We start from the raw sequence: 72,089 nt of genomic DNA, 5'->3' as shown, positions 1-72,089 counted from the left end.
CATCCCTAAGAAGACCTTTGACCTAACCCGTGTCAAACCCTCCCTTGATGCCCTAGAAATATTCCTGCTTTGAGAATATCTGGAGAATGTTTCAGGATTTACTTTGGCAAGGGGGAACCTCATAATTCTTAGCCCCATCTTTTCCTGTTTGTGTCTGACTTTACTCATAAACCGCTTAGGGGCTTTTCGGATCTCCTAAATTGGGATAAATTTTCCTTGTGGTGGACTCTTTAACCTTGTCCATTAGCTGTGCTGGGTTTCTATTGGATCAGTGGAGCTTTTATTAGTTTATTTCCCTGAGGCCCACATTTCACCGGGCATTTAATCAGTGCTTTTAAACTGACTCCAGGGTCCTACTAGTTATTTAGACTTTTTAAGTTACGCTGCTAACTTTTACCTAAGGAACCCCCTATTCATTTGCAATCTCTCAGTACAGAAATCCCCATTACTTAAAATTTGGCAGACTCAATCATGTTTCGATCAGATCTTGCATAGATAAAGTTGTAGCAAGCCATGGTTATCAACACCGATCAGAGTTGCCCTACATTGATTGTTCAAGAGAGGAAAAATCACAAGTACAAGAGGTCTTTTTTCTTTTTCAGTTCAAATGAAAATCCTACACAGCCAGCCAATGCAACCTTTTGGGTTGTAAATGAGTCTTCTTCATCTCTGCTCGTTTCATCTTCCTAGAAAGTGAGAGGAAGACCTGGATGTGGTTTCCTAACACCCCACAAACATGTCCAAACAAGGTGTTCTTGACCACTTTGAGTGCCTGGGTGGCATCAACTGAATTTTTAAAAGTGAATCTGCCGTTACCAAAGCACCCACCCACACATATAAAATACCCCGAAGTGGAACAGTGTATTTCTTTTTTCCAAAGTACCCTTGCTCCGTGACCTCATGTTATCCTTACGATATACCCGGGAGGTAGAAAGAGGCAGGATTTATTATCCCTGTTTTTCAGAAGCGGAAACTGAGGGCAAGGGATATTGAGTTGTCCAAGGTCATTGAGCAGACCAGGACAAAAATGGGAATGGAATCAGGTATCCTGACTCAATCATAATTGTCAAAATAATGATAATTGTGTTTGTTACGCACTTTCTATGTGCCAGGCACTGTACTAAGCACTGGAGTGGTTACAAGCAAATTCCCATTTTATAGATGAACTGAGGTGAAGTGAAGTGACTTGCCCAAGGTCACACAGCAGACAAGTGGTAGACCTGGAATTAGAACCCATGACCTTCTGACTCTCAGGCCTTAGCTTTATCAATAGCACCATGCTGCTTCTTTGAGCAACATGGGACTTGTATGCCCCATGCACTTTCCACTAAACTAAACCAACTCTCTCTGCCCTTTAGTACTTAGCTTGCATGATGATGATCTTGATTATTATAATAGTATTATTACTTTAATAGTGTTTGTTAAGCACTTACTATGTGCCAAATACTGCAATAAGTCGATAGATACAAGATAATCAGGTCCCTAAAGGGGCACACCGTCTAAATAGGGGAGCGTAGGATTTAATCTATCCTCTCAGGATCGCACCTGGAGATTTTCCAGTACTCTACCAGTCTCGGCTATCATCATCATCATCAATCGTATTTATTGAGCGCTTACTATGTGCAGAGCACTGTACTAAGCGCTTGGGAAGTACAAATTATGTACTATAACACATAATTATGTATTAATATGGGAGGGAGAGTCAAGCAGAGGCCTACCCATTCCATTCCTAGCGTGGCAGTGGCTAATAAATGGAAGGCAATCTGCTACAAGTCAAAACTCACCTGTCCCGGGCAGCAATGGAATGGGAGAGAGTTGAGGGCGGAGGCTCAAGTTTACTGAGCGGAAGAAGGCAATGTTGAACCACTTCCGTATTTTTATCAGGAAAACTCCATGGGATATGCTACCAGAACAATTGCAGATGGAAATGGGGCATTCTGGGAGAGATGCGTCCATGGCGTTGCTCTGGGTCGGAGATGACTTGAAAGCATATGACGACAGGATTTAATCTCCATTTTACAGGTAAGGAAACTGAGGCACAGAGAAGTTAAGTGACTTGTATCTACTCCAGTGCTCAGAACACTGATCACTTTGTATTCACCTCAGCACTTAGCATGGTGCTTGACAAATAGTAAGCACTTAAGGAGTATTATTATTATTGCTATTATTATTATTATTATTATCTGAGGTTGGTCTGGGGGCTATTCCTTTTGCCCAGTGGTCCAGCCTGTCTCTGCTATCAAAGTCACAATGGGAGAGTGAGCAATCTCTTAAATTCACCACACATTTTCCACACCGCACATACGTAATGAACGTCCTTTCATTTGGAGGTGGGTGGGAGGAAGATGACTCCTGTTCTCAGAATCCGGCCCTGCCAGCAATAATAGTAGTAGTACTAATAGTATTTATTAAGTACCTGAACACCGTGCTATGTGCTGGGAAAAAACTCATAGGTGAAAATTAGTCATGGTCCCTCACAATCTAAGAATAAGGTAGGGGAGAGGGGATGGGAGACAGACACATAAAGAGAGATGAAAAAAGAAAAGCACAAAAAGAATATAAAAGACAAGGATGATGCTTTCGACAGTGGGGGATAAGGGTGTCATGGCCAGGGCATCCGAGTTTCAGGCGCCACACAGTTCAAGAATCGTCACACAGTGGTTGCCACTGCTTTCCCAAATTTCTGAAAGTGGAGAAGGCTTCATCTGCTGCTGCTTCCTCACCCTCCCGGACGGAGGAGGAAGGGGATGACGGGACTCCTGGTTAGTGTCTCCTCATCATCCCGGTCCGCCGTGTCTCCGCTTCCTTAAATAAGTTGACTTAAAAGTTGTTGGGGGCGGCAGGAAAGTAGTCGACAGGGTGCATGTTGGGGCCAGGGACCTAGGGAAGCAGTGGGGCCTAGTAGATGGAGTACCGGCACCGGAGTCAGAAGGACCTGAGTTCTAATCCCGGCTCTGCCACTTGTCTGCTGTGTGACCTTGGGCAATTCTTTTTATTTGTCTATCCCTCAGTTACCTTACAGGTAAAATGGGGATTAAGAAGGTGAGTCCCATGTGGGACAGGAACTGTGTCCGGCCTAAGTTGTATCTACCGCAGCGCTTAGTACAGTATCTGGCACTGTCTAACAAATACCTTAAAAACTATATAAATTCATTCAATCGTATTTATTGAGCGCTTACTGGGTGCAGAGCACTGTACTAAGCGCTTGGGAAGTACAAGTTGGCAACACATAGAGACGGCCCCTACCCAACAGTGGGATCACAGTCTAGAATATAATATAAATGAGGGTTTTTTTTGGCGGTGGGGTGCAGGGGGGGAGTGGCGGCGGGAAAGTAGTCAGTGGACATGTTCCATGTGGGGACCAGGGGCCTAGAGAAGGCTAGCATCATCCTCATCATCAGTCGTATTTATTGAGCGCTTACTATGTGCAGAGCACTGTACTAAGCGCTTGGGAAGTACAAATTGGCAACATATAGAGACAGTCCCTACCCAACAGTGGGCTTACAGTCTAAAACGGGGAGACGGACAACAAAACCAAACATACTAACAAAACAAAATAAATAGAATAGATATGTACAAGTAAAATAAATAAATAAATAAATAAATAGAGTAATAAATATGTACAAACATAAATACATATAAACACATATGTTTATATACATATAAACATATAAATATATATACATATAAACATATATACATATATATATACATACATACATATAGCATATATATATATATATAAAATATATATACATATATACATACATATATACATATATAAACCTAGCAGGGAGGTTGTGGGAAATTTGAGTTGCTGGGCAGGAAGCTGAAATTCAAGACTTGAAATACTGCCAGTTCCATGCATTAGGCCCCAGATGCAGGCAAATATGCAGAGTCTTGATGCATGGAGGAAACGGTGGTGCAGAGAGAAGGAGGTTAGGTACGTTAGGAGTAAACTCCTTATAGGCAGCAATGTGTCTACCAACTCTTTTTTACGGTATTTGTTAAGCACTTACTATGTGCCAAGCACTGTACTAAGCACCAGGATAGATGGCGTAGCGGCTAGGGTGCCAGAAGGTCGTGAGTTCCAGTCCTGGCTCTGCCACTTGTCAGCTGTGTGACCTTGGGTAGGTTACTTCACTTCTCTGGGCCTATGTACAGTGCTCTGCACATAGTAAGTGCTCAATAAATACGATTGATGATGGGCCTCAGTTACCTCATCTGTAAAATGAGGATTGAGGCTGTGAGCCTGATGTGGGACAGGGACTGTGTCCAGCCTGATTTGCTTGTATCCATCCCAGCACTTAGTACAGTGCCTCACACACAGTAAGCGCTTAACAAATACCACAGTTATTATTATAATCAGGTTGGACACAATCCCTGTTTCACATAATAATAATAATAATGATAATGGTATTTGTTTAGCGCTTACTATGTGCCAAGCAAGGTTATTAGGTGCTCGTCCACATTTTACAGATGAGGTAATAATGATAATAATGATGGTATTTGTTAAGCGCTTACTATGCGCCAAGCACTGTTCTAAGCGCTGGGATAGATACAAGGTAATCAGGTTGTCCCACGTGGGGCTCACAATCTTAATCCCCATTTTACAGATGAGGTCATTGCGGCCCAGAGAAATTAAGTGACTTGCCCAAAGTCACACAGCTGACAAGCGGCAGAGCTGGGATTCGAACCCACGGCCTCTGCCTCCCAAGCCTGGACTCTTTCCACTAAGCCACGCTGCTTCTCACGTAGGGCTCACAGTCTTGATCCCCATTTTCCAGGTGAGGAACTGAGGCCCAGAGAAGTGAAGTGACTTACCCAAGGCCACATAGTAGACAAATGGCAGAGCCAGGATTAAAATCCAGTTCCTCAGACTCCCAAACCCATTCTCTTTCCACTGGGCCATGCTGCTTCCCTTATTGTATTTTATTGTACACAACTCAATTGTAATGTACTCTCCCAAACGTTGGGTACAGTGCTCTGCACATAGTAAGCACTCAATAAATATCCTTGATTGGTTGATTGATTAATAATAATAATAATGATGGCATTTATTAAACTCTTACTATGTGCAAAGCACTGTTCTAAGCTCTGGGGAGGTTACAAGGTGACCAGGTTGTCCCACGGGGGGCTCACAGTCTTAATCCCCATTTTCCAGATGAGGGAACTGAGGCCCAGAGAAGTGAAGTGACTTGTCCAAAGTCACACAGCTGACTATCGGCAGAGTTGGCATTTGAACCCATGACCTCTGACTCCAAAGCCTGTGCTCTTTCCACTGAGCCATGCTGGGGATCCTTTGGGAAAGTTGGAATTTGTCCAGAGCAGTGGAGTCTGCCTGAACCAAGATGGCACCAGGTTACTGGCACTAAAACTGACATTTCTATTATCTCATCCCCAACCTCTCGCCCACGTCCTGCCTCTGGCCTAGAATGCCTTCCCTCCTCAAATCTGACAGTTGCTTCCCCCCCTTCAAAACCTTATTGAGGGCACATCTCCTAAGCGCTTAGTACAGTGCTCTGCACACAGTAAGCGCTCAATAAATACAACCGAATGAATCTCCTCCAAGGGGCGATCCCTGTCCCCTTTCCTCTTCTCCCACTCCCTTCTGCATCATCCAGCCTTGCTCGCTTTGTTCATCCCCTCTCCTAGCCCTGCAGTACTTAAATACACATCTGTAATTTATTTATTTATATCAATGTCCATCTACCCCCATCAAGTCTGTAAGCTCGTTGTGGGCAAGGAACATGTCTATTTATTTTTGTATCATATTCTCCCAAGCGCTAAGTACAATGCGCAGCATACATTAAGCACTCAATAAATAGACTTTTAGACTGTGAGCCCATTGTTGGGTAGGGACCGTCCCTATATGTTGCCAACTTGTACTTCCCAAGTGCATATTACAGTGCTCTGCACACAGTAAGCGCTCAATAAATAGGATTGAATGAATAAATACGAATGAATGAGTGAAGGATGACAAAGGTAGGGAGTGTGTAAAAAACATGAGACACTGGTTGACATAATCCCTGGAAGTGGGGTGAGTCAAGGTCAAGGTCTCCCCCCTCCAATCCCCAGAACCATAGCACTTATGGACATACCTATAATTTATTTATTTGTACTAGTGTCTATCTTCCCCTCTAGACTGTAAGCTTGTTGTGGGTAGGGAATGTGTCTGTTAATTTTTGTACTCTGTCAAGCATAACTTAGTACAATGCTCTGCATAGAGTAAATGCTTAATAAATACTCTCAAATGACTGACTAGCTCTCCTGCTTAGGGCTAAGGTGTGCATAAATGACCTCTGCACAGAGTAAATGCTTAATAAATACTCAACTGACTGGCTAGAATAGAGGTCTCCTGCTTAGGGCTAAGGTGTGCATAAATGACCTCTGCACAGAGTAAATGCTTAATAAATACTCTCAAATGACCGACTAGCTCTCCTGCTTAGGGCTAAGGTGTGCATAAATGACCTCTGCACAGAGTAAATGCTTAATAAATACTCAACTGACTGGCTAGAATAGAGGTCTCCTGCTTAGGGCTAAGGTGTGCATAAATGACCTCTGCACAGAGTAAATGCTTAATAAATACTCTCAAATGACCGACTAGCTCTCCTGCTTAGGGCTAAGGTGTGCATAAATGACCTCATTTGCTTGTGATCAGCGTAGTTGGATTTAGGTTAGCCTAGCATCTTGGGTGTATATTGTTATGACTTTAAAGGCTAGCATGTTAGATATGTGCCTGTTTATTTGTTTTGATGTCTGCCTCCCCGCTTCTAGACTGTGAGCCCATTGTTGCGTAGGGATTGTCTTTGTTGCCGAATTATACTTTCCAAGTGCTTAGTACGGTGCTCTGCACACAGTAAGCACTTAATAAATACGATTGAATGAATGAATAGGTGAGCCCAGTTATTTAGGCCACGTTGTAAGGAGTGTCTTCCCGATAAACAAGGTGACTTTGAGTGGCTTTATCGAGCCAGCATGTTGAGTATTAGTGATCCCTTGGTGTACGTTTCTACTTCTCTGATATTATGAATGCAGGCTGCCGAATAAAGAATCTTGAATCTAAATAGCTGGGCGTGGCTGCTGCATTTAACCCTGGCTCATACTGAGGGTGAAAGTCGGATGCCCAAACCAGTGTTTTCATGGCTGCTGACAGTTATTAAAGTAAATTATAAGTGGGGGAGGAAACAGAATATAAAAAGTGGTACATCAGAACTGTAGTGGTGGGATGAATACAAGTAAGTGCCTAAAGGATATAGATTCAAGAGCATAAGCGATGCTGAAAGGAGAGGGAAAAGAGGGGGAGTTGAGATCTTAGTCAGGGAAAGCTTCCTGGAGGAGATACGAATTTAGTAGGGTTTTGAAGAAGGAGAGTGTGGTGATCTGTCAGCAAGGTTAGGGGAGCAGCGTACCTTAGTGGATACAGCACCGGTCTGGGAATCAGAAGGACCTGGGTTTTAATCCCAGCTCTGTCACTGTCTGATGCTGTGTCATTAAACTCCTCTGTGTGCCTTAGTAACCTCAACTGTAAAATGGGGATTAAGACTGTGAACCCCAAGTGGGACTTGGACTGTGTCCAACCTGATTAGCTTGTAGCTACTCCAGTGCTTAGTACGGTGTCTGGCACATAGTAAGCACTTAGCAAACCATGAAAAAAATAATGAAAACAAAATGTGGTCAGGGTTTATTCATTCGTATTGAGTGCTTACTGTGTGCAGAGCACTGTACCAAGCACTTGGGAGAGTATACTATAACAATAAACAGGTATATTCCCTGCTCACAACAAACTTACAGTCTAGAGGGGGAGAGACAGACATTAATATAAATAAATAAATTACAGATACGGACATAAGTGCTGTGGGGTTGGAAGGGGAGCTGAAAAAAGGGAGCAAGTCAGGGTGACGCAGAAGGAAGTAGGAGAAGAGGAAAGGAGGGCTTAGTTAGGGAAGTCCCCTTGGAGGAGACGTGCCTTCATTAAGGCTTTGAAGTTGTGGAACAGTTTCTGTATGAACATGGACTGAAAAGGTTTAGGCCGCTTGATTCTGGAGTTGAAGGCCAAGAAGTGGTCTGACTGGAGCCTACCAAATCATGACGGGTGTGCACAGGATGAATATAAACTGTTGCTTTTCAGATTCCAGAACCAGTTGAAGGGATGCCCATGGGAACTTGAAGTGGTCAGTTCAAAATACAAAAGGAAACACTGTTTCACACAGTGAGTGGTTAACGTTTACAGTCACTACCTCATAAAGTCGTGAAGGCACTAAGGTCAAGAGCATTTTGGATAAAATTCAAGGACAAGCAGTCCAAGGTGGATTCCTAGGGGGAAAGGAATTTGGAGAGAAGAGTTAGGAATGATAATTGAGAAGCTGAGAAGCAGCGTGGCTCAGTGGAAAGAGCACAGGCTTTGGAGTCAGAGGTCACGGGTTCAAACCCTGGCTCTGCCAATTGTCAGCTGTGTGATTTTAACTTCTCTGGGCCTCAGTTACCTCATCTGTAAAATGGGGATTAAGACTGTGAGCCCCTCGTGGGACAACCTGATCACCTTGTAACCTCCCCAGTGCTTACAACAGTGCTTTGCACATAGTAAGTGCTTAATAAATGCCATCATTATTATTATTAATATTATAATGGAAGCAACACTGCCCTCTCCTGGTTCTCCTCCTACTTCCCTGGCTTACTCAGTCTCTTTCTTGGGCTCCTCCTCTGCCTCCCATCCCCTAATTTTGGGGGGTCCCCTCAAGGTTCAGCTCTGGGTCCCCTTCTATTTTCCATCTACCCCCACTCCCTTGGAGGACTCATTCGCTCACATGGCTTTAACGATCACTTCTAGGCGAATGATTCCCAAATCTACATCTCCAGCCCTGACCTCTCTCCTTCTCTGCAGCCTCCTCGCCTTCCCTCCTAAGAGACATTTTTACTTGTATGTCCTCCTGTTACCTCAAGCTTAACGTGTTTAAAACTGAACCCCTTATCTTCCCACCCAAACCCTGCTTTTCCCCTGACTTTCTCGTAACTGTAAACGGCACCACCATTCTACCTGTCTCACAAGCCCATAACCTCAGTGTTATCCTTAATAGTTATCCTTAGTGTTATCCTTAATGATAATAATAATGGCATTTGTTAAGTGCTTATTATGTGCAAAGCACTGTTCTAAGCACGGGGGGGGGGGGGATACAAGGTGATCAGGTTGTCCCACGTGGGGCTCACTTGACTCCACTCATTCAATCCACATATCCAGTCCATCCCTAAATTCCACCAGTTTGATCTTCACAACATCTTTAAAATCCACCCTTTCCTCTACATCCAAACTATCTCATTAATCCAATCACTTACCCTATCCTGCCTAGATTACTGTATCAGCCTCCTTGCTGACCTCCCATCCTCCTGTCTCTCCCCATACTCAGTCCATATTTTACTCTGCTGCCCAGAGTTCTACAAAAACGTTCAGTCCATGTTTAGTTCAGTCCACTCCCCAAGAACCTTCAGTGGTTTCCCATCCACCTCCGCACTGAACAGAAACGTCTCACCATTGGCTTTAAAGCACTCAATCACCTTGCCCCCTTCAGTGCTCAGCACTTAGAACGGTGCTTTGCACATAGTAAGTGCTTAATAAATGCATCATTATTATTATTATTCTACTTCACCTTGCTGCCCTCCCACTGCGACCCAGCCAACACACTTCTCTCCTCTAATGGCAGTCTACTCACTGTACCGCCATCTCCTCCATCTCGTCTCCCACCTCTCTCTCACATCCCACCTCTGGTCTCGAACACCCTTTCTCTTCATATCTGACAGACAATTACTCTCCCCCCATTCAAAACCTTATAGAAGACACATCTCCTCCGAGAGGCTTTCCCTGACTAAGCCCTCTTTTCTTTATCTTCCACACCCTTCTGCGTCAAACTGACTTACTCCCTTTATTCTTTCTCCAACCTGATTAACTTTTATCTACCCCAGCACTTGGAACAGTGCCTGACAGAGTAAGCGCTTAACAAGTACCATAATTATTCATCACCCTTCTCAACCCCGCAGCTCTTATTAACATATCTGTAATTTTATTTAGTGATATTAATGTCTGTCTCCCCCTCTAGAACCATAAGTTCACTGAGAGCAGAGAACGTGTCTATTATATTGTTCTCTTGTACTCTCCCAAGGACTTAGTACAGTGCTCTGCACACAGTAAGTGCTCAGTAAATATGTTTGACTGACTGACTGTGGATCATATCAAGGCAATTCCAGGTGGGAATTATTCACACGGTTCCTCTGTCAGAGATGGACAGAGCGCAAGCCTGGGAATCAGAAGACCTGGGTTCTAATCCCATCTCCACCGTTTGCCTGCTTTGGCTCCTTGAACAATTCACTTACCTTCTTGGTGACTCAGTTTCCTCACCTGTAAATTGGAGACTGAATGCCCACTCTCTAATCAATGGTATTTATTGAGTACTTACTGTGTGCAGAGCACTGAACTAAGCACCTAAGGGACTGTATTTTCTTGTATCTACCTCAGCACTTAGTATAGTCCTTGGCATAGTATGCACTTTCATTAGAAAGAATCCTGAATTTTGGGCATCACCGGCCTGATCCAGTAATCCCATTGGTATAATCTTTGACTCAAAATACTTAAAATGAACAAATAATGAAATGAAATGAAAATGAACAAATGAACAAATAATAAAAGGCCAACACATATCAGGTCGTCAGCAGGATGTACGCAAGAGACTTCTTGTTGATTTTATGTACACTGAGTCAATCAATCAATCAAGCAGTTATTGAGCACTTACAGTGTGCAGGGCACTGTATTAAGTACCTGGGAGAATAAAGTACAGCAGAGTTGGTAGACATATTCTCTGCCCACAAGGAGATTTCAGTCTAGAGGGGGAGAATCCACTCTTTAGTAGGGCTTTGAAGAGGGAGATCTTAGATTTGTCACTTTTACGGAAACACCTGCCTTCCTTCCCACAGTTTCAGGGTCTGCTCTTTGCTGGCTTTTTCCTCCGAGCGTTTTGCTTATGCTTGGGGTAAGATGACAGAGGAGATAAACCTTTCTGACGTTTATTTCTGGTGCAGGATTTCCTGACACTCTCCCCTGTTTTCCAATACCAACCAACAGCCTCCCTTTATCTGCCGAACTCTGACCTTCCTTTATTAAGCTCAGTATGAGGACCCAACCCTTCTACTCTGGGGTTCAGCAGCCAGGCTTCTGCCTCAGTGGGTATTCATTCATTCATTCAATCGTATTTATTGAGCCCCTATTGTGTGCGGATCACTATACTAAGCGCCTGGGAGAGTACAATACGACAAGAAACAGACACATTCAGCCCACATGGAGCTTACAGTCTAGAGGGGCAGAGAATGTGCCTACCAGCTCTGTTATATTGTCCCAAGCGCTTAGTACCGCCTAGAATTCATCTGTCTCATGGCCAAGCTCTCGCCCATGTCCTGCCTCTGGTCTGGAACATCCTCCCTCTTCATGTCCAACAGACAATTACTCTGCTCACCTTCAAAGCCTTATTGAAGGCACATCTCCTCCAAGAGGCCTTCCCTGACTGAGCCCTCATTTCCTTTTCTCCCACTCCCTTCTGCATCACCTTCATTTGCTCCCTCTATTCACCCTCCACCCCCGCCTCAGCCTCACATCACTTACGTACGTATCCGTAATTTATTTATATTAATGTCCATCTCTCCCTCTACACTGTAAACTCGTTGTGGGCGGGGAATTTGTCGGTTATAGTGAACCCTCCCCAGGGCTTAGCAGAGTGCTCCGCGTGTAGTAAGCACTCAATAAATATGATTGACTGATTGATTGATGCAGTGCGTTGCCCACAAAAAGTGCCCATTAAGAACCATTGATTGAGAGGAGGGGAGGCTAATCTGGAAGTCACTGCCACTTAGCCCAAGCTTTGTTGCCACCATCCACAAGCTGGGAAGCTTTATGATCACACAGCAAAAATAATTATAATAATAATGGTGTTTGTTAAATGCTTACTATGCACCAAACAGTGTTCTAAGCACTGAGGTAGATACAAGGTGATCAGGTTGACCCCACGTGGGGCTTACATTCTTCATCCCTATTTTACAGATGAGGTAACTGAGGCACAGAGAAGGGGTTTACCCAAGGTCACACAGCAGACGAGTGGAGGAGCTGGGATTAGAACTCACATTCTCTGATTCCCAAGCTGGGGCTCTTTCAACTAAGCCACGCTGCTTCTCTGTGAAAATGGTGGGAGGAAAATTGGCACAGCCCTGCAATGGCTGCAGCTGTAGGTTGCAGTGAGACAGGGGAAAATCCTCTCCCTTCATCCACCCCACCAGACTAAAGTTCATCTCCTCTACCCTTCCCAGCGCTCACTCACTGTGCCTGACTGAAGCAGTGTGGCCTAGTGGAAAGAGCAAGGACCTGGGTTCTAATTACGGCTCTGCCAATTGCCTGCTGTGTGACCTCAGGCGAGTCACGTAACTTCTCTGTGCTTCAGTTACCTTCTCTGTAAAATGGGGATTCAATCCTATTCCCTCCTATTTAGATTGTGGGACAGGGACTGTGTTTAACCTGATGAACTTGTATCTACCCCAGTGCCTAGAACAGTGCTTAGCACATAGTAAGCATTTAACAAGTATTATTATTATTATCTTTGTTATTATTATTATTCCCTGCTGGCCCTGCTGAGAGCTCACCTCCTCCAGGAGGCCTTCCCAGACTGAGCCCCTTCCTTCCTCTCCCCCTCGTCCCCCTCTCCATCCCATCTTACCTCCTTCCCTTCCCCAAAGCACCTGTATATATGTATATATGTTTGTACATATTTATTACTCTATTTATTTATTTATTTATTTTATTTGTACTTATCTATTCTATTTATTTTATTTTGTTAGTATGTTTGGTTTTGTTCTCTGTCTCCCCCTTTTAGACTGTGAGCCCACTGTTGGGTAGGGACTGTCTCTATATGTTGCCAATTTGTACTTCCCAAGCGCTTAGTACAGTGCTCTGCACATAGTAAGTGCTCAATAAATACGATTGATGATTCCCTTCATAGCTGCCAACCCTGACCCTGGCAGGGCTATTTCCAGCCCCCAGTTATAATCAATTGATCAATTAATCAATCATGAGGTACCCGGGATGTGTCCAAACTGATTGTCTTGTATCTATCTCAGCTCTTAGAACAGTGCTTGGTATTAGTAAGCACTTAACAAATACAACAGTTAGTATTATTATTATCATTAAGTGGTTACTCTGCAGGGCAATGGACTAAGTGCTTAGGAGAGTAAAATCATATATAACAGAGAATATAATGGGGTTCTCTGCCCTCAAGGAACTTAAAATCTAGAAATCTGGAGATAGCCATGTCTTGCAGATTAAGCTATGACCCCAGGGCAGCTATCCTTAGGGAGAATCAGTATGGTGAAGGCGAAAGAGCACTTATTTGGGAGTCAGAGGACCTGGGTTCTAATTCCGGCTCTGCCAATTGTCTGCTGCGTGAGCATGAGCAAGTCACTTAACACCTCTATTCCTCCATTCTCCTGTTCTGCCTCCTACTTAGACTGTCAGCCCCATGCAGGACAAGGATTGTGTCCAACCCGATTCTCTTGTATCTATCCCAGTGCTTAAGTGTAACGTGTTCAGTAAGTGCTTAACAAATACCATTTAAAAAAAATATAACCTAAAAATAATCAAGGGGGCACACAGTCATGTTCCCATTGTCTCATTCAGGAGGGCTCTGAGTCTCTGTCCCTGACTAAAGAACCCCAATTCTTTAGCCTTTCTGCACTTTCCATTCCTTAATTATACTGATATCTCGCCTTTGGGCCTCTCTCCCCTACCTCTGTCTCTCCCCACCTTCTTTACACTGGGCTAAATTGGACTCAGGACTTTAATAAAGGTCTGACCAGAGGGAGCAATAACTGTGGTATTTTTAAGCACTTCTATGTGTCAGTTCTATGTAACTAAGCGCCGAGATAAAATACAAGATAATCAGGTTGAACACAGTTCCTGTCTCACATGGGGCTCCCATTCTAAGAAAGAGGGAGTAGGATTTAATTCACATTTTATAGATGAGGAAACTGAGGTTCAGAGCAGTTAAATGACTGGCCCAGGGTTACATGTAGAAAGTTGACTTTCCGCCCTGACTTTTCCATCATCCCACCATCCTTCCTGTCTCCCCAGCCCGTAACCTTGGTGTTATCCTTGACGCCTCTCTGTCATTCAAACCACATATTCAATCCATCACTAAATCCTGTCGGACTCACCTTCACGACATCGCTAAAATCCACCCTTTCCTCTCCACTCAAACAGCTACTATGTTAATACAGTCACTCATCCTATCCTGCCCGGATTACTGAATCAGTCTCCTTGGTGACCTCCCAGCCTCCTGTCTCCCCCGACACCAGTCCCTACTTCACAATGCTGCCTGGATAATTTTTCTTCAGAAATGTTCAGGACACGTCACTCCGCTCCTCAAAAAACTCCAGAGGTTGTCCATCTACCTTCCTATCAAACAAAAACTCCTCACCATCAACTTTTAAGCACTCCATCACCTTGCTCCCTTCTACCTCACCTCACTTCCCTTATTTTACAACCCAGCCCACAAACTTGGCTCCTCTAGTGCTAACATTTTCACTGAGCCTCCATCTCCCGTCTCACCACAGACCCCTAGCCCACGTCCTGCCTCGGGCCTGGAATGCCCTCTCTCTTCAAATCTGAATATTTGAAGAGAATACCTGTATGTATATATGTTTGTACATATTTTTTACTCTATTTATTTTATTTGTACATATCTATTCTATTTATTTTATTTTGTTAGTATGTTTGGTTTTGTTCTCTGTCTCCCCCTTTTAGACTGTGAGCCCACTGTTGGGTAGGGACTGTCTCTATATGTTGCCAATTTGTACTTCCCAAGCGCTTAGTACAGTGCTCTGCACATAGTAAGCGCTCAATAAATACGATTGATGATGATGATCTGACAATTACTGTCCCCCATTTCAAAGCCTTACTGAAGGCACATCTCCTCCAAGAGGCCTTTCAATCAATCAATCAATCAATTGTATTTATTGAGCGCTTACTATGTGCAGAGCACTGTACTAAGCGCTTGGGAAGTACAAATTGGCAACACATAGAGACAGTCCCTACCCAACAGTGGGCTCACAGTCTAAAAGGGGGAGACAGAGAACAGAACCAAACATACCAACAAAATAAAATAAGTAGGATAGAAATGTACAAGTAAAATAAATAAATAAATAAATAAATAGAGTAATAAATATGTACAACCATATATACATATATACAGGTGCTGTGGGGAAGGGAAGGAGGTAAGATGGGGGGATGGACAGGGGGACGAGGGGGAGAGGAGGGAAGGGGCTCAGTCTGGGAAGGCCTCCTGGAGGAGGTGAGCTCTCAGCAGGGCCTTGAAGGGAGGAAGAGAGCTAGCTTGGCGGAGGGGCAGAGGGAGGGCATTCCAGGCCCGGGGGATGACGTGGGCCGGGGGTCGATGGCGGGACAGGCGAGAACGAAGTACGGTGAGGAGATTAGCGGTGGAGGAGCGGAGGGTGCGGGCTGGGCAGTAGAAGGAGAGAAGGGAGGTGAGGTAGGAGGGGGCGAGGTGATGGACAGCCTTGAAGCCCAGGGTGAGGAGTTTCTGCCTGATGCGCAGATTGATTGGTAGCCACTGGAGATTTTTGAGGAGGGGAGTAATATGCCCAGAGCGTTTCTGGACAAAGATAATCCGGGCAGCAGCATGAAGTATGGATTGAAGTGGAGAGAGACACGAGGATGGGAGATCAGAGAGAAGGCTGATGCAGTAGTCCAGACGGGATAGGATGAGAGCTTGAATGAGCAGGGTAGCGGTTTGGATGGAGAGGAAAGGGCGGATCTTGGCAATGTTGCGGAGCTGAGACTGGCAGGTTTTGGTGACGGCTTGGATGTGAGGGGTGAATGAGAGAGCGGAGTCGAGGATGACACCAAGGTTGCGGGCTTGTGGGACGGGAAGGATGGTAGTGCCGTCAACAGAGATGGGAAAGTCAGGGAGAGGACAAGGTTTGGGAGGGAAGACAAGGAGCTCAGTCTTCGACATGTTGAGCTTTAGGTGGCGGGCGGACATCCAGATGGAGATGTCCTGAAGGCAGGAGGAGATGCGAGCCTGGAGGGAGGGGGAGAGAGCAGGGGCAGAGATGTAGATCTGGGTGTCATCAGCGTAGAGATGATAGTTGAAGCCGTGGGAGCGAATGAGGTCACCAAGGGAGTGAGTGTAGATTGAGAACAGAAGGGGACCAAGCACTGAACCTTGGGGAACCCCCACAGTAAGAGGATGGGAGGGGGAGGAGGAGCCTGCAAAAGAGACTGAGAAAGAACGACCGGAGAGATAAGAGGAGAACCAGGAGAGGACGGAGTCTGTGAAGCCAAGGTCAGATAGCGTGTTGAGGAGAAGGGGGTGGTCCACAGTGTCAAAGGCAGCTGAGAGGTCGAGGAGGATTAGGACAGAATATGAGCCGTTGGATTTGGCAAGCAGGAGGTCATTGGTGACCTTTGAGAGGGCAGTTTCCATGGAATGAAGGGGACGGAAGCCAGACTGGAGGGGGTCGAGGAGAGAGTTGTTTGGAGAGTAGTTTCCAAACTAATTCCCACCTTTCATCTCCCATTCATCTCCCATTCCCTTCTGCATCACCCTGACTTGCTCCCTTGGCTCTTCCCCCACCCTCCCAGCCCCACAGCATTTATATACTTATCTGAAATTATATTTATTTGTATCGATGTCTGTCTCCCCTCCTCTAGACTGTAAGCTCATTGTGGGCATGGAATGTGTCTGTTTAGTGTTGCACTATACTCTCCCATGTGCTTAGTGCACACAGTAAGCGCTCAATAAATAATAATAATAATGACGGCATTTATTAAGCACTTACTATGTGCAAAGCACTGTTCTAAGCGCTGGGGAGGTTACAAGGTGATCAGGATGTCCCACGGGGGGCTCCCGCATCCCGCATCCAGTGTGGCTCAGTGGAAAGAGCCCGGGCTTTGGAGTCAGAGGTCATGGGTTCAAATCCCGCCAATTGTCAGCTGTGTGACTTTGGGCAAGTCACTTCACTTCTCTGGGCCACAGTTACCTCATCTGAAAAATGGGGATTAAGACTGCGAGCCCCTTGTGGGACGGGAACCGGATTTAGCTTGTATCTACCTCAGCACATAGCACGGTGCCTGGCACATAGAAAGCACTTACTAAATAACGTAAAGAAACCCCCCAGAAGTATTTCCATGACCTTTTCTCACTCTGCTCATCTCTGAAGGAAAAAAAAAACCAACCCAGCAGATCTCTGAGATAATAGACAGATTCACATTCAGTTCCTTCTCCGTAGCATCGACAATAACCCTCAGACGTATCTGCTTAATGTAGCCGGGAGCTCACGCTGGGGTGGGGAGGGAGGGGTCATCCCTCCCACTGGTTGCCAGGAGAGGATGGAGCAAACCTCACAGATGCTGATTCCTGCCTAAGAAGAGGCGGCGGAGGACCCCACTCCACCCCCCAGGCATGATGGATGGTATGTATCTCTCCTTCTCTCCTTCTCCAGCCCAGCCCATACCCTCCGCTCCTCTGCTGCTAACCCCCCTCACTGTACCTCGTTCCCCCCGTCCCGCCGTCGACCCCCGGCCCACGTCCTTCCCCTGGCCTGGAATGCCCTCCCTCTGCTCATCCACCAAGATAGCTCTCTTCCTCCCTTCAAAGCCCTACTAGAGAGCTCACCTCCTCCAAGAGGCCTTCCCAAACTGAGCCCCCTTTTTCCTCTCCTCACTCCCCATCCCCCCGACCCCACCTCCTTCCCCTCCCTACAGCATTCGTATATATATTTGTACAGATTACTCTATTTATTTTACTTGTACATGTTTACTATTCTATTTATTTTGTTAATGATGTGCATCTAGCTTTAATTCTATTTGTTTTGACGACTTTGACACCTGTCCACATGTTTTGTTTTGTTGTCTGTCTCCCCCTTCTAGACTTTGAGCCCGTTGTTGGGTAGGGGCCGTCTCTATATGTTGCCGACTTGTATTTCCCAAGCGCTTAGTACAGTGCTCTGCACACCATAAGCACTCAATACGATTGAATGAAGGAATGAATATGTACTGCTTTCATGCCTGACATTCATTCATTCAATCGTATTTATTGAGCACTGACTGTGTGCAGAGCATAGTACTAAGTGCTTGGGGGAGTACAATACCACAATAGACACATTCTCTGCCTACAGTGAGCTTACAGTCTAGAAGGGGAGACAGACATTAATATAAATAAAAGGATTACAGATACGTACATAAGTGCTGTGGGCCTGGGATGGTGAATGAATAAAGGGAGCAAGTCAGGGTGACACAGAAGGGAGCGGGAGAAGAGGAAAGGAGGACTTAGTCAGGGAAGGCCTCTTGGAGGAGATATGCCTTTAGTAAGGCTTTGAAGTTGGGGAGAGTAATTGTCTGTCAGATTTAAGGAGCGAGGGCGTTCCAGGGCAGAGATGGGATGTGGGAGTGGGGTCAGCAGAGAGATAGATGAGATGGAGATACAGTGAGAAGGTTGTCATTAGAAGAGAGAAGTGTGCGGGTTGGGTTGTAGTAGGAGCGTAGCATGGTGAGATAGGAGGTGGCAAGGTGATTGAGTACTTAAAAGCCATAGGTGAAGAGTTTTTGTTTGATGGGGAAGTGGATGGGAAACCACTGGAGGTTCTTGAGGAGTGGGGAAACATGTCCCTCACATCAGACAGCCAATTACTCTCCCCCATGTCAAAGCTTTATTCAGTCAATCAATCGTATTTATTGAGCGCTTACTGTGTGCAAAACACTGTACTAAGTGCTTGGGAAGTACAAGTTGGCAACATATAGAGACAGTCCCTACCCAACAGTGGGCTCACAGTCTAGAAGGGGGAGACAGAGAACAAAACCAAACACATTAACAAAATAAAATAAATAGAATAGACATGTACAAATAAAATAGAGTAATAAATATGTACAAACATATATACATATATACAGGTGCTGTGGGTAAGGGAAGGAGGTAAGATGGGGTGTGAGGGGGAGAGGAAGGAGGGGCCTCAGTCTGGGAAGGCCTCCTGGAGGAGGTGAACTCTCAGTAGGGCCTTAATTGAAGGCACATCTCCTCCAAGAGACTTTCCTTGACTAAGCCCATCTTTCCTCTTCTCCCACTCCCTTCTGCTTCACCCTGACTTGCTCCCTTTATTCACTCCTGTTCCCAGTCTCTCAGCACTTATGTTCATATCTGCAATTTATGTATTTATATTAATGTCTGTCTCCCCCTCTAGACTGTAGGCTCACTGTAGCAGGGAATATGTCCGTCACAGTGTTCTATTGGACCCTTCCAAGCGCTTATTACATGCTCTGCACATAGTAAGTGCTCAGTAAATGCGATTGAATGAATGAATGTCTTTGTAGAAAAATGATTTGGGAGCAGAGTGAAATATGGACTGGAGTGGGAGAGATAGGAGGCTGGAAGGTCAGCAAGGAGGCTGCTACAGTAATCAAGGCATGATAGGATAAGCGATTGTATTCACGTGGTAGCAGTTTGGATGGAGAGGAATGGGAGGATTTTAGCTGTTATGAAGGTGGAACTAAGCGGATTTAGTGATGGATTGAATATGTGGGTTGAATGAGAGAGAGGAATCAAGGATAACGCCAAGATTATGGACTTGTGCTGGGAAAGTCAGGGGAAGGACAGGGCTTGGGTGGTAAGATAAGGAGTTCTGTTTTGGACATGTTAAGCTTGAAGTGACAGGAGGACATCCAATAGAGATGTCTTAAAAGCAGGAGGAAATGCGAGACTGCAGAGAGAGAGAGAGAGAGAGAGAGAGAGAGAGAGAGAGAGAGAGAGAGAGAGAGAGAGAGAGATCAAGGCTAGAGATGCAGATTTGGGCATCATCCGCATAGAGGTGGCAGATGCAGTCATGGGAGCAGATGGTTAATAGAAGTACCCGAATAGTTAGGAGGTGGGAGGCAGAGGAGGAGCACACAAAAGAGACTGAGAATGAGTGGCCAGAGAGATACGAGGAGAACCAGGAGTGGACAGTGTCAGTGAAGTCGAGGTTGGATAATATTTCCAGGAGACGGGGATAGTCAACAGTGTCAAAGGCAGCTGAGAGGTCTAGGAGGATTAGGATGGATTGGACATGAAGGAGATCATTGGTGACCTTTGAGAGGGCAGTTTCTTTGGAGTGAAGGGGATGGAAGCCAAATTGGAGAGGTCAAGGAAAGAACTGGAGGAGAGGAATTTGAGATAGTGGATGTAGACCACTCCCTCAAGGAGTTTGGAGAACAATGGTAGGATGGGGGCGAGGCGGTAGGGTGGGAACCATGGGGTCAAGGGAGGAGCTTTTTCTAGGATAGGGGAGACACGGGCATATTTGAAAGCAGTGGGGGAGAATTCGTTGGAGACTGAACAGCAGAAGGTGGCTGTTCTCAGGCTGATATGGCTGATAGGGAGGGAAGAAGGGAGGAGATAAGTGTTTTCATAAGATGTGAAGGAATGAGGTCAACACGCAGTGGAGAGGGTGGATTTTGAAAGAAGGCAGGAGATCTTCTCCTGTGGGAACAGATGGGAGAATTGAAGAAAGGGCAGGAGTCGGGGACTGGGGAGGGGCAGAGAAGATTTTAGGGAGATCATGACTGACAGTGTTGATTTTTTTAAATAAATTAGGTGGCCAGGTCACTGGGGGCAAGGGATGAGGGAGATGAAGGGACAGAGGGTTTGAGGATGGAGTTAAAGGTCTGGAACAACTGGTGAGGGTGATGGGCATGTGTGTCAATAAGGGTGGGGAAATAATTTTGTCCGACGGGAGAGGGCAGAGTTAAAGCATGCAAAAATAACTCTCTCACGTGGGGCTCTCAGTCTCAATCCCCATTTTACAGATGAGGTAACTGAGGCCCAGAGAAGCGAAGTCTCTAGACCATAAGGTGTCTGTTATATTGTTGCATTGTACTCTCCCAAGTGCTTAGAACAGTGCTCTGAACCCAGTAAGCACTCAATTGATTGAGTTGCCCAAGGTAACACAGCAGACAAGTGGCAGAGCCAGGGTTAGAACGCAGGTCCTTCCGACTCCAGGGGCCGTGCTCTATTAACAACATCCCGCTTACGTGCCAAAACAGTTCTCTGGACCATGCCGGACTTTGCCACCAAACCCAACGAGCTGGTGACCACGGAAGACTACTACCCGGACTACGAGACGTCGGTCTGCAATACGGAGGACTCTCAGAAAGCCAGCTCTGGGCCTCTGGCGGCTCTGTATTGCCTCCTGTTCACAGCCGGCCTGCTGGGGAACGTCCTGGTGGTCCTCGTCCTGGCCGCCCACAAGAAGCCGCGGAGCACGACGGACATCTACCTCCTGAACCTGGCCATCTCCGACCTGCTCTTCGTGCTCTGCCTCCCCTTCCTCGCATACGACAACCTGGACCAGTGGGTCTTCGGGAACTGGCTGTGCAAGCTGGTTTCCGGCGTGCACTACCTGGGCTTCTTCAGCAGCATCTTCTTCATCACCCTGATGAGCGTGGACCGCTACCTAGCCATCGTGCACGCGGTCTACGCCCTGAAGGTCAGGACGGCCTCCCGCGGGGTGGCCGTGAGCCTGGCCGTGTGGAGCCTGGCCCTGTTGGCGTCCACCCCGGCTATGTTTTTCTACGGGGGCTTCTTCGAGGACGGCGCCTGGAGGTGCTACCTCACCCCCTCCGAAGACGGCATCCGGTGGAAACTGTTCACCAACTTCGAAATCCACCTCCTGGGCCTCCTGATTCCCCCCAGCATCCTGACTTACTGCTACGCCCACATCCTCCGGCAGCTGAGGAGGTGCCAGAACCAGAACAGGGAGAAGGCCATCCGGATGGTGCTCGTGGTCGCGGTGGCCTTCTTCGTCTTCTGGACCCCGTTCAACGTGGTGCTCTTCCTGGACTCGCTCCACAGGCTGGGGGTGCTGGGGGGCTGCGCGGTCATCCAGGGGCTGGACCGGGCCTCGAGGGTCACCGAGGTCCTCTGCCACTCCCACTGCTGCGTCAACCCGGCCATCTACGCCTTCATGGGGGAGCGCTTTCGGAAACACCTGGCTGAGATGTTCCGGAAGTTCGGGCGCCCGCTCTCGGCCTGCCTGGACGCCCGCTTCCTCCAAGACCCCTGGGAGAGGTCTCAGTCCTTGCCCACCGCCTCGTCTCGCTCCTCCAGGTCCGACTGCATTCTGTGATGCGGAGGGTGTTGGTTTGGGGAGTTCGACCGAGGGGGGAAGCGGGGAGGCGCCGGGCAGAGCCCGAGGGGGCACCAGAACATCCATCTGGTTGCCAGCGCCTTGATAGTCTCCCGCGAAAGGTGCCCTCCTCCCCTGGCAACTGTTTCCACCCCCACAAGATCCGCTTCATGGTTAGAAAGGCGGTCCTAAAGAATTGTGGAGGCCTGGAATCCTGCAGCCTGAATAATAATAATAATGGCACTTATTAAGCGCTTACTATGTGCAAAGCACTGTTCTAAGCACTGGGGAGGTTACAAGGTGCCTCAGTGACCTCATCTGGAAAATGGGGTTAAAGACTGTGAGCCCCATGTGGAACAACCTGATCACCTTGTAACCTCCCCAGTGCTTAGAACAGTGCTTGGCACATAGTAAGCGCTTAACAAATGCTATCATTATTATTATTATTATTAAGGTGATCAGGTTGTCCCACAGGGGGCTCAGTCTTAATCCCCATTTTACAGATGAGGTCACTGAGGCCCAGAGAAGTGAAGCGACTTGCCCAAAGTCACACAGCTGACAATTGGCGGAGCCGGGATTTGAACCCATGACCTCTGACTCCAAAGCACAGGTTCTTTCCGTTGTACCACGCTGCTTGAGAAACCATCGGTCCAACCCTGCCCATGGAGACACGTTCCAGGGCCCCAGCAGCGCTGAATTATATTGCTGCCTCTTGTTCATCTTGCGATTCACGATGCCCTGCTATCGGCTCCGTCCTTTTGGTCTGTTTTTTTGGCTCGATACAGAACAAGGGATGGCGGTTGAGATGTTTCTTTTTGTCTCTGGCCCCATACCACCGACGGGGTCAGGGAGAGTGATCCAGAAATCCCAAAGAACTCCTTTCTCCTGCCTGGAAGGAACATCGCCCAACAGGCCCTTTATGACATTTTCAGTGGTGTGTACGATCCCGCACCTTTTCCTTGGGCTTCAGAGTCAAGCGGTCCTTGCTTATTTCCCCACAGGTTTAGACCAGGACACATCCTGATTCTTGGCAGGCAAAGCCCCGGGTCTGAATCTGAGCCTGTGTCAGAATGAGGACTGTGCTAAGGATGAGGAAAAATGGGTCGGGTTAAATGGTATTTACTGAGCTCTTCCTGTGTGCGGACCATTTTACTAAATGCTCGGGACAGTACAATAGAACAGAGTTGGTTGATCTGATCCCTGCCCACATGGAGCTTACAGTCTAGTGGTCATGATCACGAGCAGGATCAAAAGAGCTTTCTGAACACCCACTGTGTATAGAGCAGTGTGCCAGGCCCTTTGGGAACATACACAAATACAAAATTTGATCCCTGTTGGTTTTGTTTAATGGCATTTGTTAAGCACTTACTATGTGCCAGGCACTGTACTAACTGCTGGGGTAGATACAAGTTAATCAGATTGGATACACAGTCCCTGTCCTACATGGGACTCCCAGTCTTAATCCCCATTTTACAAGAGTTGTTTAGTGACTTATCCAAGGTCCCACAGCAGACAAGTGGCAGAGCCAGGAGTAGAACCCAGGTCCTTCGGACTCCCAGGCGTGTGCTCTAGCCACTAGGCCACAGTCCTGCAATTGTTGAGCACTTACTGTGTGCACAGCACTGCTTAAGTTCTTGGGAAAATGCAATATACAGACTCGGTAGAAGCAGTGTGGCCTACTGGATAGAGCACGCGCCTGCGAGTCAGAGGACCTGAGTTCTAATCCTACCTCTGCTGCTTACCTGCTGTGTGATCCTGGACGAGTCACTTCACGTCTCTGTGCCTCAGTTTCCTCATCTGCAAAATGGGGATTCAAAACCTGTTCTCCTTACTTCGACTCTGAGCCCCACGTGGGACCTGATTATCTTGCATCTACCCCAGTGCTTATCATAGTGCTTGGCCCATAAGAAGTGCTAAACAAAAAGCACAGTTATGATTATAACTGTTTAGACTGTGAGCCCCTTTTAGACTGTGAGCCCCCTTTTAGACTGTGAGCCCACTGTTGGGTAGGGACTGTCTCTATATGTTGCCAACTTGTACTTCCCAAGCGCTTAGTACAGTGCTCTGCACACAGTAAGCCGTCAATAAATACGATTGATGATGATCATAATATGTTCTCTTCCCATAAGGAGCTTACAGTAAAGAGGGAACTTGCATTAAGGAAGACAACCAACACAAACATGCATTTCCAATAGTTTGGAGGGTGTGAGAATGAAGGAAAAAACACGAGTAAAGTGGTTGAGATAAGTAAGTAATAAAGATATGCTACCATCCAGACGCCAATGTGATTGGGAAGAAGGCATAAACAGGATGGACGGGGTGACCTGGCCCCCTCTTAACCTGCTGGCTTCTCCTCAAGGACCCCCAGACTTGCTACTTCCTCGGGCTTGGGGCGGGCCTGGGTCTTTGCTCCCTTACCTGTAGCATCTTGGCGGGAGGATTTGTGTCTACCCAATCTATTGTACTCTCCCAAGGGCTGAGTACAGTGCTCCGCCCAAAGTAAGTGCTCAGTAAATACCCCTGATGGATTGATTCAGGTCTTCTCTCCCACCCCACCTTCTCTAGTGAGGGAAGCCCCTGGGCCTGAGGTCCACAGCTTTTTGCTCTCGGATGGAGAACCCTGGCTCAGGGTTAGCTGGCATTGCCCTCATATGGATGCTGGTCTCGGGTAATAATACCAATAATAATAATAATGATGATAGCATTTGTTAAGCGCTTACTATGGGCAAAGCACTGTTCTAAGCGCTGGGGGAATAAAAGGTGATCAGGTTGCCCCATTTGGGGTTTACAATCTTAATCCCCATTTTACAGATGAGGTAACAGGCACAGAGAATGATGATGATGATGATGATAGTATTTGTTAAGCGCTTACTACATGCAAAGCACTGTTTTAAGCACTGGGGGAATACAAGGTGATCGGGTTGTCCCATATGGGGTTTACGATCTTAATCCCCATTTTTACAGATGAGGTAACAGGCACAGAGAATGATGATGATGATAGTATTTGTTAAGCACTTACTATGTGCAAAGCACTGTTCTAAGCACTGGGGGAATTCAAGGTGATCAGGTTGCCCCAAATGGGGTTTACAATCTTAATCCCCATTTTACAGATGAGGTAACAGGCACAGAGAAGTTAAGTGACTTGCCCAAAGTCACACAGCCGATAAGTGGCGGAGCCGGGATTAGAACCCATGCCCTCTGACGCGCAAGCCCGGGCTCTCCACTGAGCCACACTAGGTAGGTCAGAGCCATCCTGGAGATGGCTCCCCTTGGAGTCCCTCCTACAGAGGGACAGTGTGGCCTGGCAGATAGAGCCTGGGAATCCGAAGAACCTGGGCTCTAATCCTGGCTCCGCCACTTTGCTGCCTGACCTTGGTCAAATCGCTTCTCTTCCCTGGGCATCTGTAGAATGGGGATTAAGACTCTAAGCCCCTGATTAACTTGTATCTATGCCAGAGCTTAATCCAGGCACATAGTGAGGGCTTAATAAATACCATAAAACAAAGCAGCTCACTGCTGAACCAACCTTGTGGGATCTTATCCAGGGATTCCATCGCGGGTCTTCGCCTGGTCTTGACCCCGGGTACTTTCCCCAAAGGGCATCGCCGGCCCTGGGACTCCCAGCCTGGAGCCTATCGCTGCATCCATCATGTTTCATTCTCCACCCTCCTCTACGGCATCCGGTCCTGAACTCCGGACCGCTCCAGCCCTAGGGTTGGCCCGATTTAGCAACCCACCCGTACAGTCAACTTCTGCTGTGTCTGGACGAACTACTCCCCTCCAAGCTCATAACAGGCAGGGAACATACCTGCTAATTCTGTTACACTGTACTCTTCCAAGCACATAGTAAGCACTCAATAAATACCATTGCTTGATTGATCCAAGCTCCACTGGCCTCACTCTGCCTGGCTGTTGCCCTGCCCCCGGTCCCAAGGGGTTCTGCGATCTAGCCTGAGTTTCCATTTCACCCTTTGTGCTTCCACCACCATTTCCTGTGGCAGCTGGCCCCTCTTCTTCCCTAATATAGTCAAAACCCCTGGATCCCCGCCCAGGACATCTGCCGACTTTATCTAAACCCGTGTCCCCCTAATCCACTGTCCAAAAGAAAACTTCCAGAAAAATAAAGATCACTTTTGTTTCCAAGTACCACGCGGATGGGGTTCATATCGTGGGGTGATCTATAAAGGTTTCTTTACTCTGGGCACCGGGTTCGGAAGCTTTTGTTGCCTCCTATGGGGATCCTGCTGCCAACACCTTGGCGCCCCAAAGTGTGTCAGTGGGGCTAGCCACAGAGGCCTTTGGGATGGTTACCTTGGTTTGTTTGCAGTCCCCATCACTTTTCTCCATTGTCCTTGCTCTTGTCACCTTCCACACAGCGGGGAAACACGGGGCGGTTCTCCCAAAACACAGTCAGAAAGACGGAAATTTCCTTTTATTTCAAAAGATCGAAGTTTTCCTGAAACTGAAAGTTACAGAATTTGCAAACCTGATACACATTGAAGGAAGATCGTGGCCTTTAGCTGCTACGGCATGCAACCACTCCCTCCCTCCGTCAGTCAGTGATTTACTGAGAGCTGTGTGAGCTCTGGGCACCTGGAGTAGTTAAAAAAAGGCAGAGGACATGATCCCTGCCTTCATGGAGGAGACAGACAAAAAAAGAATTTCCAGAGAGGAGAAAGAAGAGAATGGAAAGATGGATAGGTAAGGAAATCCTTCAATAGCGGAGCATGTGCATTGATTTGTCCAAAAGTACTGTGAATACATAGACGTTGAGGTTAGAAGGATATTACCTGAGCGGAGGGTTTTTGAGAAAGGGAAAACTGTGAGCAAAACCACTCCATCCAAGCCGCACGGGCCAAAAGGAATATAAAGAGAAGCCCACTGGGATGGGCTCTTCCAAGGACCTCCTCTTTTGGGGATCCCAGTCATCCCAGTAGGACAGGTAAAATTGGCGCCCAAAAATAGAGGCGGAATTCCTTCTCTGACTTGCCTTGGCCCAGTTTGGGAGGCTGTTAGTCAATCGATCCTATTTATTGAGCACGTACTGTGTGCAGATCGCTGTACTTAATCAATCATATTTACTGAGCACTTACTGTGTGCAGAGCACTGTACTAAGCACTTGGGAAGTACAAGTTGGCAACATATGCTTAATGCTTGGAAAAGGACAATTTTACAATAAACAGACACATTCCCAGCCCAACAATGAGCTTTGAGTCTTCGGTTTGAGCTTAAAGACAAAAGGATGGGTTTACAGCACTGTCTCAAACTCCTGCCCCGGAATCCAAGCAGAGAAATCCCAGGGAGGGCTCAGGAATATGGCTCGGGGGGTTGGTTTTGGTGTCAGGGAAAACCGTCATGATCCTTTTAGGAATAAAAACCCCAGTTTTACAGCACCTAGAGTGTAGCAAAAACAAGTTTATAAAAGGTAAATCTTATAGAAAGATGATTTACAACTAACTAGAAGGACTTTGGAGGTTAGGGGACAACTGGGGAGACCAGGTTTTGAGTGTCTCAGAGGGGAGAGTGCTACAGGATGTAGCGGTAGTGGCAATGATCACAGAAAATCCTGTTGGTGCAGTGTATCGCACTAGGTGCTTGGGAAGTACAGAATTCAGAAGTGACACATTCCCTGCCTGCAAGGGGCTGCCACTCTTCCTGGGGAAACAAACATGAAAATATTTACAAGTAGGGTTCCAGGTTTACATAATAATAACAATTGCGGTATTTGTTAAGCACTTACTATGTGCCAAACACTGTTCTAAGCACTGGGGTAGGTACAAGCTAATCAGGTTGGACGCAGTTCCCGTTCCACATGGGGCACACAGTCTTGAAATCTCCATTTTACAGATGAAGTAATTGAGAAGTGAAATGACTTCCCCAAAGTCATAGTGTAGACAAGTGGCGGGGCTGGAATTAGAACTCAGGCCTCTGCTCTATCCACTAGGTCATGCTGGGAAAACATGACAAGAAGTCAGTGGGGGAATGGTGGGCAGCCTTGGGGTGACTTTGGTGGTCCCTTTGGCTTGGGTCAGAGAAGCAGCAGGGCTTAGTGGATAGAGCATAGGCCTGGGGAGTCAGAAGGACCTGGGTTATAATCCTGGCTCCACCAGTTGTCTGCTGTGTGACCCGGAGTAAATCACTTAAATTCTCTGAGCCTTGGTTACCTCATCTGCAAAAAAATGGGGATTAAGAGTATGAGCCCAATGTGGGACAGGGACTGCGTCCAACCTGATTAACTTTCATCTATCCCAGCACTTAGAACGGTGCTTGGCACATAGTAAGGGCTTAACAAGTACAATATTTTTTGTGTGTGAGTGTTTGGGGGCGTGTGGGTGGGGTTTGGGATCTTGGGAGAAGAGAGCCGACAGCCAGCTGATATTCTGACTCGGAAAAGAAGCCAATGATTGGCTTCTGGAAAGGGAAATGAGCACTGAAAATGTGCTTTGAAGTTAGTGCGGCAGCACTGTGGAAAAAGGCAACAGCATCATCGAGACCTCGTCGAGTGTTGGAGTGTTCTTCTGCGGATGAGAGGTTCTCTCAAAGGTCCTGCTCAGAGGCCAGATACACTGCCCTCGTCAGAGTGGACTGCATTTCCAGGGTCACTTTCACTACGCACTGGAACCCGTAAAAGTCCCTGTGGACAAGTTCGTCGTTGACCTGGAAGATAAGACGGGAATCACCCAAAGAGAAAATGACTTTAGAGAAGCGTAGAGAGCATCTTAATAAAGATGGTATTGATTGCTTATTACGTGCCAAGTACCGTGATTAACGTTGGGGTAAATACGTAAAATCCCTCTCCCACGTGGAGCTCACAACCTAAGTGGTAGGGAGAACACTTATCTTGTCCTCAGAGTACAGCTGGGGAAAGTGAGGTACAGAGAGGTTAAGTGGCTCCCTAGGGCCACACAGCACAGGTTCCCCAGTTCCTTCCTTTTTCCCCTAGGCTCTGATGCCTCCCATCCTTCCAGCAGAAGACAGGAAGACCTTCAACAATGCACAAGTAGTAGCAATAGTATTTTTGAAGCGCTTATTGGGTGCAGGGCACTGTACTAGATGTCGGGAAACAGTATGAAAACGGAAATTATGCACGGACCCTGTCCCTCAAGGAGCTCACAATCTATGAATAGAAGTAGTTGAGGGTGAGGGGGAATAGGGGAATGTCTCCTTTTTTATTTCAACTATTAACTTTTTCTCTATACTTGCTCCTGGTCTAAAAAACCTGAAGTAGAGCTCTTGTACATTTCTAGGAATTTGTCTGGGACCTAGTAGAGCTTCCCTTTATCCATCTCTTGGCCAAACAGCCACAACTTGATCCTTGGTTATATTTTCTTCAGTACTTTCTTCACTTCTATTTTTTTTTTCCAGTGGAGAATCTGAACCAACAAGGGGCCTTTGGCATTCCTGTTCCAGCCCTTTACTTTCCGATTAATAAAAATGATAATAACTATGTGCCAGGCACTTTACTAACCGCTGGGGTGGATACAAGCAAATCGGGTTGGACGGTCCCTGTCCCACATGGGGCTCACAATCTTAACCCCCATTTTACAGACAAGGGAACTGAGGCCTAGAGAAGCGAAGTGGCTTGCCCAAGATCACACAGTAGATAAGGGGAGGAGCCAGGATTAGAGCCCATGACTTTCTGAATCGCAGGCCCATGCTCTCTCTACTTCGCTACTGACTCCCTCCACCTAATTATAAAATCTCTCTTGGATCACCGAAGACTGGGATCACTTGTATCTATGATATAAGCCCCCTCCCACTCTTTCTTTTTCTCAAGCATGCCTTCAGAAGTCTCTAGAGGCTATCATTCCAGAGGTCTCCTGAGTTAAACAAAGCTACTGTCTTTGTCACTTGGCTACTTCACGGATTTGGGGGTACGCACAGAGGCAGCTAGTCCAGGGCCAGGCTATGTGGACGCGGGGCTGGCTAAGGCCACCCCAAAAAGGCCAAAATGACCCTCAAAAGGCTCCTCTCCACATCCTGTGCCACCAACCAAGCGATCCCAACACAAAATCTCTGATCAGAGCCATTTTAGACCGTGAGCCCACTGTTGGGTAGGGCCTGTCTCTATATGTTGCAAATTTGTACTTCCCAAGCGCTTAGTACAGTGTTCTGCACACAGTAAGCGCTCAATAAATATGATTGATGATGATGATGATTGGCTGAAAAGACCACTCCCTCCCTACCCGAATACTACCAAACCAGCCTTTAGCCACCAACCACTTCTCATTATTTCCAGGCTTCTCTGGCTTTTATGTGAGAAGAAATGGGAACTTCACATCGGTCATTACTTAGAGGTAAGACTGAAAAGTAGCATAGCCACTTGTTTTGTTTTGTTGTCTGTCTCCCCCTTCTAGACTGTGAGCCCGTTGTTGGGTAGGGATTGTCCCTATCTGTTGTTGAATTGTACTTTCCAAGCGCATAGTACAGTGCTCTGCACACAGTAAGCACTCAATAAATACGACTGAATGAATGAATAAATACTCCTGGATTCCTCACTTGCCTGCTGTGTGACCTTGGGCAAGTCAGTTACCTTTTCAGTGCCTCGGTTTCCTCACCTGTAAAGTAAGGATTCAATACCTGTGTTCCCTCCTACTTAGACTGTGAGCCCCACATGGGTTTATTTTGTACTCCCCCAGCTCTTAGTACAGTAATTGGCACATATAATAAGTGCTTAACAAAATACCAGCCGACCTCTCACCCACGACCTGCCTCCGGCCTGGAATGCCTTCCCTCTTCATATCCGACAGACAATTTCTCCACCTTCAAAGCATTATTGAAGGCACATCTCCTCCAAGAGGCCTTTCCTGACTAAGCCCTCATCATTTCCTCTTTTCCCACTCCCATATCCTTCTGTATAGATGTTTGTACATATTTATTACTCAATTTATTTATTTATTTATTTTACTTGTACATATCTATTCTATTTATTTTATTTTGTTAGTATGTTTGGTTTTGTTCTCTGTCTCCCCCTTTTAGACTGTGAGCCCACTGTTGGGGAGGGACTGTCTCTATATGCTGCCAATTTGTACTTCCCAAGCGCTTAGTACAGTGCTCTGCACATAGTAAGCGCTCAATAAATACGATTGATGATGATGATGATTGCCCTGATTTGCTCCCTTTATTCACCCCTCCCTCAGCCACACAGCGTTTACGTCCATATCGGTCATTTATCTATTTATATTACTGTCGGACTCCCCCTCTATCCTGTGAGCTTCTTGGGGATAGGGAATGTGTCTACCAATGCTGTCATATTGTCCTCTCTCAAGTGCTTAGTCCATCATCAATCATCATCAATCGTATTTATTGAGAGCTTACTATGTGCAGAGCACTGTACTAAGCACTTGGGAAGTACAAATTGGCAACATATACAGTCCCTACCCAACAGTGGGCTCACAGTCTAAAAGTCCAGTGCTCTGCACACAGTAAATGCTCAATAAATGACTGATTGGTGGATTGATTAACCTTCCTTCACAACCTCAATACTCAGAAAGGACCTCCCCCAGATCCACAGTATACTTACCTTGGTAAACAAATCGGTAAGCTGCCACTTATTTCCATATCGGGAAAAGACGTCATCTATCGCCTCAATCATTCTAGAGCCTAACAGAGGATTGCGGACGGACACGTGACCTGCCAAAGGAAAACCAGAACATTTCTGCAATTACCTTTTCCTTGACTCCTTCAGTCTTAGCAACATTTCAGAATTTGGTAAACTCCTGAGGCTCCTTCCCCTTAGGGCTACTACAGAGAGGATTCAGGCATTGGACCAGTGGCCGGTGGAGGGAGGTGGACTGTCCCTTGTCGACTGATCACAGGCGGCACGGACTTCCACCTCCTTGAGTATTTCGGGGGTTTTTTTTGTTATTTGATATGCACTTACTATTTGCCAGGCACTTTACTAAACGCTGGGATAGATACATGATCATCAGGTTGGACACACTCCCTGTCCCACCCAGGCTCACCGTCTTAATCCCCATTTTACAGATGAGGGAACTGAAGTCCAGAGAAGTGAAGTGACTCGCCCGAGGCCACACGGCAGACGAGTGGCAGAGCCGGGATTAGAACCCAGTTCCTTCTCACTCCCAGGCCCGTGCTCTTTCTACTAGCCATGCTGCTTCTCGTTTCAGATCCTGGTGCTCTGGCTCCTAGTCTTGGGCAGTGGCTTCTCCCCATTCGTGCAAGAACGTCGGGGGCTTCACCTAACCTTTGGTGGGGGAAACACTGGGGCGGAGGGGGGAACCAGCCCTCAACATCGGAAAAAGGGACATCGGAAACAGGGAAAAATCCTGAGCCTGGCTGCTGGGCCGTTCCGAAATTACCTTTCTGAGTGGAATAGACAATAAAGAAATCACTGGTGGTCGGCAGTCTCTTGACGTTGGATGTATCATCCATTTCCTCTGCGACGTTATCAAATGCTTCCACTCCCCCATCTCTCCTGTCTGTTGGAAAAAAAAAAAAAGAAAGAGATTCAATCAGTGGAATTCACTGGGTGCTTACTTTGTGAAGAGTACTATACTAAGCACTTGGGAGAGTACAATTCAACGGAATTGGTAGACGCGTTCCCTGCCCACAAGGCGCTTACGGTTTAGAGAACCCATGAGGGAATCATCGCAGGGTCACTGGTGGGGTCGGGGTTGATAAGTGGGGGTGTCCACCGTCCTGGCCAAGGAGAGGTGGGCTGCAGTCACCGGGGGCTTAGCAAGGAAGACCCCAGCAGAGCTTCCTGTAAGCTTGTTGTGGGCAGGGAATGGGCTGGTTTATTGTCCTATCGTATTCTCCTAAGCCCTTAGTACAGTGCTCTGCACGCAGTAAGCTCTCAATATGAATGAATGACTATAAATAATGGTATTTGTGAAGTCCCGATTAAGTAAGTGCTTAACATATACCACAGTTTTTATTATTAGTCTGACTCTACAAGCCGCACTGTGTTCAGCGCGTCGCATTTTTGGAAGAAACTACTTTTTCATGGCTTTGAGGTGGATTATATTGGCCTCTCCCTACCACGCTCCGAACGCTGTCAGCGTTCAACGGATCCTGTTGATTTGATTGCTTGATTCTACAGGTGAGGATTTTTCCCGAACGTGACGCTGGGGAAGGCAACGGGCACGTTACAGAAGAACGGGGGTTCGTGGGGAAGACGGTGGGTTGCCTTACCTCCTCTGCAGGCCTGGATTATAAAGATCTTGGGCTTCTCCCGCAGGTTTGGGCAATTTGCATTGTTGAACAGCTTGAAGATCTCCTCCAGGTTGACCTCCTCCTCATCCTTCCCCTTGATGAAGCCATCCACTCCATGGCTCATGAGAACGACGAGGCAGCAGCTCATCTCATATGGAGAACCGTTGATTTTATCCCGGAATGCTCGCAAGTCTTGAAGAATCTCCTGTCAAATGATGTTGGGGGGAAAATCAGTTAATTGGCTTTTCTCTCATTGTCTGTGCGCGTAGGTAGGGGTGGGAGGTGGGGGGGGAAGAGGGGGCAACCCTCAAAGAAAAAATGACCGATTTCTCTGGAGCAAAGAGCTTTTTCTGAAATCTAGATGCGCCCACTCGGTATCTGGGAAAGGGCCACCCTAGGAAGCTGTGGTGTTTAATTCTCAATGTGTTTCAGAGTGTCTTACTCTCAACATCTGAACTTCAGAAACTTAAATTGCCTTTAAAGAGTTAGCAATGCTAGAATAAAAGGACGCAGTCATCTCCCGCTCCCTCTCCCTACTTGAGACATAAATTCAGTTGAACTGGTGTGTGGTCAGACTCCCTAGCTGATTCCCTGACAAAATCAGAGGGTCCACATTCAGCAATCTCCTCCGGAAAGACCCTCAACAATTTCTGTGGCTGGTGAAAACATGCCAGGTGGGCACAGGCCGGGAAAATAACGTTTAAGCCTTGCCGTTTTTCTCTATCTTTGAGGGGAAATCAAAGGAGAGCAGTGTGGGACCTTGAAGGAGTCAGGGGTCCTGGAGGGAAGAGGTCAGGGGAAACAGGAGTACAAATACAAAGCAATTTCATCTGATTTAACCATCCTAACCTGTAGCATATCCCCTCAGACATGGATTTTTTACTAAAGATAAAAAAAGGTGTGAAATCATCCCCTCTCTGAACCGCTGCGAATAGCGACGTTTTCATAACAAATAATTTCAGAGCATCTGACTCTAAAAAAAGTGTTTACCTTTGTTTATTTCAAATCGGCCACCTTTTAGCTGTAAGGGCTCTAATCCCGGATCCACCACTTGTTTGCTGTGTGAACTCGGGCAAGTCACTTAACTTCTCTGAGCCTCAGTTCCCATCTGAAAATGGGGATTAAGACTGTGAGTCCCACGTGGGACACCGACTGTGTCCAACCTGATTTAGCTTCTGTCTACCCCAGCACTTAGTACAGTGCCTGGCACATAGTAAGCGCTTAACAAATACCATTAAAAAAGAGGGTTACTACCTAAGTCAAGGGAAATCCTTCCTCTTGCTCTTTTTAATCAATAAATCGTATTTACTTAGGGCTTTCTGTATGCAGAGCACTGTACTACGTGCTTGGGAGAGTACAATATAGCAGAGTTGGCAGTCATATTCCCTGGCCACAACAAGTTTATAGTCTAGTGTTACCATTCAAGTTGTGACTATATCAATCAATGGTATTTATTGAGAGCTTACTATGGGCAGACTACTATACTAAGTGCTTGGAACTACATTAAGTCTTCGCACAAAGTACCTCTCTCGCTAACGAGACTGACCCCGGAGAGTCACGGAAACGTCCCATGCCAATTTCAAACACGTGGGGAGGTTAAAAACCAAACTGCCCATGCAATCCGTTTTCGGTTCCAATTCTGGAAGCTCTTTACCTTTCCATCGGGATCGATGCACTCTTGCACGGAAAACCTGAAGGCGGCAAGATGCTTCCGCAACTTTTCAATATCCTGGGTCGCCCCGGATCTTCCCTTCTTCACCCCCATCAGGAAGGCCTCCCGACATTTCGACATGTCATACCGCTTCTGGTTTTCCAAATACCAATGGAAAGAAAAAAAAATTAAACCACTTTCCCCCAACTTGAGGGAAAGAAGAGCTCCCTGGGCTCTGAGTTCCTAGAAAGAAGTGCACTGTGGCCTCGTGGCCACAGTCCTGGGAGTCTGAAGGACCCAGGTTCTGATTCTGCCACTGCCACTTGTCAGCTGTGTGGCTTCTCTGTGCCTCAGTTTCCTCATCTATAGAAGAGGGATTAAGTCTCTGAGCCCCATGTGGGACAGGGACTGTGTCCAACCTGATTAGCTTGTATCTACGTCAGCTGAGTATGGTGCCTGGCACATAGTAAGTGGCACATAAAAAACAGTGTTATTTAAAAGTCAGACGCCCCTTGAATTTTGGTCTGGATCTACAGGTGAAACCTAAGAATAAATTACAGTTTCACGTTTACCCAGACAACTGCCATGTGTTGATGGCAGACAGCTGATTATGATTTAGTAAAGAGTCCTGTCCTAAAATGGAGTTTCAGTCCATTTGCAGGATAAGACATATGACATAAGATATATATTCAGTCCATTTGCAGGATAAGACATATGACACAAGATATATATAAGATATATGTCTTGTATATAAGATATACATATATATGTATATAAGATATATATATATGTATATAAGATATATGTATATGTACATAAGATATATATATATGCATATAAGATATATATATTCTTATATATGTATATAAGATATATATGCATATAAGATATATATAAAATATATATCTTATATACGTATATAAGATATATATAAAATATATATCTTATATACGTATATAAGATATACATATATATGTATATAAGATATATATATCTTATATATATGTATATAAGATATACATAAGATATATATCTTATATCTTATGTCTTATCCTGCAAATGGACTGAAACTCCATTTTAGGACAGGACTCTTTACTAAATCATAATCAGCTGTCTGCATTCAACACATGGCAGTTGTCTGGGTAAACATGAAACTGTAATTTATTCTTAGGTTTCACAAGACATAAGATATATGTTGCCAACTTGTACTTCCCAAGCGCTTAGTAAAGTGCTCTGCACACAGTAAGCGCTCAATAAATACAACTGATTGATGGATTGATTGATTGATAAGACGCCACCTGATAAACTATGAGGCTAAAATTGCCGATGGCCACGGCTGATGACAAAAGGACTTTTCACTCTCATTTTGCCCTAAAGCCCCCAAAGTCCTAAATGAAGAGAATAATAATAATGATGGCATTTGTTAAGCGCTTTCTATGTGCAAAGCACTGTTCTAAGCGCTGGGGGGATACAAGGTGATCAGGTTGTCCCACGTGGGGCTCACAGTCTTAATCCCCGCTTTACAGATGAGGGAACTGAGGCTCAGAGAAGTGAAGTGACTTGCCCAAGGTCACACAGCAGACATGTGGCGGGGCTGGGATTCGAACCCATGACCTCTGGCTCCAAAGCCCGTGCTCTTTCCACTGAGCCACGCTGCTTCTCTAATAATAATGATGGCATTTGTTAAGCGCTTACTATGTGCAAAGCACTGTTCTAAGCGCAGGGGGGTGGGGGGATACAGTGTGATCAAGTTGTCCCACGTGGGGCTCACAGTCTTAATCCCCATTTTTACAGATGAGGTAACTGAGGCTCAGAGAAGTGAAGGGACTTGCCCAAGGTCACACAGCAGACTTGTGGTGGAGCTGGGATTCGAACCCATGACCTCTGACTCCAAAGCCCGGGCTCTTTAGAGTGGCCTAGTAGATAGAACAAAGGCTTGGGAGTCAGAAGGACCTGGGTTCTAATCTCAGCTCTGCCATGAATCTATGTGACCCTGGGCAAGTCACTTAACTTCTCTGGGCCTCAGTTACCTCATCTGTAAAATGGGGATGAAGACCGTGAGCCCCCCGTGGGACAACCTGATCACCTTGCAACCTCCCCAGAGCTTAGAACAGTGCTTTGCACATAGTAAGCGCTTAATAAATGCCATTATTATTATTATTATGATTATATGGACTGTGTCCAACCGGATTTGCTTGTATCTACCCCAGCGCTTAGTACAATGGCACATAATAAATGCTTAACAGCTGAAACCAGGGCTAATGCCCACAGTTCCGCTAATCAATCGATCATATTTATTGAGTGCTTACTGTGTTGAGACAACTCTACTAAGCACTTAGGTGGGTACAATATAACAGAGGTGATAATTAAGTTCCCTGCTACGGTAAATAAACCATGAGGGTGATTCAACTGGGCATTAGTTACCCAAAGAAGGAGGAAAAATTAAGGCACTTGGGGGTGAAGAAATAAGAAATATGATGTGGCAGGGCGAAAGGATTCTTCCCCTGAAAAGAATGCTAAGAAAGCTGTCCTCAGCTTATACGCACCATCTCCTGATGATGTGAGGCACTTAATTATCAATCAATCATATTTATTGAGCACTTACTGCGTGCGGAGCACTGTATTAAGCGCTTGTGCAAGTACAATATAACAGACACGTCCCCCGCCCACAATGAACAGTTTCGAGAGGAAAACAGACGTTAATATAAATAAATAAATTATGGATATGGACAGGTGGTGTGGGGCTGGGGAAGGCAGGTGAATAAAGGGGGCAAATCAGGGGGACGCAGAAGGGAGTGGGAGAAGAGGAAGTAATAATAATAATAATAATAAAAATAATAATAACAATAATGATGGCTTTTATTAAGTGCTTACTATGTGCCAAGCACTGTTCTAAGCCCTGGGGGGGATACAAGGTAATCAGGTTGTCCTACGTGGGGCTCACCTACTTTCCTAATAACTGAGGTCCAGAGAAGTTAAGTGACTTGCCCAAAGTCACCCAGCTGACTGCTTCTCTAGGAAGCCTTAATCATCATCATCATCATCATCAATCATATTTATTGAGCGCTTACTGTGTGCAGAGCACTGTACTAAGCGCTTGGGAAGTACAAATTGGCAACATATAGAGACAGTCCCTACCCAACAGTGGGCTCACAGTCTAAAAGGGGGAGACGAAACCAAACATACTAACAAAATAAAATAAATAGAATAGCTATGTTCCTTAATCAAGGAAGGCCCCTTGGAGGAGGTGTGCCTTCACTAAGGCTTTGATGGAGGGAAGAGTAACCGCGTGGCTCAGTGGAAAGAGCCCGGGTTTTGGAGTCCGAGGTCGTGGGTTCAAATCCCGTCTCTGCCACTTGTCAGCTGTGCGACTTTGGGCAAGTCACTTCACTTCTCTGGGCCTCAGTTCCCTCATCTGTCAAATGGGGATGGAGACTGCGAGTCCCACGTGGGACAACCTGATTACCTTGTATCTACCCCAGCGCTTAGAACAGTGCTTTGCACATAGTAAGCGCTTAATAAATGCCATCATTATTATTATTATTGGAGTCAGAGGTTGTGGGTTCAAATCCCGGCTCTGCTACTTGTCAGCTGTGCGACTTTGGGCAAGTCACTTCACTTCTCTGGGCCTCAGTTCCCTCATCTGTCAAATGGGGATGAAGACTGCGAGTCCCACGTGGGACAACCTGATTACCTTGTATCTACCCCAGCGCTTAGAACAGTGCTTTGCACATAGTAAGCACTTAATAAATGCCATCATTATTATTATTATTGGAGTCAGAGGTTGTGGGTTCAAATCCCGGCTCTGCTACTTGTCAGCTGTGCGACTTTGGGCAAGTCACTTCACTTCTCTGGGCCTCAGTTCCCTCATCTGTCAAATGGGGATGAAGACTGCGAGTCCCACGTGGGACAACCTGATTACCTTGTATCTACCCCAGCGCTTAGAACAGCGCCTTGCACATAGTAAGCGCTTAACAAATACCAACATTATTATTATGAAGAGGGAGGGCATTCCACGCCACAGGCAGGATGTGGGCGAGAGGTCGACTAGATTAACTACATACCTGGAAACAGACATACATGTTGGAAAACTTGTACTTCCCAAGCGCTTAGTACAGTGCTCTGCACACAGTAAGCGCTCAATAAATACGATTGATTGAGATTGAAAAGAAGGAAAACCCTCAGTGAGTCCAAACTGACCGGCTGAGCCCCGGGGAGACGAAGAATTCATTCAATCGTATTTATTGAGCACTTACTGTGTGCAGGGCACTGTACTAAGCGCTTGGGAAGTACAAGTTGGCAACATATAGAGACGGTCCCTATCCAACAGCGGGCTCACGGTCTAGAAGACAGTCTAGAAGCCTACCGGCTCATCCTGGTCGCACTGATCAAGCCTTTTCCTCTTATTTCCCGGCGGAAGGAGATTGTTGGGGTCAGGATATGGACCTGGGAGAAACACTGCAAAAAAATAAAAATAAATAAAAATAAAAAAAGTCACCAGCTTCTGGCATAGGTGTAACTGCGTCAGGCCGATTTCTCCCCCTCTTGACTGCAAGCTCATTGTGGGCAGGGCGCGTGTGTTATTTTGTTGTGGTGTACCGCCCCATGCGCTTAGTACAGTGCCTGGTACATAGCAAGCAGCGTGGCTCAATGGAAAGAGCCCGGGCTTGGGAGTCAGAGGTCGTGGGTTCTAATCCTGGCTTCGCCACTTGGCAGCTGTGACTTGGGCAAGTCGCTTCACCTCTCTGGGCCTCAGTTCCCTCATCTGTACAATGGGTTCCTCCCTTCAAGGCCCTACTGAGAGCTCACCTCCTCCAGGAGGCCTTCCCAGACTGAGCCCCTCCCTTCCTCTCCCCCTCGTCCCCCTCTCCCTCTCCTCATCTTACCTCCTTCCCTTCCCCACAGCACCTGTATATATGGATATATGTTTGTACATATTTATTACTCTATTTATTTATTTTACTTGTACATATCTATTCTATTTATTTTATTTTGTTAGTATGTTTGGTTTTGTTCTCTGTCTCCCCCTTTTAGACCGTGAGCCCACTGTTGGGTAGGGACTGTCTCTATATGTTGCCAATTTGTACTTCCCAAGCGCTTAGTACAGTGCTCTGCACATAGTAAGCACTCAATAAATACGATTGATGATGATGATTTATTTTATTTTGTTAGTATGTTTGGTTTTGTTCTCTGTCTCCCCCTTTTAGACCGTGAGCCCACTGTTGGGTAGGGACTGTCTCTATATGTTGCCAATTTGTACTTCCCAAGCGCTTAGTACAGTGCTCTGCACATAGTAAGCGCTCAATAAATACGATTGATGATGATGATTTATTTTATTTTGTTAGTATGTTTGGTTTTGTTCTCTGTCTCCCCCTTTTAGACCGTGAGCCCACTGTTGGGTAGGGACCGTCTCTATATGTTGCCAATTTGTACTACCCAAGTGCTTAGTACAGTGCTCTGCACATAGTAAGCGCTCAATAAATACGATTGATGATGATGATTTATTTTATTTTGTTAGTATGTTTGGCTTTGTTCTCTGTCTCCCCCTTTTAGACCGTGAGCCCACTGTTGGGTAGGGACCGTCTCTCTATGTTGCCAACTTGTACTACCCAAGTGCTTAGTACAGTGCTCTGCACATAGTAAGCACTCAATAACTACGATTCATGATGATGATGACTGTGAGTCCCATGTGCGACAACGGGATTACCTTGGATCCCCCCAAGTGCTTAGAACATATACGTTGCCAACTTGTACTTCCCAAGCGCTTAGTACAGTGCTCTGCACACAGTAAGCGCTCAATAAATACGATTGATGACTAACGAATATCATTGTCATCACAGTGATTACCTTGTATCCCCTCCCAAGCACTTAGAACAGCGCCTGGCCCATAGTAAGCGCTCAACAAATATCACTGTCATCATAGTAAGAGCTTAACAAATGCCACAATTATTATTATTATTATTATTCCAGTGCTCGGCACCCAGTAAATGCTCTATAAATACGCTCGACTGATTGCTTTGCCTCTCTTTTGTTATGGTTTAAGTGTTCACTATGTGCCGGGCACTGTACTAACTTCTGGAGGCGGCCACAGGCCAATCAGCAGCGCGGCTCAGTGGCAAGAGCCCGGGCTTGGGAGTCAGAGGTCGTGGGTTCTAATCCTGCCTCCGCCACTTGTCAGCTGGGTGACTTTGGGCAAGTCACTTCGCTTCCCTGGGCCTCAGTCGCCTCATCTGGAAAATGGGGGTTAAGACTGTGAGACCCATGTGGGACAACCCGATTACCTTGTTTCCCCCCCCCCCCCCCAGGGCGCTTAGAACAGTGCTTGGCACATAGTAAGCGCTTGACAAATGCCATCATTATTATTATTAAATCAGGCTGGACGTGGCCCCTGAACCACGTGGGGCTCGGAGTCTTAATCCCCATTTTACAGATAATAATAAGCAGCGTGGCTCAGTGGAAAGAGCGCGGGCTTTGGAGTCAGAGGTCGCGGGTTCAAATCCCGGCTCCTCCGATTGCCAGCTGTGTGAATTTGGGCAAGTCACTTAGCTTCTCTGGGCCTCAGTTCCCTCATCTGTAAAATGGGGATGAAAGACTGTGAGCCCCCCGAGGGACAACCTGATCACCTTGCAACTTCCCAAGGGCTTAGGACACTGCTTTGCACATAGTAAGCACTTAATAAATGCCATCACTATTATTATTATTAAGCGCTTACTATGTGCCCAGTACTGTTCTAAGCGCTGGAGGCAACACAGGGTAGTCAGGTTGTCCCACGAGGGGCTCACAGTCTTAATCCCCATTTGACAGATGAGGGAACTGAGGCCCAGAGAAGTGAAGGGACTCTCCCAAAGTCACCCAGCTGACAAGTGGTAGAGCCGGGATTAGAACCCAGGACCTCTGACTCCCAAGCCCGGGCTCTTTCCACTGAGCCACGCTGCTTCTCTATGAGGGAACCGAGGCCCAGAGACGTGAAGTGACTTGCCCAAGGCCACCCGGACGTAGAGAAGCAGCGTGGCTCACTGGAAAGAGCCCAGGCTTTGGAGTCAGAGGTCGCGGGTTCAAATCCCGGCTCCACCAACTGTCAGCTGTGTGACTTTGGGCAAGTCACTTCACTTCTCTGGGTCTCAGTTCCCTCATCTGGAAAATGGGGATGAAAACTGTGAGCCCCCCCCGTGGGACAACGTGAACACCTTGTAACCTCCCCAGCGCTTAGAACAGTGCTTGGCACACAGTAAGCACTTAACAAATATATGTTGCCAACTTGTACTTCCCAAGTGCTTAGTACAGTGCTCTGCACACAGTAAGCGCTCAATAAAAACGATTGAATGACTGAATGACAAAAGAAGCAGCATGGCTCAGTGGAAGGAGCGCGGTGTTTGGAGTCAGAGGTCATGGGTTCAAATCCCGGCTCTGCCAACTGTCAGCTGTGTGACTCTGGGCAAGTCACTTCACTTCTCTGGGCCTCAGTTCCCACATCTCTATTTGTTTATTTTACTTGTACCCATTTATTCTACTTATTTTATTTGGTTTATATGTTTTCTTTTGTTGTCCGTCTCCCCCTTCTAGACTGTGAGCCCACTGTTGGGTAGGGACGGTCTCTATATGTTGCCAACTTGTACTTCCCAAGTGCTCAGTACAGTGCTCTGCACACAGTAAGCGCTCAATAAATACAACTGAATGACTGAATGACAAAAGCCCACTGTTGGGTAGGGACCATCTCTATATGTTGCCAACTTGTACTTCCCAAGCGCTTAGTACAGCGCTCTGCACACAGTAAGCGCTCAATAAATACGACTGAATGAATGAATTACCATTATTATTATTATTGTTTAGGGGCTTCCTCTCTCCCTCCTCATCCCCCCCGCCTTACCTCCTTCCCCTCCCCACAGCACCTGTAGATATGTATATATGTTTGCACATATTTATTACTCTAGTAATTTATTTATTTTACTTGTACATATTTATTCTATTTATTTTGGTAATATGTTTGGTTTTGTTGTCTGTCTCCCCCTTCTAGACTGTGAGCCCACTGTTGGGTAGGGACCCTCTCTATGTGTTGCCGACTTGTCCTTCCCAAGCGCTTAGTCCAGTGCTCTGCACACAGTAAGTGCCCAATGAAGACGATTGAATGAATGAATAAAATGGGGATGAAGACTGTGAGCCCCCCGTGGGACCACCTGATCACCTTGTAACCTCCCCAGCGCTCAGTACAGTGCTCTGCACATAGTAAGTGCTTAATGAATGCCATCAATAAATACAATGGATGAATGATTATTGGTGTTAAGGGGCGGGATTGGAACTTGTACTTGTTGCCGACTTGTCCTTCCCAAGCGCTTAGTACAGTGCTCTGCACACAGTAAGCGCTCAATAAATACGATTTATTTATTTATCTTACTTGTACATATCTATTCTATTTATTTTATTTTGTTAGTATGTTTGGTTTTGTTCTCTGTCTCCCCCTTCTAGACTGTGGGTAGCGACTGTCTCTATGTGTTGCCAACTTGTCCTTCCCAAGCGCTTAGTCCAGTGCTCTGCACACAGTAAGTGCTCAATAAATACGATTTATTTATTTATTTATCTTACTTGTACCTATTTATTCTATTTATTTTATTTTGTTAGTACGTTTGGTTTTGTTCTCTGTCTCCCCCTTCTAGACTGTGAGCCCGCTGTTGGGTAGGGACTGTCTCTATGTGTTGCCGACTTGTCCTTCCCAACGCTTAGTCCAGTGCTCTGCACACAGTAAGCGCTCAATAAATACGATTGATTTATTTATCTTGTACCTATCTATTCTATTTATTTTGTTAGTATGTTTTGTTTTGTTGTCTGTCTCCCCCTTCTAGACTGTGAGCCCAATGTTGGGTAGGGGCTGTCTCTATGTGTTGCCCACTTGTACTTCCCAAGAGCTTAGTACAGCGCTCTGCACACAGTAAGCGCTCAATAAATACGATTTATTTATGTATTTATCTTACTTGTACATATCTATTCTATTCATTTTATTTTGTTAGTACGTTTGGTTTTGTTCTCTGTCTCCCCCTTTTAGACTGCGAGCCCATTGTTGGGTAGGGACTGTCTCTATATGTTGCCAACTTGTACTTCCCAAGCGCTTAGTACAGCGCCCTGCACACAGTAAGCGCTCAATAAATACGATTGATTTATTTATCTTACTTGTACCTATCTATTCTATTTATTTTATTTTGTTAGTATGTTTGGTTTTGTTCTCTGTCTCCCCCTTCTAGACTGTGAGCCCACTGTTGGGTAGGGACCGTCTCTATATGTTGCCAACTTGTACTTCCCAAGCGCTTAGTACAGTGCTCTGCACACAGGAAGCGCTCAATAAATACGATTTATTTATCTTGTACATACCTATTCTATATATTTTATTTTGTTAGTATGTTTGGTTTTGTTCTCTGTCTCCCCCTTCTAGACTGTGAGCCCACTGTTGGGTAGGGACTGTCTCTATGTGTTGCCGACTTGTCCTTCCCAAGCGCTTAGTACAGCGCTCTTCACACAGTAAGTGCTCAATAAATACAATTTATTTATTTATTTATCTTACTTGTACCTATCTCTTCTATTTATTTTATTTTGTTAGTACGTTTGGTTTTGTTGTCTGTCTCCCCCTTCTAGACTGTGAGCCCGCTGTTGGGTGGGGACTGTCTCTATGTGTTGCCCACTTGGACTTCCGAAGCGCTTAGTACAGTGCTCTGCACACAGTAAGCGCTCAATAAATAAGATTTATTTATTTATCTTGTACCTATCTATTCTATTCATTTTATTTTGTTAGTATGTTTGGTTTTGTTGTCTGTCTCCCCCTTCTAGACTGTGAGCCCACTGTTGGGTAGGGACTGTCTCTATGTGTTGCCGACTTGTCCTTCCCAAGCGCTTAGTACAGTGCTCTGCACACAGTAAGCGCTCAATAATTGCAATTTATTTATTTATCTTGTACATATCTATTCTATTTATTTTATTTTGTTAGTGTGTTTCGTTTTGTTCTCTGTCTCCCCCTTCTAGACTGTGAGCCCGCTGTTGGGTAGGGACCGTCTCTATATGTTGCCAACTTGTCCTTCCCAAGCGCTTAGTACAGTGCTCTGCACACAGTAAGCGCTCAATAAATACGATTGATTTATTTATCTTACTTGTACCTATCTATTCTGTTTATTTTATTTTGTTAGTATGTTTGGTTTTGTTCTCTGTCTCCCCCTTCTAGACTGTGAGCCCGCTGTTGGGTAGGGACTGTCTCTATATGTTGCCAACCTGCACTTCCCAAGCACTTAGTACAGCGCTCTGCACACAGTAAGCGCTCAATAAATACGATTTATTTATTTATCTTGTACATATCTATTCTATTTATTTTATTTTGTTAGTACGTTTGGTTTTGTTCTCCGTCTCCCCCTTCTAGACTGTGAGCCCGCTGTTGGGTAGGGACCGTCTCTATGTGTTGCCGACTTGTCCTTCCCAAGCGCTTAGTACAGCGCTCTGCACACAGTAAGCGCTCAATAAATACGATTTATTTATTTATTCATTTATCTTACTTGTACCTATCTATTCTATTTATTTTATTTTGTTAGTACGTTTGGTTTTGTTGTCTGTCTCCCCCTTCTAGACTGTGAGCCCGCTGTTGGGTAGGGACTGTCTCTATGTGTTGCCCACTTGGACTTCCCAAGCGCTTAGCACAGTGCTTTGCACACAGATAGCTCTCAATAAATACGATTTATTTATTTATTCATTTATCTTACTTGTACGTATCTATTCTATTTATTTTATTTTGTTAGTACGTTTGGTTTTGTTGTCTGTCTCCCCCTTCTAGACTGTGAGCCCGCTGTTGGGTGGGGACTGTCTCTATGTGTTGCCCACTTGGACTTCCCAAGCGCTTAGTACAGTGCTCTGCACACAGTAAGCGCTCAATAAATAAGATTTATTTATTTATCTTGTACCTATCTATTCTATTCATTTTATTTTGTTAGTATGTTTGGTTTTGTTCTCTGTCTCCCCCTTCTAGACTGTGAGCCCACTGTTGGGTAGGGACCGTCTCTATATGTTGCCAACTTGGACTTCCCAAGCGCTTAGCACAGTGCTCTGCACACAGTAGGCGCTCAATAAATACGATTGAATGAATGAATGAATGAATGAACTCCTCAGGCCCGCGCGCGCGCGCCCCCTGGCGCCCGCACCGAGTACGACCCCGCCGCCGCCGCCGCCACCGCCCCCCACCCCCCGCGCGCCGATGACGTCATCGGGCTCACCGGGCGCGCGCAGGCCGGGCGTGGCTTCGAGCGCGCGCTGCAGCGCGTCGGGGGCGCGCGGGCCCAGGTGGAACTGCAGGAGGCGGAGCAGGGCGGGCCCGTCGTGGGCCTGGGCCAGCAGCCCCGCGGGGAGCCGGTCGGGCGCCGGCAGGTAGCTCAGCTGGAACTTCAGCCGCTTCAGCTCCTGCGGCCGCAGCCGCTCCACGGCGCCCTGCAAGGGCGGAGCCATGGCCGCCCGGCACCCGCGCGCCCGACACGCACGGACGAACACCAGAAGTGGCGGGAACGCCGAGCCCCGCCCCGCCCATTGGTCCACGCCCGTCCCGCCCTTTGGCCGCGCCCGCGCCCATTGGTCCCGCCCCCTGTCCCCGCCCCGCGCTCATTGGTCCCTCCCTCCGTCCCCGCCCCCTCCAATTCTCTCTGGCCCCGCCCACTCCGCAGCCGGCGCATGCGCAGTCCGGCCAGGCCCCGGAGACCGCGTTCATTCGTTCATTCATTCATCCGTTCGTTCATTCGTTCACTCATTCGCTCGTTCGTTCATTCATTCATTCATCCGTTCGCTCGTTCACTCATTCATTCATCCGTTCATTCGTTCGTTCACTCATTCATGCATCCGTTCGTTCGCTCGTTCACTCATTCATTCATATGTTCGTTCGCTCGTTCACTCATTCATTCGTTCGTTCATTCATTCGCTCGTTCATTCATTCATTCATCCGTTCGCTCGTTCACTCATTCTTTCGTTCATTCATTCATTCATCCATTCGTTCGCTAGTTCATTCATTCATTCATCCGTTCGTTCGCTCGTTCGCTCGTTCACTCATTCATTCATCCGTTCGTTCATTCGTTCGTTCGTTCATTCATTCATTCATTCATCCGTTATTTCATTCGTTCGCTCGTTCACTCATTCGCTCGTTCGTTCATTCATTCATCGATTCGTTCGCTCGTTCATTCATTCATTCATTCATCCGTTCGTTCATTCATTCGCTCGTTCATTCATCCATTCATCCGTTCGTTAATTCATTCGCTCATTCACTCATTCATTCATTCGTTCATTCATTCGTTCACTCGTTCACTCATTCGCTCGTTCATTCATTCATTCATCCATTCGTTCGCTCGTTCATTCATTCATTCATCCGTTCGTTCATTCGTTCGCTCGTTCACTCATTCATTCATCCGTTCATTCATTCATTCGCTCGTTCACTCATTCATTCATCCGTTCGTTCATTCGTTCGCTCGTTCACTCATTCATTCATCCGTTCGTTCATTCCTTCGCTCGTTCATTCATTCATTCATTCATCCGTTCGTTCATTCATTCGCTCGTTCATTCATCCATTCATCCGTTCACTCATTCATTCATCCGTTCGTTCATTCATTCTCTCATTCACTCATTCATTCATCCGTTCGTTCATTCGTTCGCTCGTTCACTCATTCATTCATCCGTTCGTTCATTCATTCGCTCGTTCGTCCATTCATTCATTCGTCCGTTCCTTCATTCATCCATTCGTTATTGAGCACTCTCCGTGGACATTCATTCATTCGCTCATATTTGCTGAGCGCTTACTGCGTGCAGAGCACTGTACTAAGCGCTTAGGAGAGGATGAATAATAATGATGGCATTTATTAAGCGCTTACTATGTACAAAGCACTGTTCTAAGCGCTGGGGAGGTTACAAGGTGATCAGGTTGTCCCACGGGGGGGTCTCACAGTCTTCATCCCCATTTGACAGATGAGGGAACTGAGGCCCAGAGAAGTGAAGTGACTTGCCCAAAGCCACACAGCTAAGTGTTGGTCAGGATTTGAACCCATGACCTCTGACTCCAAAGCCCGGGCTCTTTCTACTGAGCCACGCTGCTTCTCGAATTAATTATTATTATGATGGTATTTGTTAAGTGCTTACTATGTGCAAAGCACTGTTCTAAGCGCTGGAGAGGATACAATAATAACAACAATGATGGCATTTATTAAGCGCTTACTATGTGCAAAGCACTGTTCTAAGCACTGGGGAGGCTACAAGACTATCAGGTTGTCCCACGGGGGGCTCACAGTCTCAATCCCCATTTTACAGATGAGGCGACTGAGGCACAGAGAATAATAATAATAATAATAATGACATTCATTAAGCGCTTTCTATGTGCAAAGCACTGTTCTAAGCACTGGGGAGGCCACAAGACTATCAGGTTGTCCCACGGGGGCTCACAGTCTCAATCCCCATTTTACAGATGAGGCGACTGAGGCACAGAGAATAATAATAATAATAATGACATTCATTAAGCGCTTACTATGTGCAAAGCACTGTACCAAGCGCTGGGGAGGTCACACGGTGGTCAGGCTGTCCCACGAGGGGCTCACACAGCCTTCATCCCCATTTTACGGGTGAGGCCACGGAGGCCCAGAGAAGTGAAGCGACTTGCCCAGAGTCACACGGGTGACAACTGGCGGAGGTGGGATTTGAACCCGCGACCTCTGAGTCCAAAGCCCGGGCTCTTTCCGCTGAGCCACGCTGAGAAGTGAAGTGACTTGTCCAAGGTCACTAAGCAGGCAACTGGAGAAGCCAGGGTTAGTCCGAAGTCCGGGCCCGGGCTCTTTCCACCAGGCCGAACTACTGCTCCAACTCCGACTCTACTACGCACGGTGACAGACTCAGTTTGGAAAAAACCAAAGGAAAAAACTAGGAATTTTCAAAGGAGCGAAAAATGTCTTTGTGCCCATTTTGGTTCCCCCCCCCCTCCCCCAGGCTGCCTCACCTTCCTCCATTATTAATTATAATAATAATAATTATTCCTATTATGGCATTTGTTAAGCGCTCACCATGTGCAAAGCACTGTTCTAAGCGCTCGGGAGGTCCCAAGGTGATCAGGTTGTCCCACGGGGGGCTCGCAGTCTTAATCCCCGTTTTACAGATGAGGGAACTGAGGCACAGAGAAGTGAAGTGACTTGCCCAATCGGCAACATAATAATACTAATGATGGCATTTGTTAAGTGCTTACTAGGTGCCAAGCACTGTTCTAAGCGCTGGTCACGTTGTCCCACATGAGGCTCATAGTCTTAATCCCCATGCTACAGATGATGTAACTGAGGCACAGAGAAGTGACTTGCCCAATTGGCAACACAATAATAATAATAATAATAATAATGATGATGATAATGGCATTTGTTATGTGCTTACTATGAGCAAAGCACTGTTCTAAGCGCTGGGGAGAATACAAAGTGATCAGGTTGTCCCACGTGAGGCTCACAGTCTTAATCCCCATGTTACAGATGATGTAACTGAGGCACAGAGAAGTTAAGTGACTTGCCCGATCAGCAACATAATAATAATAATCAAAATAATGATAATGATAGCATTTGTTAAGTGCTTACTATGTGCAAAGCACTGTTCTAAGCGCTGGGGAGGTTACAAGGTGATCAGGTTGTACCACTGGGGGCTCACAGTCTTCATCCCCATTTTACAGATGAGGGAACTGAGGCACAGAGAAGTTAAGTGACTTGCCAAATCAGCAACATAATAATAATAATAATAATAATAATAATAATAATAATAATAATGACATTTGTTAAGTGCTTACTATGAACAAAGCACTGTTCTTAGCGCTGGGGAGGATACAAGGTGATCAGGTTGTCCCACGTGGGGCTCACAGTCTTAATCCCCATTTTACAGATGAGGTAACTGAGGCACAGAGGAGTTAAGTGACTTGCCCAATCGGCAACATAATAATAACAATAATAATGATGGTCTTTGTTAAGCGCTTACTATGTGCAAAGCACTGTTCTAAGCGCTGGGGAGGATACAAGGTGATCAGGTTGTCCCACGTGGGGCTCACAGTCTTTATCCCCATTTTCCAGATGAGGTAACTGAGGCCCAGGGAAGTGAAGTGCCAAAGCCACACAGCTAAGTGGTGGAGTCGGGGTTTGAACCCATGACCTCTGACTCCAAAGCCCGGGCTCTTTCCACTGAGCCACGCTGCTTCTCGAATTAATTATTAATTATTATGATGGTATTTGTTGCTGTTCTAAGCGCTGGGGAGGATACAAGGTGATCAGGTTGTCCCATGTGGGGCTCACAATCTTAATCCCCATTTTACAAATGAGGGAACTGAGTCACAGAGAAGTTAGGTGACTTGCCCAATCGGCAACATAATAATAATAATAATAATAATAATAATAATGATGGCATTTGTTAAGCACTTACTATGTGCAAAGCACTGTTCTAAGCGCTGGGGAGGATACAAGGTGATCAGGTTGTCCCACGGGGGGCTCACAGTCTTTATCCCCATTTTCCAGATGAGGTAACTGAGGCCCAGAGAAGTGAAGTGACTTGCCCAAAGTCACACAGCTGACAATTGGCAGAGGCGGGATTTGAACCCATAACCTCTGACTCCCAAGCCTGGGCTCTTTCCAGTGAGCCACACTGCTTCTTAACATATTACTATGCCAAACGGTTGGGAGAGTACAGTAGAACATTTACAGAAACAATGTGGCTTAATGGCAAGACCCCGAGCTTGGGAGCCACAGGACCTGGGTTCTAATCCTGCGTCCACCACTTTCATTCATTCATTCATTCATTCATTCAATCGTATTTATTGAGCGCTTACTGTGTGCAGAGCACTGTACTAAGCGCTTGGGAAGTCCAAGTTGGCAACATATAGAGACGGTCCCTACCCAACAGTGGGCTCACGCTTGTCCGCTGTGTTTCCTTGGGAAAGTCGCTGATCTTCTCCGTGCCTCAGTTACCTCATCTGTAAGATGGGGATGAAGTCTGTGAGCCCCACGTGGGACAACCTGATTCCCCTGTATCTACCCCCAGCGCTTAGAAGCAGCGTGGCTCAGTGGAAAAGAGCATGGGCTTTGGAGCCAGAGGTCACAGGTTCGAATCACAGCTCCGCCACATGTCTGCTGTGTGACCTTGGTTAAGTCACTTAACTTCTCAGAGCCTCAGTTCCCTCATCTGTAAAATGGGGATTAAGACTGTGAGCCCCACGTGGGACAACCTGATCACCTTGTATCCCCCCCCCAGCGCTTAGAACAGTGCTTTGCACATAGTAAGCGCTTAACAAATGCCATTATTATTATTATTATTAGAACAGTGTGTGGCACATAGTAAGGGCTTAAAACACATCATTATTTAGTGCTCTGCACATAGTAAGCGCTCAATAAATACGATTGATGATGATGAACAATAAAGAAGTACAGATTAAGCCCCACTTTTCCTCATCTCCTACCTTCTGCTTCGCCCTGACTTCCTATTCCCCCCTCTCCCCACAGCACTTACGTCCTGTAATTTTATTTATTTGTATTAACTTCTTCTCATTTGTATTGGTGTCTGTCTCCCCCCTCTAGACTGTGAGCTCGTTGTGGGCAGGGATTGTCTCTCTTTATTGCTGTATTGTACTTTCCCAAGCGACTAGTACAGTGCGCTGCACACAGTAGGCGCTCAATAAATACCACCGAATGAATGAAATGAATGAATATCCTGGGCCTCCCCCTGTGCGGGAGCTGTAAGCAGCTGCCAAAACGGAGCTAATGAGCAGCAATCGATCGGCGGCATTTATTGAGTGCTTACTATGTGCAGAGCACTGTACTAAGCGCCTGGGAGAGTTTGTTAGCTCGTTGTGGATAGGGAATGGGTCTGTTATGTTGGCCTCTCTAGACTGTAAGCTCTTTGTGGGCAGGGACTGTCACAGTTCATTATTGTGTTGTACTTTCCCAAGCACATAGTGCAGCTCAATAAAGTGCTCAATAAATATGATTGAATGGATGAATGACTACGCTCCCAAGCCCTTAGTACAGTGCTCTGCACATAGTAAGTGCTCAATAAATACAATTGAATGAATGACTACGCTCCCAAGCCCTTAGTACAGTGCTCAGCGCACAGTGAGCGCTCAATAAATACACGCTATAGTTCTACGTATCTATTCTGATGGGATTGACGCCCGTCTACTTGTTTTGTTTTGTCTTCTGTCTCCCCCTTCTACCCTTTGTTGTGTCGGGGCCATTTCTACATGTTGCTGATTTGTACTTTCCAAGTGCTCTACACACAGTCAGTGCTCAACAAATACGATTGAATGAATTAATAAATACAGCGGAATTAGCAGACACGTTTCCTGCCCATTAAGGAGCTTATCGTATAGAGGGTGGACGAACAGCGGGAAATGTCTAAAAATAAACCAGGAGGAGGAAGAGCTCCCTTTAGCTGGGGGAAACCTACGGAAACTTACGGCCCCATCATCATCATCATCAATCGTATTTATTGAGCGCTTACTATGTGCAGAGCACTGTACTAAGCGCTTGGGAAGTACAAATTGGCAACATATAGAGACAGTCCCTACCCAACAGTGGGCTCACAGTCTAAAAGCGGGGAGACAGAGAACAAAACCAAACATACTAACAAAATAAAATAAATAGAATAGATATGTACAAATAAATTAAATAAATAAATAAATACAGTATAAAAATATGTACAAACATATATACATATATACAGGTGTATATACATATACATATATATACAGGTGTATATACATATATACAGGCTCCAGCCAGGTGAAAGACCATTCAGTGGTATTTACTGAACGCTTACTGTAAGCAGACCACTGTACTAAGCGCTTCGGAGAGTACAATATAGCAGAGTCGGTAGACACAAATCCATCCCCACAATGACCTTACAGGTTAGAGCCAGTCAATCGTCTTTATTGAGTGCTTTTCGTGTGCACTATGTGCTGGGGAGAATACACTATATCAATATAACAGGCACATTCCCCGCACACAGTGAGCTTGCGTTCTAGAGGAAATCATCCAGGGCAGACTGCGTCTACACTTTCCCTTAAAAAAAAAACTAAAACAAAAAAATAACAGCGTTGGAGGCTCCACAGACTACCTGGAGGGTGCCTCCCTGTGTTTATAATAATAATAATAATAATTTTGGTATTTGTTAAACACTCACTATGCGCAAAGCACTGTTCTGAGCGCTGGGGAGGATACAAAGTGATCAGGTTGTCCCACGTGGGGCTCACAATCTTAACCCCCATTTTCCAGATGAGGTAAATGAAGCCCAGAGAAGTTAAGTGACTTGCCCGAAGTCACCCAGCAAAGTGGCAGAGCTGGGATTTGAACCCATGACCTCTGACTCCCAAGCCCACGCTCTTTCCACTGAGCCATGCTGCTTATCAATTACCTAATGATCTAGTCCATTAACATGTGCTGTCTTTCTGGAGACAATATATCATGACCAACGCATGTCCGAGGATCCTTCCATTTGGCGGCACGGCAGCTGGAAACGTCCAATTAGTCGTTTCTTCGTTTTGCGATCGATTGCCGGAAATTCGTCCTCTATCAATCAATCGATCAATCGTATTTATTGAGCGCTTACTGTGTGCAGAGCACTGTACTAAACGCTTGGGATGTACAAGTTGGCAACATATAGAGACAGTCCCTACCCAACAGTGGGCTCACAGTCTAAACTCTAGATCGTAAGCTTGTGCTCTAGACTTTAAAGTCGTTGTGGGCAGGGAACGTGTCTCTCAACTCCGTTATGTTGTAGGCTCCCAAGCGCTTAGTACAGTGTTCTGCACACAGTAGGCACTCAATAAATACAACGGATTGGTTAATCAGTAAACCTGGCATACCAGCGGTTATCCAAAAATTTCAAGCTGTAAAAAAATTCAAGATGCTATTGCAATGCCCCATCAATTTCCTAACCCCTTAAAATAATAATTATAATAATGGTAGTTGTTAAGTGCTTACCATGCATCAGGCACTGTACTAAGTGCCGGGGTGGATACAAGCAAATCGGGTTGGGCACAGTTCCTGTCCCAAGTGGGGCTCTCAGTATCAATCCCCGTTTTACAGATGAGGTAAACTGAGGCCCAGAGAAGTGAAGTGATTTGCCCAAGGCCAACCAGCGGACTAGTGACGGAGACGGGTTTAGAACCCATGACCTCCTGACTCTCAGGCCCGTGCTCCACGAATCAAGCAAAAACTCCTCACTCTCGGCTTCAAGGCAGTCCATCACCTCGCCCCCTCCTACCTCACCTCCCTTCTCTCCTTCTCCAGTCCAACCCGCGCCCTCCGCTCCTCTGCCGCCGCTAACCTCCTCACCGTACCTCGTTCTCGCCTGTCCCACCGTCAATTCCCGGCCCACATCCTTCCCCTGGCCTGGAATATCCTCCCTCCACACATCCGCCAAACTAACTCCCTTCAAAGCCCTACTGAGAGCTCACCTCCTCCAAGAGGCCTTCCCACACTGAGCCCCCTTTTCCTCCTCCTCCTCCCCATCCCCCCCGCCCTACCTCCTTCCCCTCCCCACATCACTTGTATATATATTTGTACAGATTTATCACTCTATTCATTTTACTTATACATATTTACTATTCTATTTATTTTGTTAATGACGTGCATTTAGCTTTAATTCTATTTGTTCTGACGATTTTGACACCTGTCTACATGCTTTATTTTGTTGTCTGTCTCCCCCTTCTAGACTGTGAGCCCGTTGTTGGGTAGGGGCCGCCTCTAGATGTTGCCGACTTGTACTTCCCAAGCACTTAGTACACTGCTCTGCATATAATAAGTGCTCAATAAATATGATTGACTAGTCAGATTGACTGACCTCTCTCAAACAGAGCATCACCAAGGTGCCTCCGCTTTCTCGGAGTGGATGAAAATCCAGAAGACCTGGCCTCGTGTTTCAGTGGTTATTTTGGTACCATCCTACCCGCGTCTCAAACAAAGAACCCGATTGCCCTCCTTCCCTAGGGGAGGGCGGGCTATGGATGGGCGTCCTGGAACTAAATCCTTGCTTGCAGTGGGGCAGAGGACCCCGGGTTATTCTTCAAGGTGGCTAGAGCAGAGCCCTGAGACCACTCAACCCTAAATCCACTCAGAAGCTTTATTAGATGGCAGACTGTTGCTTCCCTCAAGTAGGAAACCTGAGAATCTCCTGCCAGCTCAGGTTTCCCAGCTATGGTAGGTGAAATTGGGTAGATTCTTTGAAGGATTAGGAAGCCACAGAATGAGGCAGTTGGGTTTCCCAGATAGAATGATAACAACAATGATAAAAATAGTAGCAATAGTAATAATAATGGTATTTGTTAAGCGCTTCTTTATGTTCCAGAAACTGCATTAAGAGCTGGGTAGATACAAGCAAATCGGGTTGGACACAGTCCCTGTTCCATATAATAATAATAATAATAATGGTACTTATTAAGCACTTACTATGTGCAAATCACTGTTCTAAGCACGGGGGGGGTTACAAGGTGATCAGATTGTCCCATTGGGGGCTCACAGTCTTAATCCCCATTTGACAGTTGAGGTAACAGAGGCCCAGAGAAGTGAAGCGACTTGCCCAGAGTCACACAGCTGACAACTGGCAGAGCCGGGATTTGAACCCATGATCTCTGACTCCAAAGCCCGGGCTCTTTCCACTGAGCCGTGCTGCTTCTCCTTCTCCTGTGATCCATATGGGGATGACAGTCTTAATCCCCATTTTGCAGGTGAGGTAACTAAGGCACAGAGAAGTAATGATGGCATTTATTAAGCGCTTACTATGTGCAAAGCACCGTTCTAAGGGCTGGGGAGGTTACAAGGAGATCAGATTGTCCCATGGGGGGCTCATGGTCTAAATCCCTATTTTACAGATGAGGGAACTGAGGCGCAGAGAAGTTGTGACTTGCCCAAAGTCACACAGCTGACAATTGGCAGAGTCGGGATTCGAACTCATGACCCCTGACTCCAAAGCCCGTGCTCTTTCCATTGAGCCATGCTGCTTCTCTAAGTGACTTGCCCATGGTCACAAAACGGAAAAGTGGCAGCGTCAGGGTGAGAACCTGGATCCTTCTGACTCCCACTCGGGCTCTATCCACTAGACAACACTGCTTCTCGACCAACTGGGATTTAGATGAGACTTGGGATCCTTCGTTCAACCCCCTTCATATGAGTCTACCTGTGATGAAGATCTCATACCAAGGGGCAAGTGCAGGCCTCACATGTGTAGAAATAGCCAGAAGCTGTGTAGCCCTGACTTCCCTCAAGTGGGAAACTTGAGAGGTCTCCTGGAGAGAACCTGGATACCTTCAGATTCATCTTACACGAACCACTCGAACCTAAAAAGCTTATCCCTTCTCTGTCACATGACTTCACTTTGGTTGAACCGTTATTTCAGGGTAAGTCGGGGAAAATGTGGAAGAAGCTCTTTGTGCAGGAGAGTCAGGGAGTCGCTGGGGTGTCTGCCCATGCCACACGCATGATCCTTTGCCTGTGGGCCTGTCAACTCACACGTTTTAATAACACATATAACGGGCGGGGGGGAGAGGAGGCACAGAACCAACACCCTCCACAACCTGGCTGCAGTGGAATGGGATGGGAGGACAGCAACTCATCGGCAGCCGCCCTTATTTATTATCAGATATAAGACTACCCACTCACAGGGGAGAGGTTCCCATGTTCCAGCCCATCAGACAGTCCGCAGGCCCAAAGTGATTCCCGAATTCCAGAGGGGGCACCTGATGGGGCTCCCTGGTCGGTGCCATGCTCAACCCGGTTCAGTCCTGGAGTTTTTAGGGTCTCCCGGAGATGTGAGTTAACTCCCAAGTTGGGTAGTGATTTGAAGAGTGTGGTGTTCCACAAATAGATCATGATAGAGGGCGAGTGGGCCTTAGCATGCTGGGTGTCATTTATTTTGTATTTTGTCTGTTTAATAAATCACGGTTGTTTGAACAACTGACTGGTCTGAACTTCGCACTCCTCTTCCTGGCCGTATCCCAAACCCGCTGACCCAGGTCAGTGCACGGATCTCTGTGGGTAACACTTCCCTCAAAGCGAAACTGAGGTCCCTTGGAGAGGGCCCAAGCACAGCTCTGCTTTTGGTGGAGAAGTTGGATGGGGGCTTTGTGGGATGGGAGGGATTTAGGAAGCCACAGAACAACTCCATTTGGTTGACCAGATGGCTTGGCCAAAAGATCAGAGCAGACCTGGATTCCTGGTCCTCCCACTTGGGAGTGACTGCTCTAAGAAGACACTGGTTAGGGGGTTAGTGAACAGCCCTGGGATCTCGACACCCTCAAAACAGCTGGAAGCTGTATTAGGTCATAGCCCATTACTTCCCTCGAACAGAAAACCTAAGAGTTGTTCTGCAGTGAAAGCAAGAGCGGCTTATCCGCTGTGGTAGGAGAGGGTAGGGATACACTTCGGTAGGACTGAGAGGAAACATAATGACTCCATTGGGTATTCCACACCGACCTGCCTGGGGATCAGATCGGATCTGGATTCCTTCGTTCAACCAGGGCCCCATTCCACGGGTCCGTCCGTGGCAAGGATCTCTTGTAAAGAGGCGTGGGCTTTGAGGGGATTTGGAAACCACAGAATGACCCTACTGGTTGAGAAATCAGACCAGACCTTGACTCCTCTGTTGAGCCCAGGCTCTTCCGTTTGGGAGTGACTGCCCTAAGATGACCCTGGTTAAGTGGCTAGTGAGCAGCACTGAGCATTTGGCATACTAAAAGAACAGCTGGAAGCTGTATTAGGTTGTATCCTGTACCTTCCCTCAGACTAAAAACAAAAAACAACCTGAGAGTTTGTTGGAGGATTAGGAAGGCACAGAATAACTCCATTGGACTTCACCAAGATCAGGTGAGAACTGGATTCCTTGGTTCCACCCAGCCCCCTTGTTGTCCACCTGTGACAAAGATATATAATAATAATAATAATGGTGGCATTTATTAAGCGCTTACTATGTGCAAAGCACTGTTCTAAGCACTGGGAAGGTTACAAGTTGATCAGGTTACCCCACAGGGGACTCACAGTCTTCATCCCCATTTTTCAGATGAGGTAACTGAGGCACAGAGAAGTGAAGTGACTTGCCCAAAGTCACACAGCTGACAATTGGGAGAGCTGGGATTTGAACCCGTGACCTCTGACTCCAAAGCCCGGGCTCTTTCCACTGAGCCACGCTGCTTCTCCGAAAGAGGCTTGGACAGAGTCTAGTCCGGGGTCCCGATGGTTTATAAATGCCTGGAAGCTAAATTAAGTTGTCCCTGCTACTTCTCTCAAATTGAAAACCAAGAAGTCTTCTGGGGACACCCCAGGCCTTTTCATACAAAAGCACCTGTGACAAGGATGTGTGTTTCAGAAATGGCTAGTGCAGAGCCATGAGACCACTCAACCCTAAAATGAGCCAGAGGCTTTAGCAGGTCACAGCCTGTTAATGATAATAATAATAGTAGTATTTGTAAATTGCTTACCATGTGCCAAGCACTGTACTAGGCAACAAGATAATCCGGTCACAAATGGGGCTCATAGTCTAAATCAGAGGGAGAACAGGTAATGAATCCCCATTTTCTTCATTCATTCATTCAACCATATTTATTGAGCACTTACTGTGTGCAAAACACTGTGCCGAGCAAAATAACAATAAACAGACACATTCCCTGCCCACAGTGAGCTTGCAGTCTAGGAGGGAAGACGGACATTAATATAAATAAATTACAGATATGTAAACAAGTACTGTGGGGCTGAGGAAGGGGTGAATAAAGGGTACAAATCCAATTGCAAAAGCAACACAGAAGCAAGTGGGAAAAGAAGAAATGAGGGCTTACTCAGGAAAGGTCCCTTGGAGATGTGCCTTTTAATAAAGCTATGAAGGTGGGGAGAGTGATCACCTGTAGGACCCGAAAATACTTATTACGTGACTCTAAAGAGCTTTTTTTAGTTCAGATCTAATAGATCTTAGATGATACACATAATTAAAAAATGTGTATATTCTGCCTATTGACTATTTGTTGCTTTCAATGTGAAGGGGGGCAAAGCATTAAAACTGCTTTCCAACAGAGCGGTGTTTTTTGTTATCCGGGGTAGGGGATCCAATGCACAGATAATCCACAAACATCATATAAGCCACTGCTTTAAATGTCCTTGGTCCTATTCCCCTTTCACACTGCACTTACAACAGTTCTATGCAATGACCAGTAACAAATACCAAGATGATACTACTACTACTATTAATAATAATAATAATAGTAATCCAGGTCTTGTATAAGGATTATCAGTCCTTTTGCTTGTTCATGTATGGACTTCTCCACGGGAGGGGAAAGGAGAAGGAAAAAGAGGAAAAAAATTAATCAGCCATTTTGTTAAGCACTTATGATGTGTCAAGCCCTGTCCTAAGCGCTAGGCTAGATAAAAGTTAGGATGGATACATCCCTGTCCAACATGGGGCTCATAGTCTAATTAACAAACACCGGGGTATTCAAATATGTGACTGAGCTGGGGGATAAACAGAGTTGTTTTTATATTTGAGCAGTGTTGATAGGCAGAGGATATTTCCCCAGTGAACATAGTAAGCACTCAGTAAATACCACTGATTCATTGAAATGGGATTTGAGCTTCAAAGTAGAACAGTTTCTCATTCTTAGTATTCAGCTCGGCAGCAAAGATAGTCTTGGAAGATAAACTCATCAGGTGTTCTTTTGTTGGCCTTAAGCTTGTCATATCAGAGTTCTCGTTCCACATCCTCCAACAAATTTAGTTTGGTTTATGAGCCAGAGATAAATTATCTTTCAAGAAGTATGATTTTCATTAGTCTCTGTATGGACAGAAATGACACTGAATTTTGGCAGGAGTGGGATTCTGTTCTGGCATCAGCATGAATGCAATATTCTGTTTGAAGCTTTAGGGAGAAAAATAGGAGTTGGTTTTCCATCTAGCTAAGGCCCCATTGCTGTGATGTTCCACTTGGCTGGGCATTTCTGATGTCCAATATCTAACCTGAAACTTTTCTCTTGTCTTTTCAAGAACTTCAGGGGAAGATCAGTAAATCAGTCAATCATATTTATTGAGTGCTTATAATGTGCAGAGCACTATATTAATTGCTTGGGAGAATACAATACTACGGAGTTGGTAGGCTCATTCCCTGTCCATAACAAGTTTACAATCTAGAGGAGGAGACAGATATCAATATAAATAAGTAAATTACAGATTTGTACATAAGTGCTGTGGGGTTTAGGGAGGGTTGAATAAAAGACGCAACTCCAAGTGCAAGATGATTTTCTGCTGTCTTGGTAAACCCAGCCCTGATAGTGATTGGACAGAGGCTCTATGGAAGTAGTGGATATTATAAGGGAGGTTGAGGAATTGTGATTTTGGAAAGCAGTGAGAGCAAGGGCTTGAGTCAGAAGGACCTGGATTCAAAACCTGGCTCTGCCACCTGCCTGCTGAGTGACCTTGGCCAAGTCACTTAACATCTCTGTGCCTCAGTTACCTCATCTGTAAATGTGGATTAAGACTGTGAGCCCCATGTGGAACACAGACTGTGTCCAAAATGATTAGCTTATGTCTACCCCAGCACTTAGAACAGTGCCTGGCACATAGTAAACACGTAACAAATACCATTAAAATAATTACAGTTAAAGACATGCTCTTCGCTCTTTGCAAGGACCTGGGCATCAGCTCTTAATTGTTTCTCAAGCATACAAGCTGTACCAATGGACCGAGATCCAAATGCCTTTTGGACATGTCCAAACTTCCTATTAACATTCAAAAAACACTCTTTTACTAAATTGCTGGAATCTTTTGATAGTCACAAGCTTTTTCAATGCACCATGTCCAGTGCTAAACACTTAGGGTGGATAAAAGATGGCTGGGGTCCAATATAGTCCCATTAATGCACAGGACTCAATCTTGGGAGGGCAGGACAGATGAGCGGAAAAGAAATTACAGACAAAAGAGAGGACTGAAAAATATGGGAATGGAAAATAGGAGGGCGAAAATCGATGAGAAATGCTAGGAAGCAGCAGGTACTGAGTTGCCTCAGTCTTTCCTTCCTAACTGCCGCAGTTTTTCAATATTCTAAACCGTTGGGATGGCAGTTAAATGGTGATGTCATCTTACTGCAAAAAAATCAAGCCATGTGGACAGGGATCTTCATTGTCCAGCAAATAGCCCAAAGATTACCCCATTTTTAAGCCGAATTTACAGATCGTATACTCCCTCCCTCGAATGCATTAAGGCCCAGTTTGGGTAATTAGTGAGGAGGGAATGATCTGTATCTGAGTTTCACCTGGGTTTTTCATGGTGATTCATAAGCAGAAACCGTAGGAGAAAACAGTGTTTTAGGGCTTCCCTCCCACTTGGTATTACAATCAGTTATCCATTCATTCAATTGCATTTATTGAGCACTTATTGTGTGAAAAGCACTGTACCAGTGCTACTAAGTGCTTGGGAGAGTGTGGTATAACAGGTTTGAAAGAGGAGAAAAACTCCTCACCCTTCTACCCCAAACTCATACAATCACATCTAAACTGTTCTACACTTCCTGTAGTTTCTGATATGCCTTTTCCCAGAATTTTTGCTTTGGCTTCAGAAAGAGCACGGGGGACATGTCATCAGGAAACCATGCCCGCTTCCATGTGAGGCAAGATAAAATGGGTTCTGAGTCCCTACCCTACCCACCTTCCTCTGCGCTTAACCGTAAAGGAATGAGTCACGTATGGCAGAATCTTTTTCCCATCAATCAGATCTTGGAGCAAACTCAACGGCAAATTTCCCCACTAATAGGATCTTGCCTGGGAGAACCAATCAGAGGAGGGGAGTCGAAGGGGCCAACTAAAGGTTTGATTAGAAGGATTCTCAACGACAAAGTTTTCTGGATTGCAGTGGGAGTCATCAATCAATCAATCAATCGTATTTATTGAGCACTTACTGTGTGCAGAGCACTGTACTAAGCGCTTGGGAAGTACAAGTTGGCAACATATAGAGACAGTCCCTACCAAACAGTGGGCTCACAGTCTAAAAGTCACAGTTTAACAAGATTGCCCTGTCCAAAAGTAAAATAATGCCACTGAAATTAATCAATCAATCAGTGGTATTCATTGAGAGCTTACTGTGTGCAGAGTACTGAAGTAAGCACTTGGAAGAGTACAAGACAACATAAAAATCATTCAATCGATGGTATTTATTGAGAATTTACTGTGTGCAGAACACAGTAATAACTGCTTGGGAGCTTACACTATAGCAGAATTGGTAGACAAGTTCCCTGCCCAGAGGGAGTTTACAGACTAGAGGGGGAGACAGACATTAAAACAAATTAGGGCCATCTCCATAATAGCTTAAAGGATACAGATCCAAATGCATAGATCAATCACTCAATCAATCAATCGCATTTATTGAGCGCTTACTGTGTGCAGAGCACTGTACTAAGCGCTTGGGAAGTACAAGTTGGCAACATACAGAGACGGTCCCTTCCCAACTGTGGGCTCACAGTCTAAAAGGGGGAGACAGAGAACAAAACCAAACATACTAACAAAATAAAATAAATAGAATAGATATGTACAAGTAAAATAAATAAACGATGAATAGATAGATAAATAGATAAATAGATGATGAAGAAGGGACAGGGAGTAGGGGAAATGAGAGCTGAAACCAGGAAGACCTCTTGGAAGAGATAAGATTTTAGGAGGAGTTGGAAGTTGGGGAGAGTGGTGGTTTGTCGTACATGGAAGGGGAGGGAGGCCGGAGAGAGAATGTGGCGAGATATATAAGATCAAGGTACAGTGAATACATTGGCATTGGAGGAGTGAAATGTTTGCATTGGGTTATAGTAGGAATTCAGTGAGATAGGATAGGAGAGGGCAACTGAATGAGTCCTCTTAAAGCTGGTGGTAAGAAGTTTCCCTTTGATGAGGAGGTGCATGGACCACCACTGGAGTCTCTCAAGGACTGTAGAGGTGTGAACTGAACTGTCTTTTAAAAAATGATCCAGGCAGGAAACTGAAGTAAGGACTGGAGTGGAGAGAGACAGGAGGCAGGAAGGTCACCATGGAGGTGGATGCAGTAGTAAAAGTGGGATATAAGTGCCCAGATCAGCATTTAGATGGGTGGATTTTAGCGGTGTTGTGAAAGTAGAATCTATAGGATTTGGTGACAGGTGGAATGTATGGGTCGAATGAGAGAAATGAGTCAAAAAGCAAAGAACAGTGTAGCTTGGTAGAAAGACTACTGGCCTGAGAGTCAGAGGACCTGGGTTCTAATTCCGGCCCCACCACTCGATTGCTGTATAACCTTGGGCAAGTCACTTAATTTCTCAGTTACCTCATCTGCAAAATGGGGGTTCAATACTGGTTCTCCCTCCTCCTTGGACTGTGAGCTCTGAGGGACAGGAACTGAATTCATCCATTCATTCAACCATATTTACTGAGTGCTTACTGTGTGCAGAGCACTGTACTAAGCACTTGGGAAAGTACAGTACAACCATAAACAATGACATTCCCTAAACTGATTCTCTGATATTTACCCTGGTGCTTTGTATAGTACCTGGCACATAGTTAGCACTTGAGAAATACTACAGGTATTATTGTCATTAAAAATGAATTTGTTTTTCTCTAAATGGATTTTTCAAACGACTAGATCTCATCTCACACAAATTATTTTAGTACGCTAAATTAAAATAGATTTCCAATGTGGTGAAAGAGAAAAAACAACACTAAAATCCTGATTCATCATTTTCCTAAAATGATTCAGATGACCACCATGCCCTGAACAACCCTCTCTAAACCACACTCATAATGAGCCTGGAGGTCAGAAGATCCTGGGTTCTAATTGTTCGAAGCAGTGTGGCTCAGTGGAAAGAGCACAGGCTTTGGAGTCAGAGGTCATGGGTTTGAATCCCGGCTCCGCCACATGTCTGCTGTGTGACCTTGGGCAAGTCACTTCACTTCTCTGAGCCTCAGTTACCTCATCTGTAAAATGGGGATTAAAACAGTGAGCCCCCCATGGGACAACATGATCACCTTGTAACCTCCCCAGCGCTTAGAACAGTGCTTTGCACGTAGTAAGCGCTTAACAAATACCATCATAATTATTACCACTTGTCTGCTGTGTGACCTTGGGCAAGTAACAACTTTTCCATGCCTCAGTTTCCTCATCTGTAAAATGAGGATTGAGACCAGGAGCCCGATGTGGGACAGAGACTGCATCCAATCCGATTACTTTGTATCTACCCCCAGGGCTTAGTGTTGTGCCTGGCACATAGAAACCACTTAACAAATACCACAGTTATTATTATTGTTATTATTTCAGTCCTGAGATGTTTCAGTTCTTGGGTGAGATGGAAAAGAGAACAGGAGAGAAATAGTTGAATATAAGCAAGACAACCAATCATATCAGTTTACATTAACACTGGCCAAACTCCTTAATTTTTTTTTGTGATATTAGTTATGCACTTACTCTGTGCTGATGACTTTACTAAGCACTGGGGTAGGTAGGAGCTAATCAGATTGGATGCAGTCTTTGTCTCACAAGGGGCATACAGTCTAAGAATATTTAATCAGTTGTGCTTATTGAGAGCTTAGTGTGAGCAGAGCACTGTACTAAATGCTTGGAGAGTACAATTAAGGAGCCAGATGGATAGCCATCCAGCACAGGGGGAAGAGGAAATAGAGCAGAGAGGCTGAGTGAAGAATCTCTAGGTTTTGCTGGCTCTCAGTAGTCCTGGGAGAGACTGGCAGTTTCATTAGGGGTAGGGACAAAGGCTGCATTCATGTACTTAACAGAGGGGAGAAGGAGAGGGAGAGGGAAAGAGAAAGGGAAAGGAAAAGGGACAGGGAGAGGGAGAAGAAGAGTGGGAGGGAGAGGGAGGGGAGAGGAAGAGGGAAAGACAAAGAGAGAGAGGGAGTGGGGAGGGAAGGGAGAGGAAAAAGGGGAGGGAAGGGGGAGAGAAAGGGAGAGGGAAATGGTGAAGAAAAGGGAGAGGGAAAGGGGAAGGGAGAGAGAGGAGAGTCTACAAAGATTCCTGGTAAGCACTCCTTCAACTCCAGAGGGGAATCAAGCAGAGGTGGACCTACCTATCACCTTGGAATGTCTTTCATCCCGCATACAACCCTTCTAAGGGGACAAGGAAACTCAATCCATCATTCCAGCGTGGAATGAGGCTGTCCCCGAATGCCAGCAGAGGGGGCTTGGAGACCGGTCCTTAAGGAGGGGGAATGTTTATCCAGCAGGTGGTTCTGAATTGATAGTCCGGTCGTTGCAATGCCCCTGATTTAGGGGCAGACTTTTTTTGTGTGTGTGTGCGGTATTTGTTAAGCACTTATTATGTGTCAAGCACTGTTCTAAACGCTGGGGTAGATACAAGTCAATCAGGTCGGACACAGTCGCTGTCCCATATGAGGCTCACAGGCTAAGTGGGCAGGAGAACATATCCGCTAGGCCACCCTGATTCCCTATGACTTTAGATAACAGATGTACTTTGGATCCCCACAGTTTCATCTGTTGAACAAGAATGGCGGAAAATTGCTTCTCTGAGCTGTAGCTAGTAGTAGTGGTAGTAGTAGTAGCGTCAGTAATAGTAGTAATTAGTAGTAATAGTAATGGTATTTATTGAGCGTTGTACAAGGGCAGTAACAATGTATTGCAAGCAACAGTAAGCGTGTCAAGAGAAGCAGCGTGGCCTAGTGGATAGAGCTTGGTCCTGGGAGTCGGAGGGCCTGGGTTCTAATCCTGGCTCTGCCACTTGTCTGCTGTATGACCTTGGGCAAGTCACCTAACTTCTCTATGCCTCAGTTTCCTCATCTGTAAAATGGGGGGAATCAATACCCATTCTCCATCTTATTTAGACTATGCATCTCACAGGGGAAAGGGACTGTCTCCAACCTGATTAACTTGTATCTATCCCAGCGCTAATAACAGGGATGGACACATATGGGAAATGGAAGGAACAGAGAACACGTCTGTCAACTCCGTTGTATTGTACTATCCCAAGGACTTAGTGCAGTGCTCTGCAATAAATACCATTAAAAGTTGCTAGAATGCGTTTAACCTTAAAATGGGGATTAAGACTGTGGCACAACCTGTTAACCTTGTATCTGCCCCTTTGTTTAGAACGGTGCTTGGCGCACAGTAAGCACTTAACAAATACCATCATTATTATTAGTATTATTAGTATTATTATTACCATCATCGTCATTGATTGATCCCAACACGCTGGTGCCCTCATCCTTTCCTGCTTACCGTGACATGCATTTGGGCACCTATCACACAAATATCTTTGGCTCCCATTCATCATCTGCCTCCACTGGGATCCTGGAACACCTAGAATCTGAGATGACAACTTTTGAGGTAAAATAAAACCCAACAAGAGGAATGGGTGAGATTTTTCTTTCTTAGTATGACAGACTCACGTCCTTGTGAATTAGGAATCAGCCAATCAATCAATCAATCCATAAATAGTACTTATTGAACACTTACTGTGTGCAGAACACTGTTCTAAGCACGTGGGAGAGTACAATATAACAGTTGGTGGAAACATTCCCTGTCCTCAATCCAATCCAGTGGGGGAGACAGCATTAAAATAAATTATAGATAAGGGGAAGCAACAGACATTCAATTTATGTTCATAAGTGTTGGTGGTTAAGGGTAGGATGAGTAATAATAACAATAATGATGGTATTAAGTGCTTACTATGTGTCAAGCACTGTTCTAAGTGCTGGGATAGATACAAGGTTATCAGGTTGTCCCACTTGGGGCTCACAGTCTTGATCCCCATTTTATAGATGAGGGATCTGAGGCACAGAGAAGTGAAGTGACTTGCCCAAAGTCACACAGCTGACAAGTGGCAGAATCAGGATTACAGCCCACGACCTCTGACTCCCAAGCCATGCTCTTTCCACTAAGCCACGCTGCTTCTCTAATAATACTAATAATAATTATGGTATTGATTAAGTGCTTACTATGTGCCAAGCATCGTTCTAAGTGCTGGGTTAATCGAGGTAATCAGGTTGTCCCAGGTGGGGCTCACAGTCTTAGTCCCCATTTTACAGATGAAGTAACTCAGACACAGAGAAGTTAAGTGGCTTGCCCAAGGTCACACAGCAGATAATTGGCAGAGCTGGGATTAGAACCCATGTCCTCTGACTCCCAAACCCGTGCTCTTTCCTCTAAGCCACACTGATTCTCAATAGTAATGGTATTTGTTAAGCACTTACTATGTGCCAAGCACTGTTCTAAACTCTGGGGTAGATACAAGGCAATCAGGTTGTCCCACGTGGGGCTCACAGTCTTAATCCCCATTTTACAGAAGAGGTAACTGAGGCCCAGAGAAGTGAAGTGACTTGCCCAAAGGCACACAGCTGACAAGTGGCGGAGCCGGGATTAGAACCCACGACCTCTGACTCCCAAGCCCGGGCTCTTTCCACTGAGCTACACTGCTGTTAGTGATAATAATGATGATGATGGTTTTGTTTTGTGGCGTCAATATGAAGGAATTGACTAAAATCAGATTTGAATTCATCCACCCCTTGCCTTCTCTGTGTTTCCAGTTCTGCAGCTGCTAAACCATTAGGCCCAATTCATTGTTTTGCTGCAGGATGAGTGTAAGGTCCAAAGGGCAAGAGGAATCTATTTACTCATCCATCACAAAATTGATATCACATCTCCATTTGGGCACAACTAGTCCAGTTCTAGGGCGGAGGAATGTGTTTCGATTTTCAAATCTGAGTTAGGCTTGGGGGAATTCTGGTAGTTCTCCCAGAAGTTAAGGATCAGGAGGAGTCACTGAGGTAGATACTAGAGATACTAGATACTAGATACTAGAGATGCAGTGCTGGGAAGTCATTTCTTCTGCGTTCACGGCAAAACCCAGCCTTGAAAATTTCACATGTCAGTGAGAGTGATTCATCTCCAGTTCTTGCTATAATTTATTTCCTCTCAGAAAATAAAATTAGACAGGAATTAAAAGGAACTGGCTCTAGCCTCAAGAGAAGCAGAATTTAAATGTAAACTTGATTGATGTGTCATTTTGCCAATAAAAAGATCGCCTTTAATGACACAGTCTAGCTAATGAAATGTCAGGCCAGAGAGTCCTGGATCACTCCACGAACTTTGGAATTCTCCCTTTTCATCAATCGATTCATGGTATAATGGCAGTTTCGTGACTTCTGCTGTTTCAAAAAAATTGGCCCATTTTTCTGTTACTCTGGTAAACCCTGACTCTTTTAACAGAGTTCAGGGGACTCTCACTTAATTGCTGGAAGTCACAGAGGTAAGTTAGTTGGGTCCAGTGAGATCTTTCTGCCAGGCGACTTTGGGCAAGTCACTTCAACACTCTGTGCCTCAGTTCCCTCATCTGTAAAAATGGGCATTAAGACCGTGAGCCCCATGTGGGAGAAGGACTCTGTCCATCTTGATTTGCTTGTAACCACCCCGGTGCCTGGCACATAGTAAGCACTTAACAAATACCACAATTATTATTATTATGTTTGTTTCAATTAGAGTGTAAGACTGTAAGATCAAAAACTGGACTGTAAGATACTTGCTAGATTGTAAACTCCCTGAGGGTAGGGGTAATATCTCTAGAAGATATAGAAGGTGGGTGTTTGAACTCATGGTACCACATCAACTGATGGAGCAGAATTCCTCGGGTGAGCATGGTGTCCAGAAACAGAATCGCTCCCAGAGAGAATGTTCAGGAATGCACAATCAAATGTTTCTTCTTCTTTGTCTTCATTTTTGTTTAAATAATATGTGACAGAAGAAAGAGGTTGAGTAAAGCCAAGTTGTAGAATAATTGCCTAAAGTAAAAAGTGATATTGAAAGATCAATCAATCAATCATTGGCATTTATCGAGTGCTTACTGTGTACAGAGCATTGTACCAAGGGCTCGGGAAGCTTCAAATCAACAGAGTTGATAGATGTGAACATTTCACTTTAATTATCCCCTAGAACATTTTTAGTTAGAATGGAAGAAAAGTTTGGATTGGAGGGTTTTAATGGTTTTTTTTCTTTTTTAATTGAGTCAATAGCGACTCCTCTGACCACAAGGAGCTTGCAGTCTACAGGGATAGGTGTAAGTGTGCTGCCATGAAATTTTTTTGCCCACCTCTAATTGTGTCAACCTTTCCTTGTGACTGTGGAAATGTAAAGGGAAAAGGGATTTTTTGGGGGACTGGTGGAACAGCTTTCAAGGGCTATTCAACCAGAAAGCCGTCATTGAGGATCTTTTCAACCCTGACTGGAAACTCTTAGATTTTTGTTGGAGAAGAGAGTTGAAGTCCAGGCCCAAAAAGCTATAGGGGCCATCACTCCCATCATCCCCCTATGCCCATCTTCTTTGACAGCACAGATTTCTCACAGGAAGGAAGCGGAGGTATTGTGCTGTTCAAAGTGAGACTGTAATAGGCTGTCTCAATTTTAGAATCTTATAATTATGTTTTAGCAAATAAGATAAAGAGTGGCAATAAGCTTAGTACTCTAGGGGAGGGCAGTAAAATGGTAACTGCCCTCTGCCTGTGAGGTGTGATGGGTCGGGCCAAAAAGAAAGGCAAATTGAGTTCAGGGTGGTCTCGGACCGAAGAAGGGAGGGTCTCGTCTCAATCGGCAATCAATCGGTGATATTTATTGAGCACTGATTCTGCGCAGAGCACTATACCAAGAATTTGTGAGAGCACAATAGAGTTAACAGACACAATTCCTGTTCTTAAAGAGCTTATAGAAGGAGAGACAGACATGAAAATAAATAACAGGGAGAGGAAGTAACAGAGTTTAAAGATATGTATGTAAGCACTGTTGGGGGCTGGAGAGTGAGCATCCAAGTGCCAGGCTGCCGTGGAAGTGGTGAAGTAGCAAATGGGGGTCGGGGTTAGGGACAGAGACAAAAGATTAATCAGGGAACACCTTCGGGTGGAGATGAGGTTTCAGAAGGCCTTTGAAGATGGAGGGAGCAGTTGTCTCCCAGATGTGAAGGGGAGGAATTTCTATAAGAACATCGGGGTTGTAACCAGTTAGTCCTGGGCCCTGGCAATGTCCTCCTTCCTGACAGGCAACTTCCCCTTAATCACTGTGGTGTACATGGTGGGGATGAACCGGACACCCCCCTGAATTTCATGAATTAGCATTTTACTTGTGTAGTGAGAAAATTCCCTCACATCAAGGAGGCTATCTCAGAGCCCAACTCCACCACTTGTCGGCTGTATGACCTTGGGCAAGTCACTTCACCTCTCTGTGCCTCAGTTACCTCGTCTGGAAAATGGGGATTGAGACTGTGAGTCCCACATGGGACAGGGGCTATGCCCAGCTCACTTTGCTTGTATCCACCTCAGAACTTAATACAGTGCCTGACACACAGTAAGCGCTTAACAAATACCATTATTATTATTATTATTATTATTAGAGGGCACTGGGTTGCTGGCCTGTGGAGAGCTGCAGTGCCCACCCTGGCCCAGCAAGAGCCCCTTCCCTGAGTGATGTCAATCCGGACATTACTAATCCCGTGGGAAACTTCGCCCAGTTACTTGGAATCCTAGGAATTGCCCATCTTCCTTGTTGGAAGGCAGAAGGGTCCCCCAGTTTCACATACCTGCCTTGTGGCAAACTGAGCTCTGGGAAGGAAGATTTAATGTCTGTATCTCTGGGAATTCAGTATGCAGGAAGAGGCCAAACTAGAAAAGATTGATTATGTATTAACTGGAGTTAAGAAAATAGCTAGGCAAAAGGAATACCTGAGTGCTATAGATTCATAAATCTGCCTTGGGAAACCTTGATTTCCTCAGGGTTTATTGAACATTTCACTTTAAGTATCCCCTAGAACATTTTTAGTGAGAATGGAAGAAAAGTTTGGATTGGAGGGTTTTAATGGGGTTTTTTCTTTTTTAATTGAGTCAATAGTGACTGGAAGACTGGAAGAATATAAGCTCACTGTGGGCAGGGAATGTGTCCACCAACTCTGTTATATTGTACTCTACGAAGCGCTTAGTACAATGCTCTGCACCAAGTAAGCGCTCAATAAATACCATTGATTGATTGATCGATTGGATAGGATCAATATCCTGGGCATAGATGGGAAGACAGGGGATAATATCCTCTTTGCTTCAGTGGCATTCAATGAGTTCTCCTCTTCCTAGCAGATAAGGGTTTGAGTTCCAGCTGAGTTCAAGTAAGTCATGTAACCTCCCTGGGACTCAGTTTCCTTATCTGCAAAATAGTGATAAAATAGATTGTAAACCATTTGTTGAGGCAGAGACTGCATCCACTCTCCATTAGGTATCTGTCAGGTATCTATCCCAGAGCTTAGTTTGTGTATTTACTTGACAAGTGCCACAGGTTTTATTGTTAGTGGGAGGGTTTCATGGCTCATAGTTGATGCTCAGTTATACAGGAGTAGGTGGTTAAATCTTTTTTTTAATGGTATTTGTTAAGTGCTTACCATGTATCAAACACTGTTCTAAGCACTGGAGTAGATAAAAGTGAATGAGAATGGACAGGCTTTCAGTCTAAGTAATCTATAGATTATCCATACACCCTGATTCTACCCTTCTACCTCCTGCCTGTCTTTTATCCATTCACATGATATTAATACTTGCCGTGGAGAGCAGGGAATGAAGGGAGAAGAGTGGGTATTCTGGTAAAGAATGAGTGAGTGAAGGGCTTAAAATATATGCTGGAAATGAGACTTTTAGATAATGTGTAGATTTCATTTTATCCATGTAATTTTTGGCCCCCATTACTCAGATCACTCAGGAACTGAGAAGCAGCATGGCCTAGAGAATAGAGCATGGGCTGGGAGTCCAAAGGACCTGAGTTCTAATCCTGGCTCTGCCCCTTGTTTGCTGTGTGACCTTGAGCAGGCCACAACTTCTCTGGACCTCAGTTACCTCATATATAAAATGAGGATTAATACAGTGATCTCCATGTGGGACATGAACTGTGCCCAATCTGATTATCTTGTTTCTATCCCCGCGCTTAGTACAATCCCTGGCACATAGTAAGCACTTAGCGAATACCAGAAAGAAACAACCCAAAAAATGGAGTCACTGATCCATAGAGAGGCCGATCTCCCAGGTGGAATGAGA

At 45.7% G+C, this 72,089-nt stretch overlaps 2 protein-coding genes across 2 annotated transcripts; one reads left to right on the top strand and one right to left on the bottom strand.

Annotated features, from left to right (window-relative positions):
* The first annotated feature begins 17,507 nt into the window (after positions 1-17,507).
* LOC119922343 (C-C chemokine receptor type 8-like) lies at positions 17,508-22,200 on the top strand. Its single transcript, XM_038742266.1, has 2 exons — positions 17,508-17,517; positions 21,119-22,200. Exons 1-2 carry the CDS (start codon positions 17,508-17,510, stop codon positions 22,198-22,200), a joined length of 1,092 nt encoding a protein of 363 aa, XP_038598194.1.
* A 6,254-nt stretch (positions 22,201-28,454) lies between these two features.
* Positions 28,455-46,495, bottom strand: LOC119941431 (caspase-14-like). The gene is made up of 7 exons (XM_038761868.1): positions 46,267-46,495; positions 39,396-39,487; positions 35,033-35,182; positions 33,358-33,583; positions 32,523-32,642; positions 31,724-31,833; positions 28,455-28,857 (listed from the first exon to the last, which is right to left on the bottom strand). Exons 1-7 carry the CDS (start codon positions 46,493-46,495, stop codon positions 28,738-28,740), a joined length of 1,047 nt encoding a protein of 348 aa, XP_038617796.1. The 3' UTR covers positions 28,455-28,737.
* Between the last annotated feature and the right edge of the window lie 25,594 nt (positions 46,496-72,089).

The sequence above is a fragment of the Tachyglossus aculeatus genome, chromosome 2 (genome assembly GCF_015852505.1).
Source record: "Tachyglossus aculeatus isolate mTacAcu1 chromosome 2, mTacAcu1.pri, whole genome shotgun sequence".
NCBI classification, from domain to species: domain Eukaryota; kingdom Metazoa; phylum Chordata; class Mammalia; order Monotremata; family Tachyglossidae; genus Tachyglossus; species Tachyglossus aculeatus.
Note: the sequence above shows the minus strand (reverse complement) of the source record. Positions and strands in the feature narration are given on the sequence as shown.

Excerpts from the sequence above, each read along its gene's own strand:
- LOC119941431 (XM_038761868.1), bottom strand. The coding sequence starts at position 46,495 with ATGGCTCCGCCCTTGCAGGGCGCCGTGGAGCGGCTGCGGCCGCAGGAG. Across the intron at positions 33,584-35,032 it reads GCATCGATCCCGATGGAAAG|GAGATTCTTCAAGACTTGCG; the intron begins GTAAAGAGCTTC and ends ATCATTTGACAG. Across the intron at positions 32,643-33,357 it reads AATCCAGGCCTGCAGAGGAG|ACAGGAGAGATGGGGGAGTG; the intron begins GTAAGGCAACCC and ends TTTTTCCAACAG.